This window comes from Taudactylus pleione, unplaced genomic scaffold (genome assembly GCF_031769625.1).
Source record: "Taudactylus pleione unplaced genomic scaffold, aTauple2 ptg000054l, whole genome shotgun sequence".
NCBI classification, from domain to species: domain Eukaryota; kingdom Metazoa; phylum Chordata; class Amphibia; order Anura; family Myobatrachidae; genus Taudactylus; species Taudactylus pleione.
This window is the reverse complement of record NW_028284456.1, coordinates 1,989,932-2,062,020: the sequence shown is the minus strand read 5'-3', so window position 1 is coordinate 2,062,020 and position 72,089 is coordinate 1,989,932. Positions and strand designations below refer to the sequence as shown.

General features: G+C 45.7%; 2 pseudogenes; both read right to left on the bottom strand.

Annotated features, from left to right (window-relative positions):
* Positions 1-42,601: 42,601 nt before the first annotated feature.
* Positions 42,602-51,817, bottom strand: LOC148535203 (putative tyrosine carboxypeptidase MATCAP2; annotated as a pseudogene).
* A 384-nt stretch (positions 51,818-52,201) lies between these two features.
* On the bottom strand, positions 52,202-67,354 carry LOC148535202 (putative tyrosine carboxypeptidase MATCAP2; annotated as a pseudogene).
* Between the last annotated feature and the right edge of the window lie 4,735 nt (positions 67,355-72,089).

Sequence of the window (72,089 nt, the reverse complement as noted above, 5' to 3'; positions counted from 1 at the left end):
CCCATAGTAATGCCCCTGTGGTAATGCCCCTGCCCCCATAATAATGCCCCTGTAGTGCAGCTTATTAAAAAAAAAATACTTACCTTGAACCCCGCTCCTGCATCCAGCGTCGCGTCCGGTCCGCCGGCTGCTCCTTGGAACTATGGGGGAGATGTAATGACGTCTCCCCCATAGTGCCCGTGGGGAGAGCCGGAAGCTGGAGTTCAGGAGAGAACTCCAGCCTCCGGCTCCGGCTACACCGCGTCGCTGCAGAGAAGGAGCCGGGCGCCCGCTGGTAATAAATATTACCAGCGGACGTCCGGCTTGGAGCCTCTCTGCAGCTCCGGGCTGGAGGTCACTGGCACCAGGTACAGCGGCTCACCCGGTGCACGTGCACCTCCAGCCCCCCCCTAGTTGCGGCCCTGTCAGGGGGCTCCGGTCAGCTGGTCTCCGGGTTCCTGCACTGTGACCCTGGTCAGCTGCTGCATAAAGCAGCTGACTGGGGTCACAGTGCAGGCCCCTGGAGACCAGCTGGCCGGAGTCCCAGATAGAGGACCTCACCGGAGCACCGATCACCAGGCAGGTAAGTGTAAGCTAGGGGAGGGGGATCGTGAGGGGGCGGTCACGGAGGAAAGGTGGTCGCGGGGGGTCAGGTAGCTGCAACCAGAGGTGGAACATGCGCAGACACATACTCTGTATTGTTTTTGAAAAATACAGTGAAAAGTATGTGAAGTGAATTCATAGGAACAGAGATTTATCACAAGCTCTGTCCCTGCATGCCATTTTTTGGTCCGGCGCTGTAAAACAACTAGAAAATGGCCGTGGCGGCCATTTTCCCTTCATTTGCGGATGCGCAGTACAGGGAACATAGCCGCCACTGCCATTTTCCCGGTGACCTGTGAATACACTATAGACTCTGGGCACACTCTAGTGCCCAGAGTCTATAACTCTGGCGCTGGCTGCGCACAGCTCAGTGCGCTGCCGGCCGCCGGGCGGAGAGGAGGGGGCCCGTGTCAGAGACTGCACACAGGCCCCCTCCTCTCTAGAAACACCCCTGTTGCTGGTATCAATGCATAGTGATTGTTAAGCATTTTATATGTGTGTAAACCGCACACACAGTGATTAAATTGTGAATATGATCACACAGAGGATTGTAAAGTAAGTGACAGGTAGTCTGCGTTTGGGGGAGGTAACAGGGATGGCTAGAAAAACACAGACCTGTTTGTCCGTTTAAACAGTTTTCTGGGAGCCCATAAATTAGTCACTGAGTTCCTGCTCGGCAGCAGAAGAGCCCTCTGCGTGTATGGAGACCCGCCATGTCTGCGACAGCTTAGACTTACTCAGAAGGCTGATGGCCACCTGATCAGCGTTTCATGTTTACAGTTTTGTGCGTGAATGGCAGATGTGAGAGGCTGCCAGTGGGCATCTCTAAGCACCTCCCAGCGAATGTCTCATTAGCATATTTGCGCAATCCGTCACAGATCGCAGCTGCAGTGGCATTTGCATCCACACCTGAATCAGGCCCATTGTTTGTCTGCTCTTAAGGTGCATACACACTAGACGATATGCTCCCTGAGCGATATCGTCTAGTGTGTCCCCGGCAGGCTGTGCTCAATGTCGTTCATGACATTGAGCACAGCCGCTGAGCGATATCATTAGCGATATCGTTCAGCGCCAGGCTCTCTCACCCATTCCCTGACATGCAGCAACCTGACGAGGTCGTCAGGTTGGCCTGCATGTCAGCCCGATGAACGAGGATGACGAACGACCCGCGGGAACGCGCGTTGTCGTCATCGTTCATCTTTTTTGTGTTAAAAATGGACGATAAAGTGGACGACTGAACGATAACGATATCGTTATCGTTCAGTCGTCCACTTTAATCGCCCAGTGTGTACGCACCATTACTCTCTTTGCTAACTTCTCTATGCAAACTTCTCTTCTTTTCCTTACTTTGTTCCCTTCCCTACTAGTGTGTTATCCTTGCTCTCCGATCATTTTCTTTCCCTCCCCGACCTCTTACCCGCTTTCTCCTGCCTCTTTTATCTTTCCCTAATCTGGCTCTGCAAGTACATTATATTTATTATTTATTTATTACCAGTTATTTATTTAGCGCACACATATTTCGCAGCGCTTTACACTTACCATTTATTTATTTTAGTATGTCTGCCTGCATAATTTCTGTGGACTGCCTGACTCCCCCGGACTTTATTTTTGATAGGACTCTATTTCCTATTGTAGACCATTTAACTTACTCACAACTGGACAGTCTATATGATTCCATTATTATAAGTGGACTTTAGTATATTATTGTGTATTTTATATATATCTGCTGTTAATCTGATGATTATTGCATGAGTTTCTTTGTTTTGAGACTTATTTTTCACTTTATTTCCCATTACGGTCAGTGTCATTCTGTAATTTACATATAGTGCAAAATTTACTAAGCGGCGGGTTCTAAACTCCAGTGGTTTAGTGGCGGTTTGGCGGCAGGTTCTAAATGTCACCAAAACATACATGCCTACCCTCCCGGTTTTCGCGGGAGGCTCACGATTTTTCGGGTAACCCCCCGCACCCCCGGAAGGGTAGGCATTTCTCCCGCATTCTGCCCACTTCCTAGTGAAGTGGGCAGAATGAGGAGAATACCGGCAGCGATCGCGGGTCTCCGTGAAGGGGGCGGGGCTTAAACCGTGATTCTGCATGAATCACAGCATTTGGCCCCGCCCCCTATGTAAATTGTACCCAATCGCGGCAATTTTACCTTGAGGGGGCGGGGCTTAATGACGCAAATCATCAAGCCCCGCCCCCGTCGGCCCCCTGCTGCTTCTCTTACCCGGGCTTCTCCCGGGAAGAGAGTATTAAAGGTAGGCAACTATGCACCAAAACCACTTGTGATACCCCTGACAAGTTTACTATCCCATTTATAAATATATGTATATATTTATTTCAGGTATGGTCACTGTATATAAATAAATAAAAAAATAATGATAAGTAATGTATTTACACAGTACTGTAGGTTGGAGAGCTGCCAGTAAATATATGTATATTTACCCCTCACAGAGGGGAACTTGGACTGGACTGCTCACACTGGGCTATGGACAACAGGGGGCACGTGGCCAGGGCCAGAACATTCCAGCCGTAGTATAGGGGAAACTGTCCCCATACATACTATAGATGGCCAGAGAGGAGAGCGGCGTGTGCGCTGAGCGGGAATCGGGCCCGCACGCGACCGCTTCTATAAAGGGAGCACCTGCAGGGGCCGTGTGGGTGGTCGTCTGAGCGAGTGCTGTGGAGCGGAGCTCCTGGACAAAGCATTCCGTACCTCAGGGACATCAGTAGCGGTGCCGCTGGCAGAGAGAGATCTGCCAGAGGGAGGAGGAGAGCAGAACTGACTGGATGGCGCTGTGTGGAGCCAAAGCCAGCAGGGAGAGAGCGCTTGGATCAGAGCTGGGCTGAGAGGAAGCTACCAGCCTGCCGGGTCCTGAGAGGAAGCAGCATCAGCGGGAGCCACCCTGCTCCCTCCACCTTCTTTGGTGAGTGACAGTCGGGAGCCTAGGAAGAGGAGAAGCTTGACACTGGGAGCCTGTCAGCTGGAGCTCCTGACAGTGTTGCCGCGGAGGTGATTGAGGGGCTGCTAGAGTGTAACCGAAACACTCTCCATTGCCTGTGCTGTTTCCTGGCAGAAAGTGACGACAGCAGCCAGGGGCTGATGCAGATCAGGAGGATCCAGCCCTTCCTTACTGAACAGTGGACGCAAGCAGTCCAGAGGCGGTCTTCTGAGTACTACAGTGTACTACAGTCAGCCAGGGCCGGATAAAGGGCCACACGGGCCTGGAGCTGAAAATGTTCAAGGGCCTAATATAAGAAGCAAGGTAGCTGTGACCAATGCTCTGTGGGTGTGGAAAGAGCCAAGTGGGTGTGTACAGCCACACTGTCTACCTAAATACGAAAAATCATAATTTTGTGAGTAACCCAGAAATAATTGTTTAATAATTATGATTTATGGCAACTGTGTGGCCAGCTAGGCAGCTGGTCATCATCATCCTTCCATGATGATGGGCCTATTTTTATGTGGAGGCCTGGAGCTGTAGCTCCATCTGCCCCATTGTTAATCTGACCCTGCAGTCAGCCCTTATGTAAAACACCCACCTCATCAACCCAGCGCTTCAATTCTGACAGGACTCAGTAGTTGAGGTGCAACATGTCAGCTAACCTCATAGTTATAATTGGCAGAGACATTTTGGGTTGCACCCGTTAATTGCTGATTATTCTACTAGGTTCTAATTAATATATGAGAAGGGATTGTTATATATTTATTTGCAGTTAACCATTGCTTCCCTAGGTGGATCGAGCATCCTGAGGTCCAGTCTTAATAAGTAAAACACGGATCAGAGTGCAGTTTATTCTTGTAAAAGAGTGTCAATGCTCATGTAATGCAAATGATTAATGCAATGTTACTGTGAAGTATTGCCTTTACTATCTGATTACTGTTAAATAAATATTCCTTTTGTGACCTTATCATGTTGCCTGGATCCAATACTTACCAACCGGATGAATTCAAGTCTTATCAAGGTAAACCAGGAATAGTGTTACTCGGTAAGGGAACTCCCCAACACTACACTCAGAGATCAGAACACCCATAGAGGGGTGTTACACACTGACTAGTAATTTTAGCCCTAGCTCTGTTCTATTCTATTCTAAAATGTGTTTTTGTGGTGGTTTTGCTCCGGTTTTGCAGTGGTTCTGCAGCAGTTTTGAAGCAGTTTTGGCTTTAGTAAATCTGCGGATAGCAAAACCACCGCAAAATGTCACCAAACCACCGGGGTTTAGAACCCGGTGCTTTGTAAATTTTGCTCTTTTTCTTTAAACGGTGGGCCGATTCAAACCTGCTCGCTAGATGTGTTCTCATGCAGCCAAAGTATGCAAATCCCAAGATAAAACAGCAAGGCATTAGCACACCCACTAGGCATGCGATCGCAGGGTGTATTTAGACGCCCACAAGTCTGTATTAAGACGTCCACTTATGCACGTCATGTCCAGGAAGTGTATGCAACCATCGGTAACATCGAGTACAATCGGATGCGATCGGATGCGATGCGGTTGCTCATACCCTATCGCAAGCAGTGCGAGTGCTTCAGTGTGAAATTCAGCCATGTGAAGTGTACTACAACGCTGCATCTTAATTATGCACACCTTTTAAATGGCGTTAAGATGCTCAGACACGCCTGCATTTGCACCACCACACATCCGTTTTCATCTACCATCCCGTCACCTCCCAGTAAAAATACCCCTAAAATCCCTCCCTGTTCCCTCTTTTCCTGTCATTGAGCTGGCAATGGCCATCGCTCAGGCAGGGCCGAAACTAGGGTTTTTGTTACCCGAGGCAAGACAGGAATTTAGCGCCCCCTGGTAATTCCCCCATAGTAACGCCCCCTGCAGCAGTGCCCCCATAGCAATGCCCCTTCAGCAGTGCACCTATAGTAATGCCCGCTGAGGTAATGCCCCATATTAATGCCCCTGTACTAGTGGCCATATGGTAATGTCCCCATAGTAATGCCATATGGTAATGTCCCCATAGTAATGCCATATGGTAATGCCCACTTAGTAGTGCCCAAATAGTGATTCCCCCTAGTAATGCCCCTGTAGTCCCCATATAGTAATGCCCCCTAACAATGCCCATATACTAATGCCCCTGTAGTGCCCCCTGGTAATACCCCTGTAAAGCCCCCTGGTAATGCCACTGTAGTGCCCCCTGCTTATGCCCCTGTAGAGCCCCCTGGTATTGCCCCTTGGTAATTCCCGTATAGAGCCTCCTGGTAATGCCCCCTGGTAATGTCCCTGTAGTGCCCCCTGGTAATGCCCCTGTAATGTCCCCTGGTAATGACCCTGTAGTGCCCCCCGGTAATGCCCCTGTAGTGCCCCCTGGTAATACCCCCTTAATACCCCCTTGTAATGCCCATGTAGAGCCCTCTAGTAATGCCCCTGTAGTCCCCCTGTACAGCCCCCTGTAAATGCCCCTGTAGGGCCCCCTAGTAATGCCCCTGTAGTGCCCCCTTGAAATGCCCCTGTATAGCCCCCTAGTAATGACTCTGTAGAGACCCCTGTTAATGCCTCTGTAGTGCTCCCTGGTAATACCCCTGTAGTGCCGCTTACACACACAAAAAAAAAAAAAAAAAATACTCACCTTAAACCCCGCTCCTGTGACTGCCGCCGACGGGTCAGCCCTGCTGCTCCTCTCCCATAGTCCCTGTGGGGAGAGCCGGAAGCTGGAGTTCAGGAGAGAACTCCAGCCACCGGCTAGCGCGGCGCTGCAGGGAAGGAGCCGGGCGCCCGCTGGTAATAACATCTCAGCAGGCGTCCGGCTTAGAGCCTCCCTGCGGCGGCGGGCTGGAGGTCACTGGCCCCGGGTGCAGTGGTGCACCCGGTGCACGTGCACCTCCAGCCCCCCCCCTAGTTGAGGCCCTGGCTCAGGTCCTTCCAGCATATTGATAGGTGAGAGGAGAAAACAGAATTGTAGATAAATGCTGTCACTCTAAAATGGAGCCTACAGCCAACTGTGTAACCGTAGTTGCTGCTCGTCCTGGCAGACTGAGGGACCAGGGGGTCTATTTACTAAGCCTTGTATGGAGATAAAGTGGATGGAGATAAAGTACCAACCAAACAGCTCCTAACTGTAATTTTTCAAACACAACCTGTGACATGACAATTAGGAGCTAATTGATTTGTACTTTGGGGTCTATTTTCTATGCCTTGGTTAGAGATAAAGTACCAGCCAACCAGCTCCAAACTCCCATGTCACTTGCTGTGTTTGAAAGATGACAGGAGCTGGGTGGTACTTTATCTCCGTTCACTTTATCTCTATCCAAGGTTTAGTAAATAGACCCTCAGGTCATTCTTCTTCACACTGCAAAATAAGCTCCTCCCATCCCCACATGCTGCGGATGAAGTTTTCCACTTCCAGCAAAATCGATGTACCAATATTTTTACTGATGCAGAATACTACATCATTAAGGTGTAAAAATTAGACGAGTTCCGAGATGTACTACTTTATTCTGCAAAGGTTAATTTGTTTAGCACTTTGCTAATGTACTACAAACAGTGGCGGAACTAGCGGCGGTGCAGCCGGAGTCTTGCACCGCGTCCCGCTGTGGTGTAGGGGCCCATAGCCACCGCTGCACCCGCCGCTAGTGTCCTCCGGACCCCACAAGTGTAGTGCAGACCGCTACACTACACAGTACTACACAGTAACAAACACACAGCGAGTGACGGGAGAGATGTCCCATAGTGCAGAGCGTGCTGGGAGGAGCAGACAGCGGCGGTCGTGGCAGGAGCAGGGATTCAGGTAACTCGTGTTTTGGTTTTTATTTGTGTGTAAGGGGGCACGGGAACTGGCACAGCATAGAGGGGCGCTACTGGGGGCACTGTATAGGGGGGGTGGCCGCTACTAGGGGCACTTTATAGGGGGCCGCTACTGAGGGCACTGTATGGGGGGGTGGCCGCTAATGGGGGCACTGTATAGGGAAGACTACTACTGGAGGCAATGCATAGGGGGGACTACTACTGAGGGCACTGTATAGGGGGCTACTACTGGGGGCAATGCATAGGGTAGACTACTACTGGAGGCAATGCATAGGGGGACTACTACTGAGGGCACTGTATAGGGGGACTACTACTGGGGGCACGGCATAGGAGGGCTACTATTGGGGGCAATGTATAGGGGGGACTACTACTGGGGGCACTGCATAGGAGGGACCACTTCTGGGGGCACTGTATAAGTGACACTACAGGGGGCTCTGCATAGGGGGACCATTACTGGGAGTAGGGATTTAGGTAACTCATGTTTTAGTTTTTATTTGTGTGTAAGGGGGCACAGGAACTGGCACAGCATAGAGGGGCGCTACTGGGGGCACTGTATAGGGGGGGTGGCCGCTACTAGGGGCACTTTATAGGGGGCCGCTACTGGGGGCACTGTATAGGGAGGACTACTACTGGAGGCAATGTATAAGGGGGACTACTACTGGGGGCAATGCATAGGAGGACTACTACTGAGGGCACTGTATAGGGGGCTACTACTAGGGGCAATGCATAGGGGGGACTACTACTGGAGGCAATGCATAGGGGGACTACTACTGAGGGCACTGTATAGGGGGACTACTACTGGGGGCACTGCATAGGAGGGCTACTACTGGGGGCAATGCATAGGGGGGACCACTTCTGGGGGCACTGTAAAAGTGACCCTACAGGGGGATCTGCATAGGGGGACCATTACTGGGGGCACTGTATATGGGGCACTACTGGGGGCACTGCATAGAGGGACCACTATTGGGATCACTGCTTAGGGGGGCCCAAAGCATATTCTCGCACCTGGGCCCACCACTCTCTAGTTCCGCCACTGACTACAAAGTTATTTCTAATGCATCCCTTCCCTTCTGTTCCATTTTCTTTTTCTTTTTGTACATTTTTATTTCCAATATTCTATCTGGGTTATTGTACCTCCTCCACTGTAATATTTTGTATTCTCTCTTTTCCCTGTAGTTCTGATTGGTAAGCTTATGTTTGATTATTCTCTCATTGTTTGTCCATAATATGTCTATTCCAACTGGTATCCACTCGAGAGATGGTCACATCTGTTTGGATAGGAAAATTAAAAAAGGCATAGACATTTGGTAACCACAACTAAATATATAGCTAAGGCGCCAGTGAGAGTGCACTGTGTGCTATACTGCTGGTCAAAAAAGCCGCACACCTATCAGGGGTCTGCCACACTCCCAACAATATGAACCTAAAAACAAACAATAGATAGACGGCGCTAATTTAGCACAGCAGATAGAAAAAATGTGCAATATAAAAATTAATATTAATATACACATATGATATGTGAATAATCCCTAAATGGGTTATCTAAAAGACAATCCTAAAAGAAAACATATATAATAGAAAACATATATTATACAAAAAATAACAATGAAATAAATTAAAACTATAGCAGCCGATGGATAATGATCTCCAATACCCTGTAATACAAGGTGCCAAAGTCCCTTTCTGGATCAATTGATAAGACTGTGCACAGTATTGACTCCACATCCAGTAGTAGAAATAATGTTCCCAGTGATTGTGACACTATGTAACAAACGGGCCACAAACTGATAATTATGGCAACATTGGTATCAAAGCACAATGCAGGCGAGCTAAATGGAGTATATGCTGATGGTCGAGCAGTACTGGAGCAGGAATAGATGTATACAGGGGCTCAACAGTACTCACAATCCTCCATAGAGCTAGGCCACTCCGGTAGTGATGAATAATAAGCAGCCTCCAGTGCCCCGGGTGACGGAACGAATGTACGACATGGTCTCCCTCTCACTGAGCCGCTCCGGCGGTCAGCAATCTGCGGCATCCTTAGCCGTGAAGGCTTCCTTGAGAGGTGAGTTGAGCAGGGACTGACCCCTTCTAGGCACCGATCCCATGATACAAATCACCTGCGTTGCTCACATGGATCCCGGCAAGCCACTGTATGTCAATCAGCGTGTCCACCGCTGGGGGGGGGGGAATGAAGATAGGCAAAAGTCTCACACTGCAACATGCAGTAAAGGAGGGAGTCACACCACCGGATAACACAACCGTGTCCTCAACGCGTTTCTCCACACCTGGCAGCTTTCTCAAGAGGCGGATGCATTTGGTACTTTATTGTCAACTCAATGGGGTCAATACAATTACAGTAGGTGCGAATTGCGAGGTTCAAGATTGTTTTCTCTTAGATTTCGCATAGCGAATTCATTTTGTAATCCAATTAGCAATTCACTAAACCAGTCAGAGTGAATTCACATTTTTCCATTCGCACCTCCCTGAGGGTGAGAGATGGAAATCTTTAGTTTAAAATTAAACTAAAGACATCATGATGAACCCCTTGTACACCCCCCTAATAACTAATTAGGCAATTGGACATTTCCAACGATCTTAATTAGCCCAAAAATTTCCTGAAATTACCGAAAATATACTTTTTGGCTAGTTTAGGCACCCCAAATTTAATTGGGATGCAATCGGGAAGCCGGGCTGACATTATACCGACAGCCGGCTTCCCGACTGTCATATCCCGACGAGGGTGAAATGACGACGTCTAGATGTAGACGCCGCTCATTTCACCGATGCCGGGAGACCGGCGCCCAGCATCCCGATCGAGCGGACAGCCGCGGGGGGGAGGGTTAGGTTTAGGGCTCCCGGGGGAGTTAGGGTTAGGCACCTCCCCGGGAGGTGAGGGTTAGGCTAGGGGGAGGGAGGGTTAGGGTTAGGAACCCCCCCCGGGGACTTAGGTTTAGGCAGCGGGGAAGGGGGGGTTAGGTTCAGGCACTTAGAGGGGGAATTAGGGTTAGGCACTTGGGGGGAATGTTAGGGTTAGGCACCACTAAGGGAGGGTTAGGGGGGTAGGTTAGGTTAGTTCATACTTACCTGGGGATGATTGGGATTTCCAGCGCTGTCGGGCTGCCGCTGCCGGGATCTGTTCCGCTGTCGGCCTGACGCTGCCGGGAATCGAACAGCCAGCCATGCAGATGGCGGTATTACATACCAATTCCATTTAATTACAGTATTTTTAAATTAAAAAAAAACAGAACATATCTATCTATCTATCTATCTATCTATATATATATATATATATATATATAATTTAACAACAGTCCGGCATTCAATAAACCGATTTCTATGCCAGGGTGTCTGAGCCATCCACGTATTCCATGGAAGCACAACATAAACAAAATAAAGGACGGCACTCCGGGACTTCTGGGAGTGCCATCCTTTATTTTGTTTATACATATATATATTTTTTTTTTTGTCAAAGTGTCCACTAAGTACACAAGACATTTTTTCCTACTTTTTTTTGCACTTTTCATGCAATTTGCGTAAGATTAAAAAGAAAAGTTTGTTTTCTATAATTTTTTTTGTATTTTTTTAAAAAAAAAGCACAAATCAGCCATTTGATATCATTCAAGTACATTCAGTACTTTCTTAATGCTTAAAAACAGCCTTCTATACAGTCCTGCTAACAAAATTATCAATTTTGGGGGGTCCAGGATAGTCTAACCACTTTTTCATGCACTTCTCTCACAATGCATTTAGCAGTCAATTCACAAACCTCCACTGCAAGTATGGTGAATAGGCATTTTTAATTGGATTGGAGATTTCTCGAGTGCGCATTTGTGTGAAGTTGTCGAGTTTCGCAAACTCAGTAATTGTAACTAATTTATATGTAAGATAGCTGTAATTCTTAGCCTAGCTATGCAGATCTATGTTACTTGCAGCTGCAGGCTAGTAGGGGGAACAGCAGGGACTGACTCATTACTTCCTTTTAGCCTGCAGCTGCATACTACATAGATCTGCTTAGCTGCATTGATCTAAGATAAGAATTACAGCAAACTTACTTACAGTATTGATAGAATTACTAAGCTTGTTACACAACAATTAATAGCTCATGTGGTACTGTGGTACATGAGGTTGTGAATTCAAGTCCACTGCATGCATACTGACTATTATGTGTTTTAAATGAAAGTTATTACTGATAAGGTACTGTAACCTCTTACTTGCTGGCCTCCATACCTACCATCTTTCTCCACTCCAATCTTTCCTCAATTGTGCTGCCTGGCTCATCATCCTTTCCTCTCATATTTTTCTACAAATGTACTACATCTGCCTCCCCTCTCCTATAAGCCCTGCACTGGCTCCCATTGCCCTTTAAAACACAATTCAAACTTCTCACACTCAATTACAAAGCCCCCACCCAATCCACTCCTATTTGCCTTATCTCCTTTCACACTCCCAACCGCCCACTTTACTCCACAAACCAGTGCCGCCTCTCCTCCCAAATGATTACCTCCTCCCACTCCCGTTTCCAAGATTTTGGCTGTGCTGCTTCTTACCTATGGAATTCTCTCCCTCTCCCTATCAGACTCTCCAACTTTCTACAAAATTTCAAAGGGCTATCAAGCACCCACTTCTTTATCAAAGCCATCCAGCTCTCACCCTAACCCACTGCTCCTTTCTGACTGCTTCGCCCATCTGTTTGCCCCTCCTTTTAGAATGTAAGCTCTCATGACCCGGGCTCTCTTCCTTTGTCTGCTCTTCCTTCCCTTACTTACACCAACATCTACAGTACTTCCAATTGCCAATGGCACCCAACCCTTGGGTTCTGCCGCCCTGTTGCCAATTTGAGTATTATGACTGCTGATGCAGCAATGTTCATGCAATATCCATGTCCTGCAATGTTCTGTACTGTAAGTCTTGTTCAGTCTGTTTCTGTCTATGTACCTTGTAAGGTGCTGAAGACCCCTTGTGGCACCATATAAATGAATAATAATAATAATAATAATAAGGCAAACATATTGTATACTCTGCTAGTTGGGGCTAAGCTGACTACAGGGGCTGCCGAGAAAATGTTTGATGACAGAAAGGAAGTGTGCCAATCATAAAGGGACTGTGCTTGGAGAAGCTGGCCCTTCTCATATTTGCCAGAACTGCCAGATGGCCAGCCCAGCTCTGGCTGTAACCTACACTAAGGGGTAAATTATCTAAGAATCGATTTTGGTCGAGTTTTTATTTTTTTCAACTCTCTTTGCTCCAGCAAAACTCAGGTGAGTTTACCCTTTAACAACTCGCAAATTTACTAAGAAGGGGGTTTAGCTGAAAGTGAGTTTTCCGATGGTGAAGCAGATCGAGATTTCTCCCCTTATTTGTGAGTTTAAATGAGATTACTCACCCGAGATTGCACTGTTTTCTCTCTGCCAAACTCACCTGAACAAGCAGCCTGCACATATCAGTGACAAATGTGTAAGCTGCTTATGTTTTGTACCTGTAAAAAAAGGGGTTAAAATATATTAAAAAAATTACGTAGGGTCCCCCCCACAAGCCTAACCAGCCCCAGACTTGTCAGCCAGTCATGGTACCTAAAATTATGGGGAACAAAATGAGTAGGGTTCCACCGTAATTTAGGTACCAGCACCAGGCTGTAGGGCCAGTCCTGGTTTTAATTATAGGGGGGAACAATGCATAGGGGTCCCCCTATAATTAAAACCAGCACCGGACCCAAAACGACGGGGGCGTAATGCCACAGCTCATAGACCCTATTACCAGATCTCCAGGGCCAAAACATTCTCACCCCAAGTTGTTCAGGCCAAGCCAGGGATATAAGGGGAGGTGAGGATCCCCAAAAAAAGGGGTCCCCCTCTCCAAAAGCCCCAGGCTTGGTTTGAAGCCCGGGGCTCTTCCCCGCAGCCCTGGGCTGTGGGTACGGGGGTAATAAAGTGGAAAATCAAAGTAAACTATTGTATTTTACAGTGGAACTACAGGTGCCAGTATGCCTGCCCTTTGGCACTTGTGGAACTACAAGTGCCAGCAGACGGCTGGCACCCGTATCTCCACTGTAAAATCAATAGTTAAAAAAAGACAGAACACACACACCGTTTACAGTAAAAGTTAGTAAAACCCTACTCATTTTGTTCCCCCGTAATTTTAGGAACCAGGACTGGCTGGCAAGTCCAGGGCTGGTTAGGCTTTTGGGGTGACCCTATGTCATTTTCTTAAATAAAAACACTTTATATTAGGTATAGATGCAGAAATATACAAAACTCACACTGATCTGTGTATATTTCTGCCAAACTCAGGAGGTGGTCTATTTGAAACTTCAATTTCACAGTGAGTTTGCTACAATCTCACACGAGATTGGAAACTCGATTCTTAGTAAATTTGTGAGTTGCATCTTTTTCATTTAAAGTACTTCCTAGTTTGGCCGATGGTGAGTTTTTTCGAGTTTGCAATCTCACATGAGTTTTAACAGTGAAAAGAGAGAACTCACTTCCAAACTCATTCAAGTTTGTCTTTAGTAAATTTGTGAGCTGAAAAACATGCCTAAACTTACGTGAGATTGCAAACTCACCCAAACACGATTCTCAGTAAATTTACCCCAAAGGGTCAAGTCTTTTTTAGAAGTCCATCTTTATAAAGCAATGAGGAAGGTAATACCAGGAGATCAAACTGGAACATGGGTTTGTAAAAAAGCTTTTTCTACACTCCATCCAGGCATTACAGTGTGAAAATCATAATTTATATGTGGAAGAAGGTTTTAAGGGCCAGACCATCATGAGTAACAGGAATTAGGAAGGAAAGAAAAGTGTGACAATAATTTCTGTACTTACTTCTGTGAGAAATTATGGAGCTGCATAAGGGATTGTGCTTAATTAGATAGTGTACGTGATCTTTTGTACAGTAAAGTACAGAGTAAAGAACAAACTTCAAGATTTAAGATAAAGATAAGTTGCAATCCCTGTAAAATAAAATCTGTGTACTGTATGCAGGGGATATTGTGTAAATTGCCAAAAAGAATACTTGATTTGCAGGAAAATCTTACTGTGTTTTGTGCATTAAGTATATGCTAACATTGTTTTTATTGTTTTATAATATAAATACAAGTGTTATATATCTTTGGGATTAGTTTTCTATACCTTGCTATGCTGGTGTGGATGCTTTCCAGGTGCAAACCTGATTGTCAGTTAAAAGAGACTGGTCATTCTCATTGATTTCACCATGGACGGGATGCATCAAAGCTAAAAATGTGGTCAAACCCCTGAAAATGCAGTTTTGGGGGTTTGACCATATTTCTCACATGCACCAAGCTTTCATATGCACCAAGCTTCGGAAAGCAAAGCTTTCATCAATGTGGACCAGGAGGGCAACGTTGTCAAAATGATGTCTATGGGTTTGTTATCGCAGTGTGCTGTGAGAGGGATCCCACCTGTTGGTGCATTTGACCCATCTAAGCCCCTGATGCTGAGAGTGCATCTGAAACCTGACACTAGAGCCCCTGCACCCCATAACTGTATGAGTGTGTCATTGCAGGGTGCGGGGGAGTTGTGGAGCAATGTAGTGCCTTCAATATACTACTGCAACCTTATTGAACTGGAAATCATGTGGTCTTATTTAAAACTGAGGTTGCATTTGAGTCCCTGAACCCCAACACCTGTTTGTGCATCTGAAACTCGATTAGTGCGGATGGGTCCACCAATGTACTTTATAGAAAAAATATATAGAGGAATGAATCTAAAGTAATCATGATTATGAAATAATATTGGACTGTGGTGAGATTTGAACCCTTGATGATGGCAATGTAAAATCTCCGCTCTACCACTAGGCCAAGAAGGATTTCACATCCATCTACTGACCCCTTGTGCACTCCACCCACCTGCTGCTGTTAGGGAGGCGCAATGAGGGAAGCATAATAATAATAATAATGATAATAATAATAAAAATGTGTCTTCCTTTCTAAATATTATACTAGTATATGTAAACACGAGCTGTTACCCGAATATTAATTCATCCCGTCTCATTGAAAGCTGTGCGTGCGTGTGACCCATGTCTGAGCCCCTGAGACAAAAATATTAAAACACAATGTTTTTTAAAAGTACAGGACTCACACACATACTGTACTGTAATGATTTCAAACTTTATTACGCATTCTTCTACAGCCCTGATTCCATGATGAAAACGCTGTACTATAGTGTACCGAATCACAGGTTCTGTCAGCGAATCATCGGACGGTGATACAGAAAAGCATTGAATATCGGACGCATGCGCAGTGTAGTTTAGGAAGAACGACACCTGGTTTACAAAAAGTTGTATTACACACTATGACTTTTTCCAGCAGCATGGTACATTCCGTTGCGATTAATAATGAAAGGCGCGTCTCAAGGCTTACCATGTGGCATGACATGTAGGGCGCACTACATGGCGTATGGAGCAACAAACTAGCTGGGTCCATCTGTACAAGCCACAATATTTTCAGATTTCCGATTCCTTTGTTTGAGAATTCAGTTAGTTCTATTAAGCCGAGTTTGAAAGCTGGAAAAGAACTGAAATTGACAAAGGTCTACATTTTTGAAGAAGCTTCCATGATCCCTGTTAATACCCTGACCTGCCTTGATCGTTTATTCCGCGACATTGAAAATAACAAACAATGATTTGGTGGCAAGTTCTTGATACTTGGAGGACATTTTCAACAAGTTCTACAAGTAGTCCCTCACTCAACATGCGGAACCATTATCGAGAACTGTCTGAAATCGTTCCCACTATGGCCACACTTTGAAAAGTATCTCCTGACACAGAACATGCATACAAACCATAATGAGGTCGCATTCACTGAATTTATAACTGTGGTTGGGTCTGGCCATGCCAATGTTCCAGATTCACCTTTCATTCAAATACCAAATGAAATGTTATGCAAGGGTGACATTATTGAAACAATATATGGAACTAACATTCAAACCATGGGCCTGATTTAGCAGTGCATGCCAGTGCACTGCTGAACGCAGATACCTGAAATTTGGGAATCTGCGCAGACGCAGGATCCATTCTGCGAGTGTGCAGAATGGGTCCTGCTAACTCGCTCGCAAACTGGCAGCAGACTGTCAGTGATTGACAGTCTGCTGCCGTTTATTGGTGGGGAGGGGGGTGGCGATGCCCTCCGTTTCCTGAAACGGAGGCGTGTTGCCGTCGTTGTGATGGAGGGAAGAAGCCAGGATCTCCGTCGGCTGGCGGAGATTTCCTGGACTCTTCCTCTAAACTGCAGCAGTTGGCAGCTGGACCCCATGGGTCACCGTAGCCGGCTGATGGTACGCAGATTATCTGATGCTGCGTTGGACAATGCAGCTCAGATAAGTAATGCACAGAAGGCTTGATACCTACTGCTGCATTTACCATATCTGCAAGGGTCACAATTGCAAAACTGCCTGTGTGCAGCTTTGCAATTACGATCCTTGCAGAATCAGGTCCTGTGTCTGTATACAAACTCAAAGATGGAGCAATTCTTTTCCCAAAGAATTCCCACTGTTATGAGATCAACAGCAAGATCATTGAACAACTTACAGTGCACTATCCAGTTGAATTTTTGCACATGAGTGAGATAAGTGGACTTCCGCCTCACATTCTACAACTGAAAATATGTGCAGTCATGATGCTCATCAGGAACCTTAACACAAGGAAATGTATAATCAATGGCACATGTATGATCGTAAAGTCGCTCTTCCAAAATACAATTTCTGTAGAAAGTTTGTGCGGAGAACATAAGAGGTCGTTGCACACCTTGCCACACATTGCTCAGACTCCAAGCGACAGCAGTTTCCCTTTTACAATCAAATGGATTAAATTTCCAATCATATCCGCGATGATACTTGCCAAAGTCAGAATATACCTGCCAGCAGGGCGTAGCATGTAGCCATGGCACCTGGAGCATGTGTGTGCTACTGCGCCCCCCAGTGTGCCAGGTGTCCAGCATAGTGCCCCTTCTTGGCATGTGGTGTCAGGACAGACAAACATGACCTCACCAGACTCACTGCTCAGGCCCCTCCCAGTCACGGGTGCCGCAAGCCCGGCTCTCAACAGCAGCAGCACCCAGCTCAGGCTTTCCCTCAGTAGCATGGACACAGCTGTCATGTTCTCTCCTCTGTGTGAACCAGGCAGGGTGATGAAAGGGCCAGGGTGGTAGGTGGGACCCACTACAGAGGTGGAAAAGAAGAGAAGCTGAGGGTGATAACAGGAGGGGACCGCCTCCTCCTCCCTCTTTGTTATTACCCATAGCTCCACCACTTCTCCATTCTACTCAGTCCCCGAGTTGGATTAAGATCCCACATGGTCCTATGCACAATACTGCCTTGTGACTCCATATTAATATATATATTAGTGAATTTCTACTTCAGGGTCCATAGGGTATCCACAGGATACCTTGGGGTATAGGTGTGACGTCAGTCGCAGGGCACCAAAGAGTTAAGCTTTCAGCCTCCCAGGATGCACTAGGTCCCCCTCCTATACCCCGCCCCCGGGCCAAGGCACCTCAGTTTAGTTTGGTGCCCGGCCGGAGTCGGGTGCACCTGTTGGAGTGGGGGCTAGAAGAGCCCCTGAAGCTTATTCTTCATGCAGCTGTGGCTGCACAACTGGATGAACAGCATGGACAGTCAGTCCTGACGTCCATGCTGTCTTCCCTACACCCCGCCGGTACCAGAACGCCGGTACTGATCCGGGGATGCTGGTGGGCGTCTGGGGTCACAGCTAGCGGTGACCCCAGATGCTCCGGACCATGGCCGGATTCAAGGGGGACAGAGGTAAGCAGCGGGGACCGCGGTGGGTCCCCGCTGATCACATGGTCCTAAGTCCCCAGGCAGGGGGCTCCCTGGGGACTGGCTGCAGCGTGGAGCCAGGCGACCAACCTGCGCTTCCACTACCCCCTGGGACAGCGGACCGCAGCAGAGCGGTAGCGCTGCGGCGTCCCAGGGGTTAAATGTATGCCAGGGAAGCGCGCCTTCCCTGTCTCACAGCCGGCGCCTCCCCCGCTGCACACAGCCCTCTCTGCATGCTGCCGACTGGTCCTGTGGCAGCGCTCCTCCCCCAGGCCAGCCTCCTCTCTGCTCCTCGGCGGCCATCTTCTCCAGAACGTATGGTGAACGCTGCTGGAAGCGCTGGACGGAAGCATCGTGGTCTGGGTCCCCCCGCATACCTCTCCTCCGCTGTGGTCAGGTCTGTGTATGCAGCGCTGTGTCCTACCAGGCCCTGTGTCTGTGTAGTTGAGTGATCAGCGCTGTTAGTGCAGGAATTGTTATTTTTCTGCATTGTATGTGACTGTGCTAGCGCTGCTGCCTGTAATCTTTTCTTCTCTAAACTGTCAGCTTTATTACTGTCCCTGTTCTTTCTGCTAAAGCCCTTGCGGTGCGGTGCTGCAGGGTGGTCTCTCGCCTATTTAATACTTAATTGGTGAGAGAGGTCACATACGTGGTGCCATCATGTCTGAAAGTGATTTTCCCCTCCGGCTACAGTGTACCACGTGCAAAGTACCGTTAGCGGAGGGGGAGGGTAGCGCGGAGGGCCTTTGCCGGCAGTGTTTGTCCATGGCGCGGCCTATTACGGTTACAGCACCGGTACAGGAGCCGCCCTGGGCTTGTTTCGCTCAGGCGTTAACAGCTTTAGTGGGCCAGTTAGCTCCGCAGCCCGCGTTTACTCCGATGGGTTTGTCCCAGCAGTCTGTGGTGTCGTCACCCATGCAGGGGTTCCCACGACAATTGGTGGTACCCCACAGTCTCCCTATTTCCCCGCTCCTGGGTTCTCAGGAGCCAGCGTGGGTTAACTCCCTGACGAGTTCTGTACAGCACTTGTCGGATGTGTTGCAAGGGGAGTCTGTGATGCGGTCTCATAAAAGGCCCGTGGCGTCTCTGTCCGCTCCTTATGAGGATGACGAAGGGACGTCTGATGATGGGGAGATTCTAGATCCTTACGATCAGGAACCTCTCCATACTAAGGACGCTGATGCTAAGTCCAAAGTATATATTCCTGGACTTATTCGGGCGGTCCGCACAGCCTTGGTGATTGAGGACGAAGTTCCCCCAGCGGCTAAATCTAAGTATGCCTTTTTCAAAGATGTGAAGGGCGATGCCACAGTCTTTCCTCTTTCGGGTCAGTTGGTGGACCATTTAGAGGAGGCGTGGAAACAACCTGGCAAAAGATACCAGCCGCAGAGACGCCTGGCGGTGGCTTATCCGTTCGCGGATAATTATTTTGCGAAGTGGGAATCCCCTCCACAGGTGGATTCTCACGTGACCCGTCTTGTCCGTAGTGCCACATTGCCGATGCCATCCATGTCCTCCCTTAAGGATGCTACGGACCGCAAGGTAGAAATCTGCCTGAAGTCCGCTTATTCCCTTGCAGGGGGGGCAGCACGGCCGGCTATGGCCATTTGCTGGGTTGCCAGAGCGATGGAGCGCTGGGCGGATTCATTAGAGGCTTCTTTTGAATCCGACTGTCCGACCGATCAGGCGGAGTTGATTGGCAATCTCCGTGATTCGGCCACCTACATCAACGAGGCGGCTCTAGACATTAGTACTCTGGTGTCTAGAATTTCTTCAGCAGCGGTAGCTGCTCGTCGCACCTTGTGGCTGCGATCCTGGAAGGCGGACGCAGATTCCAAGAAAGGTCTGGAAGCGTTGCCGTTTACCGGAGAAGTTCTCTTCGGTCCGGATCTGGATAAGATTGTGGCCACGCTGGCGGCAGCCAAATCTGCCTGTCTCCCGTCGGCCGCTGCTCCTTCTGGTTCGGGACCATCGTCCTTTCGGTCATCTAGGGCCCAGGGCAGGCCCAAACCACAGTCGTTTCCTCGACAGGCTGGCCCTAAGAAATCGGTCAAGCCCCGGAAGCAGGCATGGAGTACCAGACGTCCGGCCCCCAAGCCAGATGACAAGCCTGCGGCCTGACGGTCCGGGCCTCCCTTTGGGGGATCCCAGGGTGGGAGGCCGCCTGCTACAGTTCGCCCAGTGTTGGTCGACCACTACGACAGACACTTGGGTTCTGGAGGTGGTTTCCCACGGATACGCCCTCTCCTTCCGGCACAGACCCCCGGCTCGCTTCTTCACCACGGGTCTTCCATCAGACCGGAACAAGGCTACGGAGCTGCGGAAGGTATTGCACACTATGCTCCAGGCTGGAGTTATAGTGGCGGTTCCATTCTCCCAGAGGGGCCAGGGTTTCTATTCAAATCTATTTTTGGTACAGAAACCCAATGGGTCATATCGTCCGATTCTCAACCTCAAAGCACTCAACAAGTCTTTGCGGGTCCCGAAGTTTCGGATGGAGACCCTACGGTCCATCATTCTGGCGCTGGAACCTGGGAACTACTTGGTGTCATTGGACATACAGGACGCTTACCTGCATGTCCCTATTCTTTGGCGCCATCAACAGTTCCTCAGGTTTGCAATCAGCAGCGACCACTTCCAGTTTCGGGCGTTACCTTTTGGCCTGGCAACAGCACCACGTGTTTTCACCAAGGTGATGGCGGTCATGGCGGCTTCTCTGCGGCTGCAGGGAGTCCGCATGTTGCCGTATTTGGACGACCTGTTATTGGTGGCAGGATCTCCAGAGCTCCTGTTACGCCACTTGGACCTGACCATTGCACTGCTGCAACGGCACGGCTGGCTAATCAACTGGCAGAAGTCCACTCTAATCCCGTCTCGGAGGATTCTGCATCTTGGAGCCTTATTGGACTCGGGACAGCAAAGGATCTTCGTGACGGAGGACAAGATCTCTGCTTTACAGTCAAGGGTGCGCAGTTGTCTGCACAGCCGCCGGGTGTCCTTACACTCGGCAATGAGGTTACTGGGCTCCATGGTGTCGGTGTTCGACATGGTGGAATACGCCCAGTTTCACTCCAGACCTCTGCAGCACCTGATCCTGTCCAAGTGGAACGGGCTGACTCAGTCTCTGAAGTCCCAGACGATTGTGCTCACCCAGGAGGTTCGCCTGTCCCTTACGTGGTGGTTACAGACGACCCACCTCAACAAGGGACGTCCGTTCTGGGTTCCAAATTGGGTCCTGTTGACAACGGACGCCAGTCTTCGGGGCTGGGGAGCAGTTTCGGGTCCACACTTGTTCCAGGGCAGGTGGACGCCGACAGAAGCGGAGCTTCCAATAAATATCTTGGAACTCCGTGCGGTCTTCAATGCTCTCCAGCAGGCACAGCGGTTTCTCCAGGGTCGCCCGGTGCAGGTCCAGTCGGACAACGCTACCACCGTGGCCTACATAAACAGGCAAGGAGGAACTCGCAGTCGGGCGGCTCTCGTAGAGGTCTCTCGGATCCTGGTTTGGGCGGAGCGCAATCTTCCGGCCATATCAGCGGTCTTCATCCCGGGAGTGCTCAATTGGGAGGCGGACTTTCTAAGTCGCCAGGACGTTCATCCGGGGGAATGGTCCCTGCACCCGGACGTTTTTCAACTACTGGTGGACAGGTGGGGTCTTCCAGAAATCGACCTCATGGCGTCCCGGCACAACAACAAGTTGCCGGTGTACGGGTCTCACACAAGAGACGAAGGGGCGTCTCTGGTGGATGCTCTGTCCGTCCGGTGGACGTTCCGGTTCGCATACCTGTTCCCTCCGGTCTCCCTTCTTCCACGGGTAATCCGGAAATTCAAACAGGAAGGAGGGACGCTCCTGTTGATAGCTCCCGCGTGGCCCAGACGGCACTGGTTCTCAGACCTTCAGGGTCTGTCCGTGGACATTCCTCTGCGGTTGCCGCTACGACCGGACCTTCTGTCTCAGGGTCCTTGCCTTCACCCGGACCTGACTCGGCTGTCTTTGACGGCGTGGCTGTTGAGACGGCCATGCTGAGGTCCCGGGGGTTTTCCAGCTCTGTGGTGCGTACCATGTTGCGAGCTCGGAAACCGTCTTCCGCGAGGATATACCATCGCGTGTGGCATACGTTCTTCCAGTGGTGTCGACCGAGAGGTTATGCACCGCGGGAGTTTCATCTGTCTCGGATTCTCGCCTTCCTGCAAGCGGGACTAGATCATGGGCTTCGCCTTGCTTCTTTGAAGGTACAGGTTTCGGCCCTATCTGTCTGGTTTCACCGTAGGATTGCTACAATCCCGGATGTGCGCACCTTTATGCAGGGTGTTCTCCGCATTCAGCCGCCCTTTGTTCCACCTGTGGCGCCTTGGGATTTGGCTGTGGTCCTGAGGGCTCTCCAAGGACCGCCGTTTGAACCACTGGGCTCAGTGGATCTTAAATGGCTAACAGCTAAGACTGTTTTCCTTCTGGCCATTGCTTCGGCCAGACGTGTTTCTGAGTTAGGGGCTCTTTCTTGTAGACCCCCTTTCTTGGTTTTTTATGGGAACAGGGCAGTGCTCCGCACTCGGCCCGAGTTTCTTCCCAAAGTTGTTTCCCAGTTTCATATTAACGAGGAAATAGTTGTTCCGGCCTTTAACTCACCGGGTCTTTCCGTGGGTGAGGCCTCTTTGGATGTTGTGCGGGCCTTAAGGACTTATGTTGACCGCACTTCTTCGTTTAGGAAGTCGGACGCTTTGTTTGTCCTCTTTGGCTTCCGTAAAAAGGGTTGGCCTGCTTCAAAGCAAACTTTGGCAGCCTGGATCCGTATGGCTATTTCTGAAGCTTATCTTCATGAAGGCCTACCGGTCCCTCCTTCTCTGAAGGCTCATTCCACTAGGTCTGTGGGTCCTTCGTGGGCAGCTCGACGTGGTGCCTCGGCAGTTCAGATCTGCAAGGCTGCTACGTGGTCTTCTGTCCATACCTTCGTGAGGTATTACAGGTTTGACACCTTCGCCTCTCAGGATGCTTCCTTCGGGCGGCGGATTCTCCTTTCTGCACAGGAGCGTCCCCACCCTTAAAGGATACTGCTTTGGGACATCCCCAAGGTATCCTGTGGATACCCTATGGACCCTGAAGTAGAAAATATGAGATATGGTAAGAACTTACCCTTGTTATCTCTATTTCTACGAAGTCCATAGGGTTCCACAGGACTCCCGCCCTGTCGCACCTGTGCTGCAGATGGGCTTTACTCTGGTCACCGGTTTTCCGTCTCCCTCTGGTGAGAATGTGATTCTTGTATGTGTCCAGATCTTTGTTCTCTCTCTTCCTTCTCCTCCTCCGGCCTATGGCTTGGTAACTAACTGAGGTGCCTTGGCCCGGGGGCGGGGTATAGGAGGGGGACCTAGTGCATCCTGGGAGGCTGAAAGCTTAACTCTTTGGTGCCCTGCGACTGACGTCACACCTATACCCCAAGGTATCCTGTGGAACCCTATGGACTTCGTAGAAATAGAGATAACAAGGGTAAGTTCTTACCATATCTCATATTATTATATACATTTCTCACACAGCCCTCCCCCCTCACTCAGATCTCCCCCCACACACACACACACATACAGCTTTCCCCGTCACTCAGATCTCCTCCCTCACACATATCCCCCCACACACACAGCTCTTCCCCATCAATCAGCTCTCCTCCCCTCAAACACACACAAAGCTCCCCCTCACTCTGATCTCCCCCTCACTCAGACTCCCCCACACACACAGCGCTCCCCCATCACTCAGATTTCCTCTTCACTGGAAACACACCTCCACTGCTCTCTCCCTACCCTAACACAGCTCTCACCCCTCTCTCAGCCTCACCTAACACACACACACAGCTTCCACCACTAACTCAGTCACCCCCTCACACACACAGCTTTCCCCATTCACACTCATACACACACAGCTCTCTCCCCCTCACTCAGATACCCCTCCCCTTCACATACACGCAGATCTCACCCTTCTCCCACAGACCAACCCCCACACACACTAATACACTCACAGCTCTTCCCCTTAATATAGCTACCCTCCCTTTACTTACACAGATATCCGATTTTACCTTTCTCCTTCTCCCAGGGTGCCAAATAGCAGGCATCCAAACAGGTAGGGGGAAGGGGGGCGGGGCAGATCACCTGCTGCCGAGCTTAGCCTGAAGCACATGAACAGATCAATGCCTCCATACTGAGGGGCATTGTGTGGGTGGAGCCTCAAGCGCCACTCCACCCACACCATGCCCCATGTCTGGAGGCACTGATCTCCTTATGTGCTTCAGGCTGGCTCAGCAGCAGGTGATCCACACCCCAGTCGGATGGTGGCTTTCCAGCACCCTGGCCAGAGCAGGCACCTGGAGCAGGAGCTCCACTGGAACCACCCTCACTATGCCCCTGCCTGCCAGAATCATTGGGGGCTGAAGTCTGGAGTGAAAGGGGGCTGAAGGCTGGAGTGGCTTTTATTGGTGGAATTACTTTAGGGGGTTGGAATATATCTAGCCCTCCATGCCCCAGTTTGATACTGCCCCATATGTTTATTTTTACTTCCTTTTAATTTACCCCATATGCTGGACATGCCTCCTCCCTGGAACACTTGGGGGAGGCCCATAGCATGCATGTGCTCTGGGTGCCCTGGGTACATGCTACACTTCTGGGTGGTTGGAAGCAGAGATGTAAACAGGGTTCTTGGCACCCAGGGCAAAATTAAAAATGGCGTACTTTAAAATAGTTCTAGAAAATTCATAAATTGCTTAATTACTGCAAATATATAGTTTTATAAATAAAATGACATAATTGTATCAATGTCATGAAAGTTTACAAATTGCAAAAATTACCAGTGAACATATCAAAAAAATTGTTGTTGATACTTTGAAAAGAAAAAAAGAAAAGAAATCTTAAAACAACCAAAGAATTACTCAGAACAATAATACAAATTTAGGCAAATAATCAGGACTCCTTTCACTTATTTCTTCTTGCATTACAGTGGCCACAATATATCTGGAATAATGATGTAAACTCTAATCTCACAATACTATTACTAAATTAAAAAGGAAAGTAAAGAGTTTTTTTATATATATTTTATTTTATTGAAGCACGTACAAGTCAAATATAGACAGAAATGGGGTAAATTTACTAAAGTGAGAGTTTTTAGAAGTGGAGATGTTGCCCAAGGTGCTAGTTAAATTTTAAGTAGAATCTGATTGGTTGCTGTGGGAAACATCTCCACTTCTAAAAACTCTCATGTTAGTAAATATACCCTAAATATGTCAAACATACAGTACATAATAAATATTTGACACAAATACATCCAATTTTCCAAAATAATATAAAACCAAGCAATACAAACATAATTCAAAAACAATAACAACAACAAAGAAAAAAAAGGGAAAAGAAAAGGAGAATGGGGAGGAGGGGTGGATAATTTACAGGTCTCCAACAGATATAACAATCAGTTGATAGAACAACTCACCAAATAAACCAGGTTAAACCATTAAGGCTTTATATTTGGTAGAGTCTTTAAATTCTATCCAATAAAACCATGTGGCTGTAAATTAGAAAGGCGATCTGATGCAGCCAGAGAAATTTCCTCCATAATCATATACATATCTATTCAGTTCAACCAATCATTGATGGTTGGGGATGAAACTGATCTCCTTTTAACTGGAATGACTGCCTTAGCGGCACTATTCATATGTCACAAAAGAGACTTTTTGTACTTGGAGATAGGCCAGGATATCATATTCAAAATCCAGAACTCTGGTCCATCAGGAACCCCTTCGCCAACAACATCCTTAGTAAGTTGGATAACTTGTTGCCAGAAAGAGACCAATGATGGGCAGAGCCACCATATATGAAGAGGAGAACCCAAACTCCATTGCATCTCCAAAATAGGTTGGAAATACCTGGGAACATTTTATTTAATATATTGGGACATCGATACCATCTGGTAATAATAACCTTATAGTGCGTCTCAATAACCGATATACTGTGGGATGAAACATGAGAGTATTGGAAAGTTTTAAACTATTGTTGTTCAGTGAACTTCATATTCAAATCATTGTGCCAGGCACTTGTAAATTTAGGCAAAGAGACAAAAGCATTATCTAAAAGCATCTTATAAATTAAAGAGATGGAATTGCGCATAGGTTCCTTTTGTGAAAATAATATTTCAAAGGGGGTCAAGTCTCTATTCAAAACTCCACGTGCATTAATCTTCCTAACATAGGACATCAGTTGAATATAAGACCAATATTCTGACTGAGAAAGGCCCAGTTCCAACCTTAAGTCCACAAAAGAATGAACCCCCCTGGGTGAACTAATTTACCTAACCTCAAAATCCCGAGAGAATTCCAAAAACGGATAGTACGTTCCTCTACTCCTGGGAGAAATTCAGGATTACGTAAAGGGGAAGTCAAAGGAGAGGGGACAGAAGATACTGAGGTTTGAATCCTCAATTTCTTGCATATTTGCAAAGTAGGGGTGATAATAGGATGGTCAATTGATGGTATAACCTGAGCCCAGGGTAGGGCTTCTAATGGATAGGGCTGGAATGCTCCTCAACTAAAACCCATTGCGTATCAGAGTTAAATTTGGACTAATTAGCAACCCTATTTAGATAATTTTATAAGGGATATTGGTCTAGCGTACTTTAAGTAAATGGTGTAGACTTCAAAACGGTGTGCTGCTATCCTGGGGGATGTCTGACCTCATCCAATGGGGATAATATGAAAAGATTTAGATGTACTGCCTGATAATAGTATAGAAAGTTGGGGAGTTGAAGTCCCCCCATTTACCTTAGTTCTATACAGAATCTCATGACGAAATCTGGGCTTCCTACCAAACCAAATGAAATCTCTCACCAATTTCTGTAAGTCTCTAAAAAAGGATTGTGGGATCCATATTGGAAGTGTTTGCAAGTAATATAAAATTCTAGGTAAAACATTCATCTTGACAATATTTACTCTCCCTATCCCAGAATAATTCCTAGGTTGCCAAGTGTGGAGGACCTTACCTACTGTACATAAAAGGAAAACAAAATTGAGATAAATAAATAAATAAACTCTGGACATCTTTTGTTAACTTTATACCCAAATATTGAATATGAGACGGGTGCCAATTAAATGGGAAAGCTGACTGTAGGCCCTGGATCATAGAATCAGGGGCAGTTAAATTTAGAGCCACCGATTTTGCGTAATTGATTTTAAAGTTCAATAAAGCACCAAATCCTAAATTCAAAAGTTAAATTAGGTAATGAAACTACTGGGTTGGTAATAATAGCCATTAAATTGTCCACAAAAAGAGCTAGTTTGTACTCTGCATCCCCTAGTTTAACCTCTTGAATATTAGAGTTGCATCTAATAACACGTGCCAAGGTTTCCATGCTCAGTATAAAAATAAGAGGAGACAAAGGGCACCCCTGCCTAGTCCCATTCAAAATCGGATATGGTTTAAACAGTACTCCAAATGGAATATGTTATTGACAATGGCGCTCACCACTGCTAAAATGTTAAATATATTCTTAGACCAGAGTGCAGCTGCCAATCAAAGAAGGTAGTGCAGTTTCTCCAAAAAGCGGTATAAAACAAATTGGCTGCGCAGTCTAGTCAATAGTTATCAATAAAAAACATTTAATGACATATCTAAAAAAAAAAAAAATCACTATACATGTTCAGTTAGCCATAACCAGCAGTCTAGCACAGCGGTATAGGCTGTCCTGCTGTACAATAATGAAATTGATAATCTAAAATACAAAATATGAAAAATGTATGAAAACACACAAAAGAAAAAATATTTTGGGAGTAAAAGTGGAAAAAATTAATTCCAATTAGCTGTATAGCTAAATAGTTGTAGTCCTGGAACTAAAACACTATTGTTCACTTGTAGATGGAAAAATAAATGAGTGATGAATAATAGTGTGATATTCTTGGATAGGTGCCGTGAGTCACAATAAATTCCACAGGTGTTGAGCTGCTTAATATCTGTGAGTAGTGCGATATAAATAGATCCCAATGAAGGACTGTAAGATGGTAATATAGATATTGATATCTCACCTTTCTACAGTCTATATGACACTGTAGTGTGCACAACAGCGGCTGGGATGTACAAGTGAAAAATATGTATCCCTCGTGTCCACGTGAGGCGAGTATCACTAGACAGTAGGAATATAAAAATTCGGCTCAAATCCAATGTTCCCTCTCGGGTAAGCTGAGCCGGGTGCACCGCGGTCAATAGCTGTGGGACGTCTGTAAGCTTACAAAAGAGCTGCGGGAGATCGTGTTGTGATCAGAGGATCCGTCTCTTCTCTGTAAGCCGCATAACCAGCTGATTGCGTGCCGTCGCTGGTATTAGAATGCCTCGGATATCTATGTCGCTCTAGCAGTCCCAATCAGTGACAATGGTATTCGGCATAAACATCCAAGTGGTAATAGGTTCCAGTGTGGACAGAACTCAATGCGTTTCCGTGCTCCTAAGCACCTTCATCTGGAGTGAAGTGTATCCATCCTGGTATGAGTCTTTTTAACACACACCTTTAATCATCCACAGGTCTGTCTAATCAGCTACATTTGTAGCCGATCCTCCCTCAAAAACCAAGGTTAGGCTTGTATAGTTTTTTGTAATATCTATACAGATAAAAGATTACCTCTCATTGGTATAGTATTTATATACTTAATTGTACATCAACAGAGGTTATGAATTTTGCATAATTAACACACCAAAAAAAATCTAGTGTTTATACAATCATTTTATATATACATATATGAAAAGTTATTTAAAACCATCTCACATCCCAAATTTTGAAGTGAACTACAATCTTACAATATTGTAACCATTATATATGGAAGGAATATAGGTATATAAGCATATATGAACAATAATATGCGAATATATACAGATATATACGACACATGCCCCAAAGCGTTAATAAATTAGTATTTCTTAGTATTCCCCTATACTCATGCACTTTAATTCAAGAAAACAATAAAAATAAAAAATCTAATTTAAGCAGCTACAGACAAATACCAATAAACTTCACATGGACTATGATCAAATAAATACAACGCAATAAAAATGCAATGTCAGATCAAACCTAATGTTACCTAAAAACTAAAGGAATTCTGTAATTGATAGGACTAAATAGCAAGATATACTAAAAACTGTATGGCTGGGGGATGTTTAATAGTTGTATGCAATGTATTGTTCCCAAACCTAGCCTAACGTGTCCATCTCCCCACTGGTGGTGGGTTCGATGGTTACTGTCTCATATATTATAATGACTATCTATACAGTATTGAAATATGAAGTATATAAGGATGGAACAATAGTGAAGGAGTATAAAAAGTATATACCCCCATTGGTTAGTAAAGATTATCTTATGTAAGCACATAAATAATATAAATAAAAATAAAAAAATAATAAAAAAATGAAAAGAGATGAATATAGAATACAGGCCACAATTACAAAATATATGTAAAACCAAACTAATAACATACATATGATGCCCCTAGATGTCAGATGAAATTCAGCAAAAAATAGACTAACTGTAATAGATCGGATTTAACATATTAGTACCTCAAAGCCAGAGGGAACTCTAGTGCTAGAAAGACTATATGTCAAAATCAGTATCGGTAACCTCATTTAAACCATCAGGTTGTAGAGTACTCAGTAGGTGTATCCAGTATGTTTCTCGCAGACAAAGTCTGGTATATCTATCTCCCCCCCCTAATTGTGGGTTTGATGGTTTCTATCCCCAAGATTTTTATACATTTGGGATTCCCTGAATGTCTTTCTATGCAATGTCTGGATAAAGAGTGGTCTATCGATTTCCGCAGGATATTCCTCCGATGTTCGAGGAACCTATCCTTAAGTCGGCGTGTGGTACGGCCCACATATTGGATCCCACAAGAACAACTAACTAAATAGATGGTATAAGTAGAATTACAATTAATGTAGGATTTTATATCAAATAGTTTTTGGGTTCTATAAGATTGGAAAGAGACAGATTTATGTTGAATATATTCACACGTTATACACTTTGTGGAGCCACATCTAAAACAACCTGTCAGGCCTGTGGGTAACCAGGTATGTGTATTTTTATCCTGATTAGTAATCCCGCAAATAGGTTTAAATAATGTTGGTGCTAATAGGCTTCCCAGGTTTTGGGCTCTCTTAAAAATAACTCTCGTTCCAGAGCCCATTTCATTTTTTAGAATAGGGTCTGTATATAATACTTTTTGATTAGTAATGATTATTTTCTTGATATTATCGGCTTCAGAGTTATATTTAGTTATGAATTTAATAGCTTCGGAGTAGTTTGAATTTTGTGTAGTAATGAATCTGGGTATTGTCTACTCCGAAAGGCATCCATAAGTCTCTCAGAATGGGCTATAAACTCTTTCTTTTCTGAACAGTTCCTATGAATTCTATGAAGTTGTCCTGATGGTATGTTCTGCAACCATTTTTTATGATGGTTGCTGTTAAATGGAATGAAATTATAACTATCTGTTTCTTTTTGATATGTACAAGTGGAAATATGTCCGTCCTTAATGGAAACCGTGATATCTAGAAAGTCTATCGATGTTCTGCTATATTTACTAGTGAAAAATAATTGATAAGGGTTTTGATTCAAATATGAAACAAATTTGTTTACCGACTCCTCATCTCCATCCCACACAAAGACGAGGTCATCTATATAATGCCTGTAAAGGACCAGGTTCACCCCGAACTCACTACCCCAAATGAGCCTCTCCTCGAGGAGGCCCATATAAAGGTTCGCGAAGCTCAGGGCAAACCTGGTCCCCATCACCGTACCTTTAGTTTGGATGTAATATTGGCGATTAAATATAAAATAATTATGAGACAGTATGAAGTTAATACTGTTCAACAAAAATTGTTTAAGACACTCGGACTTAGTGTTATCTTGAGCAAGAAAATAGTGTACTGCTTCCAATCCTAATTTGTGGGGGATGTTAGTATACAACGCTTGTACGTCGCAAGTAAACAAGGAATAACTAGATTTCCATCCTATGGATTGGATCACTTCCAAGAAATGAGTAGTATCACGTATGTATGCCCTCAATTGTTGTGCTATGGGTTGAAGGTGGGAGTCGACAAAAAAAGACAAATTTGATGTTAGGGACCCGATACCAGATATGATAGGGCGTCCGGGGGAGTTATTTATCGACTTGTGCACTTTTGGTAGATGATAATATGTGGGGGTTATTGGAAAAGACGGAAATAAAAAATCCATTGTTTCTTTAGTGATCACTCCCTCATTGAGTGCTTCGATTAATAATTTTTTAAGTTCTTTTTGAAATTTCACAGTCGGGTCTTGTTCCAAAATCGAATAAAAAGTTTTATCTCCTAATTGTCTTTTAGCCTCTATAAGATAGTCTTCCCTATTCTGCAAAACTAACCCCCCCCCTTATCGGCTGGTTTAATTATAATCGTTTGATCTGACATGAGGTCTTTTAAAGCTTGTTGTTCATTGGTTGGCAAATTATAAGTATAATATGGTCTTTTACTATTTGTCTGATCACATAAGCGTTTGAAATCTTCTAAAGTTGTTTTGTAGAAGATATCTATTTGTGAACTCTTATTGTGTACAGGAAAAAATTTGGATTTGCGTCTGAATTTATTCACAGTGTCATGTAGACTGTAGAAAGGTGAGATATCAATATCTATATTACCATCTTACAGTCCTTCATTGGGATCTATTTATACCGCACTACTCACAGATATTAAGCAGCTCAACACCTGTGGAATTTATTGTGACTATCACGGCACCTATCCAAGAATATCACACTATTATTCATCACTCATTTATTTTTCCATCTACAAGTGAACAATAGTGTTTTAGTTCCAGGACTACAACTATTTAGCTATACAGCTATTTGGAATACATTTTTTCCACTTTTACTCCCAAAATATTTTTTCTTTTGTGTGTTTTCATACATTTTTCATATTTTGTATTTTAGATTATCAATTTCATTATTGTACAGCAGGACAGCCTATACCGCTGTGCTAGACTGCTGGTTATGGCTAACTGAACATGTATAGTGATTGGTTTTTTTTTTAGATATGTCATTAAATGTTTTTATTGATAACTATTGACTAGACTGCGCAGCCAATTTGTTTTAAACAGTACTCCACTTACTTTAACAGTGGCATTAGGATTTTTATATAAAGCCAGTATTCTAGCAAGGCACACTGGACACTGGCCTTGATTCAGAGCCGGACGCTCTGACCAGAGCGCTCGCTCTGAATCAGGGCCGTCCTATTTAAATTTGGAGTGGCCTTTTGGACGCTCGCATAGCTGTGGGTTACCACTCACAGCTTATGCGAGCGTCCATGATGATGGTCACGATGGTCAAGACCATCGCGACCATCGGGCTTGCAACGAGACCCTGCAGTAGGGTCTTGCTGCCGCAAGCCCTGGAGTGATTTTGGCTCTATCAGAGCCAAAATCACTCCCACTGACATCACTAGTGATGTCAGTGGGGCTGGCTTGTGACGGTAGGCATTCCCATGGGAACGCCTCCGTCTGGCAGCCACGCCCCCGGCACGCCCACCAAAGGGGGCGTGCTGTCAATCACCATCAACTGCACGCCCCCTTTGGTGCGAGACCCGGAGCGACAGCTTGGCTGTCGCTATCCGGGTCTCGCGCATGCGCACAACGGAGCTCCCTCCATCGTGTGCATGCGCATTTGGGTACCATCGACCCATTTGCGAGTGTCCTGCGCTCGCGAGCGGGTCTGAATGAGACCCACAGACCCATATGTCGTAGAACACCAGCTACAAATTGCCAATCCACTCTATCAAAGGTTATTTCATCTGTTGATAACAGAATCATGGGAGATTGAGATGACATAGCCTTATGAATTAAATTAATCATCTTTGTTGTGTTGCCTTTTGCTTCCCATCCGGTAACAAGACCTACTTGATCACTATGGATCAAGGTAGTTAACAGTGGTTTAAGACGGTTTGCCAAAACCTTTGCATATAATTTAAGATCTACATTAAGCAGAGAAATAGGCCGATAGCTTGAACACAGAGTAGGGTCCTTGCCTGACTTAGGGAGAACAGTGACATGAGCCTTAAACATTTGAGCAGAAAAATTTTTCATATCAACAATCTCGTTGAAAGCCTAGAGTAATAGTGGGGACAACTGGGCTTGGAATAATTTATAATAAGAGATGGTAAACCCATCTGGGCCTAAGCTCTTACCAGCTGGAGTAAATTTAATTGCAGACTCCAATTCCTCTAATGAGATAGGTTGTTCTAAAGGAATCTGTGATTCCACTGAAATTTGCCGATAATTGATAAGAGAAAGATAATAATCTACCTCTATGAGGTGTGATGATAGCCGGTCTGGTGAAATGGGCCCAGAAAGATAATATAAACTAGAATAATACCTCTGAAAGGAGTCAGATATCTGGTCATTGAGAAAACTAACAACACCTTCACCATTTTTAATCTTAGGAACAAAAGTTAAACCTCTCTGTTCCCTCAAATCACCCGCAAGAAGTCTATCGGGTTTGTTACCCCATTGAAAGTACTTATGATGACACTTTTTTATGGGCAGCATGGACTGGGGTGAGCGGGTTTGGATTTTTGAAATCCGAACCCCCCGAGCCCCCCGATCCGAGGCCCATCCGAGTCAGGCTCGACTTTTCCTGCCTGACTCTGATCTGAAATCGAGGCAAAACGTCATCATCCCGCCTTCCGGGTCTCGCGAGTTTTGGATTCTATATAAGGTACCTGCGTCTGCGCCATTTTCTCACTCGGCTGTGGACAGTGAAGAGGGAGGGTGGGAGTTAGGGCTGGCTGGGCTGTGTAGTGTTGTGCTGTGCTGTGCTGCGCTGTGCTGCTGTTGACCAAAGGGGCTGTGTCCACTCCTCCAAAGTCCATAGGGGCTGGCTGTGTTGTGCTGTGCTGCTGTTGTCCATAGGGGCTGTGTCCACTCCTCCAAAGTCCATAGGGGCTGGCTGTGTTGTGCTGTGCTGCTGTTGTCCATAGGGGTTGTGTCCACTCCTCCAAAGTCCATAGGGGCCGGCTGGACTGTGTTGTGCAGTCAGTTGTCCATAGGGTCTGTGTCCACTCCAAAGTCCTGTGCAGTGTCCCAGTCCTAAAGGGGTGCTGTAGTGTTGTCCAAGGGGTGCTCTGTCCATCAGGGGTGCTCCCCCCAAGTGCAAAAAAATAAATATTTTTTCTGTGTTTGTGAATTGTGAGCGCAATAGCCGCACGTGCATCAACAAAGTAGTGCCAAGCGTGCGCCTGTGTCATAAGTAAAGGGCCGGCTTGCTTGACCGTTAAAAAGTGCTGTAACCCCCAAAGTGCACTCCAAACAAAATAAAAAAAATATTTTCTGTGTTTGCGAATTGTGGCTGCACGTGCATCAACAAAGGAGCAGCTCCAAGTGTGTGCCTGTGTCCCATAAGTAAAGGGCTGGCTGGCTTGTCCATTAAAGGGTGCTGTAACCCCCAAAGGGCACTCCAAACAAAATAAAAAAATATATTTTTTTGTGTTTGTGAATTGTGTGCGCAGTAGCCGCACGTGAATCAACAAAGTAGTGCCAAGCATGCGCCTGTGTCATAAGTAAAGGGCCAGCTGGCTTGACCGTTAAACGGTGCTGTAACCCCCAAAGTGTACTCCAAACAAAATAAGAAAATATTTTCTGTGTTTGTGAATTGTGTGCACTGTGGCTACACGTGCATCAACAAAGGAGCAGCGCCAAGCGTGCGCCTGTGTCCCATAAGTAAAGGGCCGGCTGGCTTGTCCGTTAAAGGGTGCTGTAACCCCCAAAGGGCACTCCAAACAAAATAAAAAAATATATTTTTTGTGTTTGTGAATTGTGTGCACAGTAGCCGCACGTGCATCAACAAAGCAGCGCCAAGCGTGCGCCTGTGTCATAGGTAAAGGGCCGGCTGGCTTGACCGTTAAAGGGTGCTGTAACCCCCAAAGTGCACTCCAAAAAAAATAAAAATATATATTTTTGTGTGTTTGTGAATTGTGTGCGCAGTAGCAGCACGTGCATCAACAAAGTAGCACCAAGCGTGCGCCTGTGTCATAAGTAAAGGGCCGGCTGGCTTGACCGTTAAATGGTGCTGTAACCCACAAAGTGCACTCCAAACAAAATAAAATAATATTTTCTGTGTTTGTGAATTGTGTGCACTGTGGCTGCACGTGCATCAACAAAGGAGCAGCGTCAAGCGTGCACCTGTGTCCCATAAGTAAAGGGCCGGCTTGCTCATTTCTTAAAGGGTGGTGTAACCCACAAAGTGCACTAGTGTCCAACAAAAATAAAAAAATATTTTCTGTGTTTGTGTGCGGCTTAGCCGCACGTATATATCAATATAACATAAATGGAGGACCAAACTTTCTCCGATAAAATTAAAATAGGGAAAGATCAAGAACCACTTCCTCCTAGTGCTGTTTCTGCTGCTGGGAGTTGTTCATCATCCCAGAGAGGAAGTAGGAACACCACTACTTTTACTAAACAATTGACCCTCCAACAGTCACTAGTGAGGAGGATGAAGTACGACCGCAGTCATCCTGAAGCAAAACGTATAACTGAGGCCTTGACTGCTATGTTGGTGTTAGACGTGCATCCGGTATCCGCCATTAGTGCAGTGGGATTTAGACAATTGATTGAGGTAGTGTGTCCCAAGTTCCAAATCCCGTCTAGACTCCACCTGCATCCTCAAAGCAGCAGCGACAAGCGTGCGTCTGTCTGTTAAAGGGTGGTGTAACCCTCAAAGTGCGCTCCAAAAAATCAAAAACAATTTTTTTATGTGTTTGTGACTTGTGTGCGATGTAGCCGCACGTGCATCAACACAGTAGCAACGCCAAGCTTGCGCCTGTGTCATAAGTCAAGGGCCGGTTTGGACATCTGGTCCGGACTGAAGGACATGCCAACAATTTCTGACAAGTCTACTGTCACTGCATATGATACTGTCCTCAAAGCAGCAGTGACAAGCGTGCGTCTGTCTGTTAAATGGTGGTGTAACCCCCAAAGCGCGCTCCACAAAAAATAAAAAATTCTTCTTTTTTTTCTGTCTTTGTGAAATGTGTGGGCTGTAGCCGCACCTGCATCCTCAAAGCAGCAGCGACAAGCATGCGTCTGTCTGTTAAAGGGTGGTGTAACCCCCAAAGTGCGCTCCAACCAAAATAAAATAATCTTCTTTTTTTCTGTTTGCGTGTGAAATGTATGCGCAGTAGCTGCACCTGCATCCTCAAAGCAGCAGCGACAGGCATGCGTCTGTCTGTTAAAGGGTGTTGTAACCCTCAAAGTGCGCTCCACAAAAAATAAAAAATAAATTTTTTTCTGTCTTTTTGAATTGTGTGAGCTGTAGTCGCACCTGCAACCTCAAAGCAGCAGTGACTAGCGTGCGTCTGTCTGTTAAAGGATTACATCGGTGACAGCATCCAAGTAGGCATGTCAGACAGTCCGTACATGTACTGGCAGGAAAAGAGGCAATTTGGAGGCCCCTGTACAGACTGGCTCTATTTTACCTGAGTTGCCCCCCCTCCAGTGTGTACTCCGAAAGAGTGTTTAGTGCAGCCGGGAACCTTGTCAGCGAAAGGCGCAGGAGGTTGCTTCCACAAGATGTGGAGAAGATGAAGTTCATAAAAATTAATTATCAACTCTTCCAGGAAGACCAGCCTCCAGAACGTACAGAGGGACCTGTGGTGGTGGATTCCAGCGGGGACGAATTAATACTCTGTGAGGATGAGGATGTACACAACACTGAAGATGGTGAGGAATCGGTGAATGAGGAGGATGAGGACGACATCTTGCCTCCGTAGAGCCAGTTTGTGCAGGGACAGATTAATTGCCAGCTTGTTTTGTGGGGGCCCAAACAAACCAATCATTTTAGCCACAGTCGTGTGGCAGACCCTGGCGCTCAAATGATTGGTTTGTTAAAATGTGCATGTCCTGTTTATACAACATAAGGGTGGATGGGAGGGCCCAAGGACAATTCCAACTCGCACCTCTTTTTTTTCTTTGAATTATGTACTGTTTGCGGCCTAGTTTTCAAACTGCCATACTGTCTGCCACTGCAGTGTCACTCCTAGATGGGCCACGTGTTTGTGCCGCCCACTCGTGTCGCTTAGCATAGTCATCCATCTACCTCGGTGCAACCTTTTGGACATAAAAACACTATTGTGAGGTGTGTGGTGTTCAGAATAGACTGGAAATGAGTGGAAATTAAGGTTTTTGAGGTTAATAATAGCATAGGAGCAGAAAAATCAACACATTCTGTAATTTTAGCTGTTTTTGTGCTTTTTTTTAAAAATAATACAGATCCAAAACCTAGAACCCAAAACACCGAAGGTTGGTTTTGGCAAAACCAATCCAGATCCAAAACACGAAGAAAGATCCAGATCCAAAACACGAAAAGTGGCCGGTGCACACCCCTAGCATGGACTTAACAGATAACAGCTAATTTAAGGCAGCATGAGACTGTGCCAGTTAAGCACCCACAGTGGCATCTAAAGATGATTTATGTGACAGTTCCAGAGATCAAATTTTCAAGAGGAGTGCCTCTTTCTGAGCTTCCCTTTACTGCTTAGCCAGGGAACCTAACTGTATGAGTTTCCCACGAATCACACATTTATGGGCTTCCCAGAGGGAGCATTTATTAACGTCAGAGGTACTATTATGGGCCACATAATCCTCAATAGATTTCTTAATTATTTCTTTATACTCTGGGATCTGAATTAAACCTTTATTTTTATGCCAAGACCAGCTCTTAGAACGAGATTCTGGAAAGAGGAGTTGAAAGGATACAGGGGCATGGCCCGACCAGGTAATAGAACCAATGGCCATACGTTTAATCAAATAAAGAAATCTATGAGGTATTAAAAAATGGTCTATCTGGGAGTAGACATTATATGGTTAGAGAAAAAAGTGAAATCTATTTCATTAGGGTGCTGTAATCTCCAGACATTCATCAACTGATGATTGTGAAAAAGCTCTCTCACATTACACAGGTCTTTAAGGAAAGCCATTGAAGCAGACCGAGAAGAGTCTAGAGCCGGATCAAAGATCCAATTAAAGTCTCCAACTATAATTACAATATCTTGTTGTATTGATTCAACATATTGTAAAACTTTAGTAAAAAAAAACAGATTGACCCTTGTTAGGGGCATAAATATTGACAAGTGTATAGAATTGATTAAAAAGTTTACCCACAACCAATAAAGTGCGACCTTCGATAACTACATGTGTAGTCACCTCAGTAAGAGGTATAAGTCTAGAGAATAAAATTGCAACCCCTTTAGTTTTCCCCTCTGAATTATCACAAGCAAAGACCTGTGGATAATAGCAGGTTTTAAGCGAGAGGGCATACCCACACCTAAAATGTGGCTCTTGTATAAATACAACATCTAATTTGCCAATGCAGAACTCACAAAGTATTGAGGACCGTTTTCTCGGGAATATTTAATCCTTTCGTGTCTATGGAGGAAATTTGCAAGAGTTCAGAAGCAGCCATTGTTACAACTCAGAGGGGGAAGCCACAAAGTACACCACTGGATAATCAAGGACATCAGTAGGGAAATACCCAGATTGTGAATGTGAGTAGAGCTGTCCATGGAAACCTGGGAAATGAAAAAAAGGGGGGGAAAGGAGACAAAGGGTAACACAATAAAAATAGGGATATAAAAAATAGACAGACAAGAAAAGAAAAAAGGGGAAAAAATGACATAATAACATCATAAAACATAAATATACAAAACAATCCCAGAAAATCACCCTGTACCACAGTAAGAGTCTGTAGACTCCCATGGTCAGACTAACAATTAGCGAGAAACAATAGCAGTTGAGAAAACAAAGGAGGGAAGAGAGACCCAAACAGCAAACACACAATGTTGTCGAACAAAAAAAAACACAGTTTCAGTAAATTCAATAAATCAAATTGCAGTACATGTGCACCGGAACTTCGTTGGATAGCTGCAAAAGGAAAAACAGTTAGATAACAAATCCCTGATCAAAAGTGCAAACATAGAGGTAATGTCTAAAACAGAAGTCACCTTAATCACACAAAATAAATAGTTTTGACCAAAGCAAATACTAAAATAAATAGTGTCATGTCCAGCAACATCATGAGACTGAGATGGAGAGCCTCATTTCTTCCCCCGTACAGGATGCCACTGCTTATCTCCAGGAACAATTGGTAAAGGAGGAGAATCCAGATGAGAGAACAGAGCAGACCAGTTGGGAAGCTCCACTCTAGAAATTTGCAAGCTGTCACAAAAAGAATGCAAGTCCCCGGGTTCCTTAAGTAAGTGAAGGGTACCATTGTGGTGGACCATAATGCTTAAAGGAAAGCCCCAACAATATTTTAGCTGCTGATTCTTAAGTTCATCAATCAAGGGCCCCAACATATGCCTCTGTTGTAACGTATTCCAAGAAAGGTCCTGGAAAATTTGTATTGGAGATCCATTGAAATCGATACACTGAAGGGACCTGGTTTTCTGAAGGATAAGTTCCTTGTCAGTGAAATAATGAAGATGGCAAATTATGTCACAAGGTTTATCCCTTTGAACATTCCTAGGCTTCAATGCCCTACAAGCTCTGTTCAAATATGATTGGAGTGTCCGGGACACGTTCTAGGACTTCATTGAATAACTTGGTAAGCACTCCAATAATGTATTGGGTCTGATTGTCCTCAGTAATTCCCCATATCTTGAGATTATTACGCCTGCCATGATTATCCATATCATCCAGTCTGCTGTGCATCTGGTGCAATTGTGCAGCTTGAAGCATAGCTGTAGAGTGAAAGGTGCAATGGTATTCCTCCATCTTATCCTCATGGTTCTCCAATTCTAATAAGCGATCAGCGACCTGTGCAATGTTTGCCTGTAAAACAGAGACATCTTTTTTTAAAAGCCTCATGGAGTCTTTGTTCAGAATCTAAGAGGTCTTGCTTCGTGGAAAGAGAGTCCAACCGTTGGAGAATAGTGGCCAGGTCACCTTTGGAAACTGTGGTAGGAGAGTGAGATGATGACGCCATGAAATAGTCCGTGTCAGAGGTGTATGATCTGGCCTAGGAGAGGGAGGTGCAGCTGTAAGAGGTGGTGCGGTGCAGTGCCTGCTTCTGTGCAGGTGTACTGGTCCCTTCACCAGGTGCCTGCGGCGTCTGCACCGATGCTGGGGACATCACTGTCCCAGCGCCGGCAACGGATGTGTCCCACAGAGGACACATCCCCTCTGCCTGTGCCGATGCTAGGATCAGCCACTTGATCCCAGCACAGCTCTCCACACAGCAGCCCCAGCAGACGTGAGGAAATGTTCCAGCTTAGATTGGAGTAACGGGGAATCTTGAGTTTTGCCCTGGCTTTTAGTAAAGTTTTTTTAAAGTCACAGTTTAAATTTAAATGATACAAATTTTTATTTGAAAGCAAAACTGCTTTAAGTATACTGCTTGTTGGTTATTTGCTATATTGTACAATATATCAGAATGATTGAATGAATGTATGACAATTTCTAATAACAATAATAACACTAATAATAATAATAATTATAATAATATTTATACGGCACTTTTCTCCCAATAGGGCTCAAAGTGCTTTACATTTGCATTTAAAAAATACAAAATTAAAAAAAGGAAAAGAGAACTAAGCATTTGGGTTGTACTTTTTAGGAACTAAACATTTTTTTAAGGATTCTAGAGTGGAGGCCTCTTGGACTATGGGCCTGATTTAGAGATGTGCGCAATGCCGATATTTACACAGTTGAGTGATTATCGGTAAACTGTGCATGTGTCTAAATCGCACTGTGCATGCGTGAAGGTGCATTACTAAAGTCGCTCACAGCTACTTTTTACTTGCAATGTTATTAACAGACAGGGAGCATTTGGGGGAGGTGACGGGGAGTAGAGGCAAAAACTGCAGCGTGTTGTGATCATATGTCTCAGCCTGCGCCTGCGATCCCGTACGCAATATAAATGACTCCAGTGTCTCATTTCATTCTGCGCAATCATAGAGTTATTCAGGAGACTGATAATAGAATGACCTGTGACCGATGCTGCGTCTTAGTACACAGATACTTAGATTTGGAAAGCTGCAGGTGGGAGTCTCCATACAGTCCTCAGTGGCTGTGCCATTTACATACATCACACAGTAACTGCGTATGGGATCATAGCTGTGGTGGCATTAGTGTACATCTCTGACTCAGGCCTAATGCGAGGTAGCGAGTCCCATATAGTGCAGGTTAGAATGTGGGATAACACATATAAGGACATGTGCAACTGGATCTAAGCTGTATAAGAAGACAATAAATAACTGGTAATAAATAATCCTACATAGTTACAGTCTGTAAATTGCCATACACAGCATCTACATGGGTGATTATCACAGCATGTAATGCACACCAGCATTTTACTAGTCATGGAATGGTCTCTCTGCCTTGTTGTACTCAGGGGTGCCGAGAGGGGGGAGCATGTATTGGTTACCTGGGCCCAGGCTTGCTGAAGGGGCCCGGATCTGCCTCTCCCCCCTCCCCTCCTGTCAGTGGCAGCACTGCTGGGCTGCAGTGAGTAGAGAGAGACTGCTGCTGTCACTGAGTGCAGCAGCCATCTCCTCTGCATACACCAGATAGGAGGGGGGAGAGCAATCGCACTGACTGCGCCCCCCCTGTATCTGATCCTGGGTGAGGGGCAAAGTGGTGTCCTCTTGTGGAGCATGCGGCGTCGCATCATTGTTATTTCTTTTTTTGCGAGGGCGTGGACATGTCTCTTTACATTAGGCCCGCACACCCCCTGTCATTACCCGGGCCTGCCCAGGCTCACTACTGCCCTGACTGTACTTCACACCAGTCATCAAGAGTGACATCCTGCCCACACTATTTCTACACTATGATTACTGACCATGACATAGGAATTATGGGGAGTATCCACTTAGCGATATACAAACGACAGCACGATTACGACTTTGCAATCGTGCTGTTGTTTGTATAGCTAGTGATGTGCCTAGACTGAACGTTCACTCGTTCAGTCCCGGTTCAGTCCCGGCACATCCCTCATCCCTGCACACGTAGAACCTGATGAGATCATCAAGTTGACCTACATGTACGGGCGATGTCGGATGTCAGAAGCGACCCGCGGGCACGCGCATCGCAGGTTGCTTCCGCCCAAAACATCCCCAAAGCATGCACGATGCATGCGCAATTTGCAAGCGATTGCACGATAACGACATTGTTATCGTGCAATCCTTGTTTAAATCGCTTAGTGGATACCCCCCTTTAAAAGTTAACTTACATCAGTTACAAAAATTATAAAGGAACAAACTCTGCATTTCTGTTGTGTATATGAATAATACAATAATTTATTGGCAAGATATTGGTTACCAACTGTTGGAAAACAAAAAATTATGTCCACATTCTCCTGGTCTGTCACGTCACTGGGGTCCTGTAGATTTGGATTGGGACCCCTGGGGTTAGCTATTAGTAGGAGAGTAGACAATCAGTGACAGCGGTGTGGTCACACGATCAGCTTCCTCAGCATCTTGTCCGTCAGGCCATTCACTTCCATGATGTGCTCCAGATGTTTCATGTACCGTCCTCGGTCTTTGAGGAACAGAGGAATTCTGGAAGTGTGACAGACGGCAAATCGCTTCAGCCGAGTTATATCCTCATAAGACACCTTGGAGAAGAATCACAATATTGTAGTTAGATAAATGTACAGTAAGACTTCATATAAAGGGACTAGAAAGTAATCTCCTACTTTGGCATATTTCACATTTTAATATCTTTTTACATCATGAAATTAAAATGAATTTACTCTGTGATTCTTATCACTAACCAACAATAAAATACCCTGTAATATAAGAACTCTCCTCTAAAACACTTTAATTACAAATAAAACAGATAAAACATAAATAATCACCCTCTCTATTAATACTTGGTGCCAGCACTTTTAGCTGTAATTACAGATGTGAGTCTATATGGACCTGCTTTACACAAGGTGGTAAAAGCTTTTTATTACCAATGAACATGTATAAAAGTTACAAATGTTAAGACCAGCGGTGGATTGGCCATAGGCATAAACGGGAGTTTCCCAGTGGGCAGATGGCTGAGGGAGTCATCTTGGAGCAATTTAATTTTTATACATATGTTTTTATTTATGTTATTTTGCCTGATTTGTGTGGCCAGGGCTCATCAGGGCCTGGCTTATAGTGGGCGATCTCTAACATAGATATGTGTCCTGGTGGCTGGCTCCTGCCCAGGGGTCAAAGTCCTGGTCTCACTACAAATGTGCAAGTAGCAAGGCCAGACCAGGGTGCATTATTGTTCTGCTACAGTGCTGATGCTGACAGCCTCCCAATGCTATCATCATGTACAAGAATGTCATTTGTTTCCAATAGATTGGGTATTAGTGTTAGACAATTAAAATGTCGACACTCAGCATGGGGAAAGTGTCAGGTCGAAACTGTAATGTTGCCCTGTTAATAGTGTGATTTAAAACATTGTCAGCTTTACAATGTCAAATGTGTTGATAACGCGTCATGCTTGTCATGTACTAACATCTGAGAAATAATTAGCTGATTTACTGGATAAATGTTTATTGTACATTTGAATGTTTTAATTGGGGAAGAGTAGCTACAAGCATAACAATGGCATCACTAACATAACTTTTCCAACAGTAAACCAGTAAAAATAAAGACTTTCATGCATAATGCTATCAGCACACTGTGGGCCTGATTCAGAGCCGGATGCTCTTTAAGAGCGCTCGCTCTGCATCAGAGCGTTTTTTTTTGGTGCAGCCTCCTGGCCGCTCACTAAGCTGTGGGTGACCAACCACAGCTTTTGCAGGCAGCCAGGTGATGGTCGCGACCATCGGGGCTTGCAACGAGACCCTTATGGTAGGGTTTTGCCCGTTGCTAGCCCCAGAGAGCTTCCTGTTCTAACAGAGCAGGAAGCTCTCCACTGACATCACCAGTGATCAGGGCCAGATTAACAATGGGGCGGATGGAGCTACAGCTCCAGGCCTCCATATAAAAATAGGCCCATTGTCATGACAACATGATGTTGACTGGCCATCTGCTCTCCACACGGTCTGCCATAAATAAGTAGTAAAATTGTATTTCTATTTACCTCACAAAATTAAGCTTTTATATTCATTTTCAAATTTTTTATGGAGACATTGTGGCTCAGAGTATAGGTGTACACGCCCACATGGCACTGGCCACACCCACACAGCACTGGCCCACCTCCTTTGCTTCTCATAATAGGCCCTTGGTCATTTTCAGCTCCAGGCCCATGTGGCTCTCAATCCGGCCCTGCCAGTGATGTGCCTCTCACAAACAGCAGGCGTTCCTTCGGGAATGCCTCCATTTGTGTAGCCACCCCCCTACCACGCCTACAAAACGGGGCGAGCTGTCGATCAACATTGACAGCCGCCCCTTTGTAGTGAGTCCCAGAGCGAGAGAATTTCTCTCTCGCTCCGGGGCTTGCACATGCGCGTGGCGTGTGCCGTGCATGCGCAGTACCCCACCATCGACCTGCTTGTGAGCGCTATGCACTTGCGAGCGGGTCTGAATCAAGCCCTATGTTCCCTATTCATGATGTTAATTATTGGGGTCTGTTCGGACACCGATAATTAACATTCTAACTCACCGCATATGCTGGAGCAATTCATCATTGCTCCGGTGTGGAGACAGCTGATGCGAAATCATCTTCGGATGCAGCAGCGGATCAGAGAAGCCAGCAGGAGATGTCTATCAGGGCCGTAACTAGGGTAGTGCGACCAGTGCACTGGCACAGGGAACCGCGGGGCATGGGGCGTTGTTTGGGATTGTCAGTTTTCCTGTCTATTATCATTTTCACTTGTAGCTTCCTCTTCTTTTATCCCCAGCATCTACTGGCCTCCTCTATTTCTTCCCTGGTGCTTCCCCATGAGGCCTTGGCCCTTTTTCAGGTGTGCTATCTTATGTCCCTATTTAAAAAATGGGAAGGGTGCCAATGCTCTCTCTGGCACAGGGCACCAAAAAGTCTAGTTATGGCTCTGGTGTCTATTTGCACAGGATGCCTCCTGCCACATTATCATATTATCACACATGTACACACGTCTTTGTACACAGCGGCTGTGTGATTAGTATACATCTCAGAATCAGGCCCTCTATGAGCAATGTACAAATATAAATTAAGCACAATGGGCCTGATTCAGACCCACTCGCAAGCGGCTGTCCGCTCGCAAGTGGGTCGATGTTCTGGACTGAGCATGCGCACGATGGAGGGAGCTCCGTCGTGCGCATGCGCCAGACGCGACGAGCGAAGGAAAGTCCTTCGCTCGTTGTGTCTGATCAAAGGGGGCGTGCTGTCGATGTTGATTGACAGCACGCCCCCTTTGGTAGGCGTGCCGGGGGCGTGCCTCCCTGACGGGGGCGTTCCCATGGGAACGCCTCCCGTCAGAAGCCGGCCCACTGACATCACTAGTGATGTCAGTGGGAGTGATTTTGGCTCTGATAGAGCCAAAATCACTCCGGAGCTTGCGGTTGAAAACCTCAACCGCAGGCTCCGGCTCGCAGTTACGATGGTCACGACCATCGCGGCCATCAAAATGCACGCTCGTATAGCCTGTGGGTGGTGACCCACAGCTATACGAGCGTCCAGGAGGACGCTCCATTTTCATGGAGGCCGGCCCTCATTCAGAGCGTGCGCTCTGCTCAGAGCGTACGGCTCTGAATGAGGGCCAATGATCATGATTGTATCACTTTCCTATTATTTCATTACTGAAAGACATACTGATATAATATATACCTTGCCCATGCATGTTAGCAGGCGGAAATCTATGGTGTCTGTGTCTTAGAGGATGTAGAATCCCATCCAGGTAAACTTGATCTTTATTAAAGCAACCTGTGAGGATAAAAAGAAACATTAATATACAAATGACCTCAGCACTGATACTATATATCTATAGCCTAAAATCTCATTATAAACCCTGTATTTGTACCCATTTTTTAAACAGACGTCGGGGCACTTCTGCACATGCGTGACCTGTAGGTCACACATGCACACTAGCGTCACTGTTAGGAAAGGAGCAGTGAAGCTGCTCGTGGGACAGTTGATTTTTGGATCAGCTGTCACCGCACCGGAGCAATGCTGAATTTCTTCGGATTCCATGGCGAGTTAGAGTGTTAATTGTCAGGATCTGAATGGACCCTGAAAATTAACATAATGAATAGAGCCCATAGGGGTATATTTATTAAGTTGTGTTTAAAAAAAATTCAGATTTTTAGTGGTTTTGTCTATGGAAACAATATTAAATTCAAAATTCTCTGTGTTTTGCGCGTTTCATATTATTGCCATTTTAAAGCATGCCGGCAAAACCAATGAAAGTTGTCTGTTAGAAAATCCGCTGCTTGGTTACGTTACCAGACCATGTCTATGGAATAGAAGGTTCTCAGTTACCTGGCTGGGATGTGTCAGAGCAGCCCCTCTTTGCTCACATACAGTAATCCCACCTTGTGTTAGGGTCTTCCACAAACTGAGCCACATCCTGGAACAGCTCACAGAATGACATGCGGCTGGCTTGGTAGACTGTATAATAGAGCAGTGCAGCTCTCCACAGGAAAGGGTCTTTGTCACACAACACACTGTGGATGCTTGCCTGGCCTTCTTCAGTGGGATTGACGGACTTTAGATGATATCTGTCACGCCCAGCGCTGTCATACCATGGCTGCTGCCTGCTGTTCACTGACCGGAAATAATGGGTGCCTGCATTCACACAAGAAACAAGTAATACAGCTTTTTCTATAATCTTTAAAATGGAAATAAAACTTGGTGCATGGATAAATTCATATTCGTATCTAAATATAATATTTTATATATATATATATATATATATTATATATAATATTATATATATAAATATATATATATATATATATATATATATAGATTCAAGCGATCCGAGCGATCAGTATAACTAAGGTGATTGCATGTGCAAGCTGGCAAAAAATCTGCAAATGTAGCCCATAAGCTACAACGGGAGAACGGCACTCCAGAGCTTGGTAGATCTGACATCCTGGCAGCCCCCATAGAGACATATGGAAATGTGGGGACAGGAGATATCTGCTGCAGACCCTCTATGGCACATGTGGGTAAGACTTAATATTTGTAGGTACTTCCTGAAAACACAAATATTATTTGATAAATAGGCTCCTATGTATTTTACATGGTAAATGTAAACACTGTCCCGACATTTCCACTAGATCAGTGTCTTGATGATGTTATCTATATTATGTGACATCTCGTCTCTGTATTATATTCTGCACAAACTCTGTATTGTGATTTTCTAATTTAGTACAAACATTTGGACACTTTTTTTTTTTACTATGCATTATACCATTCAGCATCATTTAAACTGCTAAAACCTCTCTAATGCAGCAAAGCCCTATCTTGTGTATGCTTTAGAAAAACTAAAAAAATAAAATTTACTAAAACATGCTCACAAAAAGAATATTATGTGTGTGAGTGGTGATGGGAACACCTACTGTATCAGTGTTACTGGACTGCTCGCAAGCCGCAAATCACAAGTGGTTTGGTGCATATAGAAACCGTCATCATCATTATCTGTTATTTGCACCCACTGCTGGCCGCCTACAGGTGACACGGCTTTCCCTGGTGTATTACTGTCTCTATCTAGCTCTGAATCTGGTTACACTTCTGTGAATACTCCCTTAGTGTACATGACCTGTGTTAGAATGACCATGGCCAACCCTATGTGGTCATAAGCTGAGGTGCGTGTACTCTGTGTACATTTCTGTGTGCTTGGGTCTTATAGCTTCCATGCACATGTAAGGACACATAAGAAGCACCATGCCAACTAACATACATTAGACTCTGCATCTGTCCCATATCTAAAACATGTTATACTTATAAGGGGATGTAGTCAGCATCCGAGTGTGCAGGACAGGCAAAATACTGGCACTGAAATCCCGACAGCATCGGGATCCCGGCACCAGAATTCCAATCGCCGCCATCCCAAAGGTAAGTATTGGGCATTAGGGGGAGGGTTAGGGTTAGGCATTGGGGGAGGCTTAGGGTTAGGCACTAGTGAGGAGGGTTAGGTTTAGGATGTGGGGAGAGGGAGGTTAGGTTTAGGCACTAGGTTGGGAGGTTAGGTGTAGGCAACGGGGAGGGAGTGTAAGGTTTAGGGTGCAGGGAGGGGGGGTTAGGTTTAGGCACTAGGTTGGGAGGTTAGGGTTAAGTAAAAGGAAGTAAGGGTAAAGGTTAGGGGTAAGGGTTTGCCTAACCTATTTTACTTTTGGGTGTCGGGATTCTGACCATCGGGATGCCGCTGTCAGTGTTCTGACCAGTGGCATCCCGACCGTCAGGATCTCATACCCAACCCGTAAAAACTTATAAACCATAGATTTTATGTTCCCTCTAACAGGAAATATTTTGTTAAACAAAATACTGATAAGGAACCCGAGGAAAATTTTTCTAGGTTGGTACAGTGAAAATAAACAGTGAAAGTAAATCAGCAGAAGCCAGTACCTATTTCATGTCTGAGCATCCCTTCCAGCCAGTGTTCCCGTACAGCGGAAACATTAATGGCCATTGTTGCTCGTCCATTCCTCACACTCATACAGGCTCGTGACAGAATATCACTTGTATGGTCAACAGCGATCTGGAACATGGAGAAGGACACTATCATCTTATGCCGCAGGAATAAAAGGCCGGTAATAGAACAAACTTCTACACAACACAAGTTATACATTAAAAACCATTGATTTTGATTTATAAAAATGTGTGTGGCCCTTACTGTATTACAGACATTTTAACAAACCATTGGCAGATAATGGACAATGAGCCTCATTCAGCAAGGAAAGCAGTTGCTTATACGCATGCAATCGGCCAATTGTTGCATACTGCGCATGCATCATAGTGCGTGTGCCCAAACCAGTCATTGTGATTGGGACTGCGATGCAGACTCATCGCAGAGTGATCGACAGAAAGTGCCGTTTGTGGGTAGTAATGGGGGCGCTCGGGTGAACGCAGGCGTGCCAGTGTGTTTCAACGGTGTTGCAGGGGTGTGCATAAATTATCCACTGCGATACCATGCGCAGCCTGAAGCCTCATAGCGTGCACTGAAGTAAGCAATTTCTGAGTGAGGTCTGACCTATTGTAGCGGCATTGCGATCAAAATAGATGAACTTCCAATTGCACTGAACTAAGGACCTCATTCAGAGCCGGTCGCACAGAGCGTGCGGTCGGTCTGAATGAGGGGAGGACCTCTTGAATTTTCAAGACATCCTCCTTTGTGGTGGTAAGGCTGGGTGTTAACACCCACAGCCTTACGACCGCCTAAGGTGATGGTCGCGATGGTCAAGACCATCGCGACCATTGGGGCTTACGACGAGACCCTAGGGTAGGGTCTCCCTTGTCGTAAGCCCCGGAGAGCTTCCGGCTCTGTCTGAGCCAGAAGCTCTCCACTGACATCACTAGTGATGTCAGTGGGGCCGCCCCCAAACGGTAGGCGTTCCCATGGTAACGCCCCCGTTTGGGCTGCCACCCCCCCGGCCCGCCTTCCAAATGGGGCGAGCTGTCAATCAACATCGACAGCTCGCCCCCTTTGGATCGAGACCCGCTACGACCGGCACTGTCGGTCGTAGCGGGTCTCACGCATGCGCACGCCGGCGCCGTCGTGCGCATGCTCTGTGGGGAGCCATCGACCCGGTCCGAGCGCATCGGCGCTAACGACCGGGTCTGAATGACCCCCTAAGTGTGTACGCTTTATTGCAATATGTAGTGAATCAGGCCCAATTATTAAAAAAAAGATATGTGAACAGTTTCAATACACTGAAAAGCAAAGTATACTGCAGGCCAGGATTACACACCGGTGTGGCTCATGTATTAATAGATAAATCATTTCTCAGTGTCATCAGGGTCATGTATAAAATACTGGACTGTTCTGGTTGCCTACAATTATGGCTGGCACTGCTGTAAGAGAAGACCTCAGTGACTGAGGATAAGAGATGATAATTGGGACATGTTTAGTAAGAGCTTCATAGATCAGAACAGTATAACTAATGTTTCACATGTAACGGTAAGTGTCTCACTATCACACTGCTTCCTGGTTCAGGTCCCTGGTGCACACTGCACATGTGCAGCCCTCACATCCCTCTAACAATGTGCTAAATAGTAGCCCAAAGGCTAATATAGGTAATAGGCATCACCTATCACGGACAAGCTTCACATTTCAGAGCTTGGTAAATCTGGCAGCACAGCAGCCCCCATAGAGATCTATGGGAACTGCATTTGTGGATGACAATAGAGGAACTGCAGCAGATTACAGAATTATCTGCTGCAATTCCTCCATAGTATATCTAGGGGAAACTTAATATATACAGGTACTGCCCCCTCCCGAAAAGGCTGTTTTCTGCAGATATTTAGCAGGTATTTAATGATAAATAGGCCCCTTAAGAACAAATGCTTTAGGTCACTTACCTCACCCAGGCAGTGTTCTTTCTCCATGTAGTTCTGAATTTGGCGCAGTACCTGACTCTTTGGCAGCATCCGACCTCCTGTTACTTTCTCAAAGTTTTTATAACTACCATATTTCGTAAGGATGCACTGCATTATGCCAACAGCCTGTACAAGAAGACAAAGACATAATATATATATTTAGAAACTTTAAAACGTGGACAATTCTAAACTTTTAATATTTCATTATAGAGAGCTCAAATATAAGTCTATCAAGAAATAGTGGAAGGTTCTTTTAGCCCAATGACATATAAGCACCCAAGTTGCGGAAGAGGTCAAGGAAATCCAGACTGCATATAAGAAGGAGGAGGGAAGTGTACCCTGAGGGGATTATCATTGGCAGGTTAGATTGTTGGGTTATCCTATGGGATGCAAGGGCTTGGGTAATTCCATAAACTGATTGGCTAGAGAGGTTTCCTTTCTATTTGTGGTTTCCTATTACAGAAATAGTATAGCTACATTGCCCCCCTACATTGTAGTAGTACAGGCAAGTCTCCACATGCATCATTGCTATTCTTGACTAACACCCTTTATCTTATAGCTACACAGGACAATTACTATTTTATATGGAAAAAAAGAACGTACTATAAGAACAAATGCTATGAACTATACCTGTGTGAGAAATCTGTCTGAGGCAATGCTGTACTTTGCCAAGACATCTGGCAATGCAGGACTGCCATTCTCAAACTGAGGATTGTACTTAAATGCCGACTTGAAAAAACCTAGATTTTTCTTGATGAATATTTATTGGCTTCACAGCATTAAAAACACCATTTATTTTCCCTGAGATGTCTTTTGCTTGTGTCTTAGTGACATGACGGTCCTTGCCTCTACTTGGAATTGGCAAATCAGGCTTTCTCAAGGGCTTGGTTATAGTCTGATATGCCAAAGCTAATCTCTTTCCTGATGCCAAGATGCCCTGTGGATGATTACCACTGGTCTCTCTAGTTACACAGTTATAACTGGACCTGCTCCTATTTGCACATAACGTGGTGTTATGTGAGGAAGCTGGCTTTGGAGGGAGCAAGCAGGTGTGGTGGCTGGTTCCTGCTCTAACTGTGTCTTGTATGACACTCCTAGGCTGTGCTTGTGTGGTTATTGCAGGTGCTAGGGTACGTGCCTTCTCCACATTCAGAGCTGGTCTCTTTGATAGCTCCTCTCTGGGCATCTGCAGTGTTTCTATATTAAATATAAGCACATTAATCATATGTGTCCTGGTGGCTGGCTCCTGCCCAGGGGTCAAAGTCCTGGTCTCACTACAAATGTGCAAGTAGCAAGGCCAGACCAGGGTGCATTATTGTTCTGCTACAGTGCTGATGCTGACAGCCTCCCAATGCTATCATCATGTACAAGAATGTCATTTGTTTCCAATAGATTGGGTATTAGTGTTAGACAATTAAAATGTCGACACTCAGCATGGGGAAAGTGTCAGGTCGAAACTGTAATGTTGCCCTGTTAATAGTGTGATTTAAAACATTGTCAGCTTTACAATGTCAAATGTGTTGATAACGCGTCATGCTTGTCATGTACTAACATCTGAGAAATAATTAGCTGATTTACTGGATAAATGTTTATTGTACATTTGAATGTTTTAATTGGGGAAGAGTAGCTACAAGCATAACAATGGCATCACTAACATAACTTTTCCAACAGTAAACCAGTAAAAATAAAGACTTTCATGCATAATGCTATCAGCACACTGTGGGCCTGATTCAGAGCCGGATGCTCTTTAAGAGCGCTCGCTCTGCATCAGAGCGGTTTTTTTTGGTGCAGCCTCCTGGCCGCTCACTAAGCTGTGGGTGACCAACCACAGCTTTTGCAGGCAGCCAGGTGATGGTCGCGACCATCGGGGCTTGCAACGAGACCCTTATGGTAGGGTTTTGCCCGTTGCTAGCCCCAGAGAGCTTCCTGTTCTAACAGAGCAGGAAGCTCTCCACTGACATCACCAGTGATCAGGGCCAGATTAACAATGGGGCGGATGGAGCTACAGCTCCAGGCCTCCATATAAAAATAGGCCCATTGTCATGACAACATGATGTTGACTGGCCATCTGCTCTCCACACGGTCTGCCATAAATAAGTAGTAAAATTGTATTTCTATTTACCTCACAAAATTAAGCTTTTATATTCATTTTCAAATTTTTTATGGAGACATTGTGGCTCAGAGTATAGGTGTACACGCCCACATGGCACTGGCCACACCCACACAGCACTGGCCCACCTCCTTTGCTTCTCATAATAGGCCCTTGGTCATTTTCAGCTCCAGGCCCATGTGGCTCTCAATCCGGCCCTGCCAGTGATGTGCCTCTCACAAACAGCAGGCGTTCCTTCGGGAATGCCTCCATTTGTGTAGCCACCCCCCTACCACGCCTACAAAACGGGGCGAGCTGTCGATCAACATTGACAGCCGCCCCTTTGTAGTGAGTCCCAGAGCGAGAGAATTTCTCTCTCGCTCCGGGGCTTGCACATGCGCGTGGCGTGTGCCGTGCATGCGCAGTACCCCACCATCGACCTGCTTGTGAGCGCTATGCACTTGCGAGCGGGTCTGAATCAAGCCCTATGTTCCCTATTCATGATGTTAATTATTGGGGTCTGTTCGGACACCGATAATTAACATTCTAACTCACCGCATATGCTGGAGCAATTCATCATTGCTCCGGTGTGGAGACAGCTGATGCGAAATCATCTTCGGATGCAGCAGCGGATCAGAGAAGCCAGCAGGAGATGTCTATCAGGGCCGTAACTAGGGTAGTGCGACCAGTGCACTGGCACAGGGAACCGCGGGGCATGGGGCGTTGTTTGGGATTGTCAGTTTTCCTGTCTATTATCATTTTCACTTGTAGCTTCCTCTTCTTTTATCCCCAGCATCTACTGGCCTCCTCTATTTCTTCCCTGGTGCTTCCCCATGAGGCCTTGGCCCTTTTTCAGGTGTGCTATCTTATGTCCCTATTTAAAAAATGGGAAGGGTGCCAATGCTCTCTCTGGCACAGGGCACCAAAAAGTCTAGTTATGGCTCTGGTGTCTATTTGCACAGGATGCCTCCTGCCACATTATCATATTATCACACATGTACACACGTCTTTGTACACAGCGGCTGTGTGATTAGTATACATCTCAGAATCAGGCCCTCTATGAGCAATGTACAAATATAAATTAAGCACAATGGGCCTGATTCAGACCCACTCGCAAGCGGCTGTCCGCTCGCAAGTGGGTCGATGTTCTGGACTGAGCATGCGCACGATGGAGGGAGCTCCGTCGTGCGCATGCGCCAGACGCGACGAGCGAAGGAAAGTCCTTCGCTCGTTGTGTCTGATCAAAGGGGGCGTGCTGTCGATGTTGATTGACAGCACGCCCCCTTTGGTAGGCGTGCCGGGGGCGTGCCTCCCTGACGGGGGCGTTCCCATGGGAACGCCTCCCGTCAGAAGCCGGCCCACTGACATCACTAGTGATGTCAGTGGGAGTGATTTTGGCTCTGATAGAGCCAAAATCACTCCGGAGCTTGCGGTTGAAAACCTCAACCGCAGGCTCCGGCTCGCAGTTACGATGGTCACGACCATCGCGGCCATCAAAATGCACGCTCGTATAGCCTGTGGGTGGTGACCCACAGCTATACGAGCGTCCAGGAGGACGCTCCATTTTCATGGAGGCCGGCCCTCATTCAGAGCGTGCGCTCTGCTCAGAGCGTACGGCTCTGAATGAGGGCCAATGATCATGATTGTATCACTTTCCTATTATTTCATTACTGAAAGACATACTGATATAATATATACCTTGCCCATGCATGTTAGCAGGCGGAAATCTATGGTGTATGTGTCTTAGAGGATGTAGAATCCCATCCAGGTAAACTTGATCTTTATTAAAGCAACCTGTGAGGATAAAAAGAAACATTAATATACAAATGACCTCAGCACTGATACTATATATCTATAGCCTAAAATCTCATTATAAACCCTGTATTTGTACCCATTTTTTAAACAGACGTCGGGGCACTTCTGCACATGCGTGACCTGTAGGTCACACATGCACACTAGCGTCACTGTTAGGAAAGGAGCAGTGAAGCTGCTCGTGGGACAGTTGATTTTTGGATCAGCTGTCACCGCACCGGAGCAATGCTGAATTTCTTCGGATTCCATGGCGAGTTAGAGTGTTAATTGTCAGGATCTGAATGGACCCTGAAAATTAACATAATGAATAGAGCCCATAGGGGTATATTTATTAAGTTGTGTTTAAAAAAAATTCAGATTTTTAGTGGTTTTGTCTATGGAAACAATATTAAATTCAAAATTCTCTGTGTTTTGCGCGTTTCATATTATTGCCATTTTAAAGCATGCCGGCAAAACCAATGAAAGTTGTCTGTTAGAAAATCCGCTGCTTGGTTACGTTACCAGACCATGTCTATGGAATAGAAGGTTCTCAGTTACCTGGCTGGGATGTGTCAGAGCAGCCCCTCTTTGCTCACATACAGTAATCCCACCTTGTGTTAGGGTCTTCCACAAACTGAGCCACATCCTGGAACAGCTCACAGAATGACATGCGGCTGGCTTGGTAGACTGTATAATAGAGCAGTGCAGCTCTCCACAGGAAAGGGTCTTTGTCACACAACACACTGTGGATGCTTGCCTGGCCTTCTTCAGTGGGATTGACGGACTTTAGATGATATCTGTCACGCCCAGCGCTGTCATACCATGGCTGCTGCCTGCTGTTCACTGACCGGAAATAATGGGTGCCTGCATTCACACAAGAAACAAGTAATACAGCTTTTTCTATAATCTTTAAAATGGAAATAAAACTTGGTGCATGGATAAATTCATATTCGTATCTAAATATAATATTTTATATATATATATATATATTATATATAATATTATATATATAAATATATATATATATATATATATATTAGGGGTGAGCGGGTTCGGATTTCTGAAATCCGAACCCCCCCGAGCCCCCCCGATCCGAGTCCGATCCGAGTCAGGCTCGACTTTTCCCGCCTGACTCGGATCTGAAATCGAGGCAAAACGTCATCTTCCCGCCTTCCGAGTCTCGCGGGTTTTGGATCCTATATAAGGTACACACGTCGGCGCCATTTTCTCACTCGGCTGTGGACAGTGAAGAGGGAGGGTGGGAGTTAGGGCTGTGTAGTGTAGTGTAGTGTAGTGCTGCTGTTGTCCACTACTTCAAAGTCCATAGGGGCTGGCTGTGTTGTGCTGTGCTGCTGTTGTTAATAGGGGCTGTGTCCACTACTTCAAAGTCCATAGGGGCTGGCTGGACTGTGTTGTGCAGTCAGTTCTCCATAGGGGCTGTGTCCACTCCAAAGTCCTGTGCAGTGTCCCAGTCCTAAAGGAGTGCTGTAGTGTTGTCCAGGGGGTGCTCTGTCCATCAGGGGTGCTCCCCCCAAGTGCTAAAAAAATAATATATTTTCTGTGTTTGTGAATTGTGTGCGCAGTAGCCGCACGTGCATCAACAAAGTAGTGCCAAGCGTGCGCCTGTGTCATAAGTAAAGGGCCGGCTGGCTTGACCGTTAAGGGTGCTGTAACCCCCGAAAGTACACTCCAGTCCAAACCAAAAAAAAAATTATTTTCTGTGTTTGTGAATTGTGTGCGCAGTAGCCGCACGTGCATCAACAAAGTAGTGCCAAGCGTGCGCCTGTGTCATAAGTAAAGGGCCGGCTGGCTTGACCGTTAAGGGTGCTGTAACCCCCGAAAGTACACTCCAGTCCAAACCAAAAAAAAAATTATTTTCTGTGTTTGTGAATTGTGTGCGCAGTAGCCGCACGTGCATCAACAAAGTAGTGCCAAGCGTGCGCCTGTGTCATAAGTAAAGGGCCGGCTGGCTTGACCGTTAAGGGTGCTGTAACCCCCGAAAGTACACTCCAGTCCAAACCAAAAAAAATATTATTTTCTGTGTTTGTGAATTGTGTGCGCAGTAGTCGCACGTGCATCAACAAAGTAGTGCCAAGCGTGCGCCTGTGTCATAAGTAAAGGGCCGGCTGGCTTGACCGTTAAGGGTGCTGTAACCCCCGAAAGTACACTCCAGTCCAAACCAAAAAAAAAATTATTTTCTGTGTTTGTGAATTGTGTGCGCAGTAGCCGCACGTGCATCAACAAAGTAGTGCCAAGCGTGCGCCTGTGTCATAAGTAAAGGGCCGGCTGGCTTGACCGTTAAGGGTGCTGTAACCCCCGAAAGTACACTCCAGTCCAAACCAAAAAAAATATTATTTTCTGTGTTTGTGAATTGTGTGCGCAGTAGTCGCACGTGCATCAACAAAGTAGTGCCAAGCGTGCGCCTGTGTCATAAGTAAAGGGCCGGCTGGCTTGACCGTTAAAGGGTGCTGTAACCCCCAAGTACACTCCAGTCCAAACCAAAAAAAAAATTATTTTCTGTGTTTGTGAATTGTGTGCGCAGTAGCCGCACGTGCATCAACAAAGTAGTGCCAAGCGTGCGCCTGTGTCATAAGTAAAGGGCCGGCTGGCTTGACCGTTAAGGGTGCTGTAACCCCCGAAAGTACACTCCAGTCCAAACCAAAAAAAAAATTATTTTCTGTGTTTGTGAATTGTGTGCGCAGTAGCCGCACGTGCATCAACAAAGTAGTGCCAAGCGTGCGCCTGTGTCATAAGTAAAGGGCCGGCTGGCTTGACCGTTAAAGGGTGCTGTAACCCCCGAAAGTACACTCCAGTCCTAACCAAAAAAAAATTATTTTCTGTGTTTGTGAATTGTGTGCGCAGTAGCCGCACGTGCATCAACAAAGTAGTGCCAAGCGTGCGCCTGTGTCATAAGTAAAGGGCCGGCTGGCTTGACCGTTAAGGGTGCTGTAACCCCCGAAAGTACACTCCAGTCCAAACCAAAAAAAATATTATTTTCTGTGTTTGTGAATTGTGTGCGCAGTAGTCGCACGTGCATCAACAAAGTAGTGCCAAGCGTGCGCCTGTGTCATAAGTAAAGGGCCGGCTGGCTTGACCGTTAAGGGTGCTGTAACCCCCGAAAGTACACTCCAGTCCAAACCAAAAAAAAATTATTTTCTGTGTTTGTGAATTGTGTGCGCAGTAGCCGCACGTGCATCAACAAAGTAGTGCCAAGCGTGCGCCTGTGTCATAAGTAAAGGGCCGGCTGGCTTGACCGTTAAGGGTGCTGTAACCCCCGAAAGTACACTCCAGTCCAAACCAAAAAAAATATTATTTTCTGTGTTTGTGAATTGTGTGCGCAGTAGTCGCACGTGCATCAACAAAGTAGTGCCAAGCGTGCGCCTGTGTCATAAGTAAAGGGCCGGCTGGCTTGACCGTTAAGGGTGCTGTAACCCCCGAAAGTACACTCCAGTCCAAACCAAAAAAAAAATTATTTTCTGTGTTTGTGAATTGTGTGCGCAGTAGCCGCACGTGCATCAACAAAGTAGTGCCAAACGTGCGCCTGTGTCATAAGTAAAGGGCCGGCTGGCTTGACCGTTAAGGGTGCTGTAACCCCCGAAAGTACACTCCAGTCCAAACCCAAAAAAAAATTATTTTCTGTGTTTGTGAATTGTGTGCGCAGTAGCCGCACGTGCATCAACAAAGTAGTGCCAAGCGTGCGCCTGTGTCATAAGTAAAGGGCCGGCTGGCTTGACCGTTAAGGGTGCTGTAACCCCCGAAAGTACACTCCAGTCCAAACCAAAAAAAAAATTATTTTCTGTGTTTGTGAATTGTGTGCGCAGTAGCCGCACGTGCATCAACAAAGTAGTGCCAAGCGTGCGCCTGTGTCATAAGTAAAGGGCCGGCTGGCTTGACCGTTAAGGGTGCTGTAACCCCCGAAAGTACACTCCAGTCCAAACCAAAAAAAAAATTATTTTCTGTGTTTGTGAATTGTGTGCGCAGTAGCCGCATGTGCATCAACAAAGTAGTGCCAAGCGTGCGCCTGTGTCATAAGTAAAGGGCCGGCTGGCTTGACCGTTAAAGGGTGCTGTAACCCCCAAAGTACACTCCAGTCCAAACCAAAAAAAAATTATTTTCTGTGTTTGTGAATTGTGTGCGCAGTAGCCGCACGTGCATCAACAAAGTAGTGCCAAGAGTGCGCCTGTGTCATAAGTAAAGGGCCGGCTGGCTTGACCGTTAAAGGGTGCTGTAACCCACAAAGTACACTCCAGTCCAAACCAAAAAAAAAATTATTTTCTGTGTTTAGCCGCACGTATATATCAAATCGATATAACATAAATGGAGGACCAAACTTTCTCCGATAAAAATAAAATAGAGAAAGATCAAGAACCACTTCCTCCTAGTGCTGAAGCTGCTGCCACTAGTCATGACATAGACGATAACATGCCATCAACGTCGTCTGCCAAGGCCGATGCCCAATGTCATAGTAGAGGGCACATACAATCCCAAATGGCAAAGTTCAGGAAAATGACCTTGAAAAAGACATTTAAATCAGCTGAAGAGAAACGTAAACTTGCCAATATGCCATTTACGACACGGAGTGGCAAGGAACGGCTAAGGTCGATCCCTAGTATGTTCATGACTAGTGGTTCAGCTTCACATGACGATGGAAGCACTCCTCCCACTAAAAAAATCAAAAGAGTTAAGCTGGCAAAAGCACAGCGAAGAACTGTGCTTTCTAAGAAGATATCACAAATCCCCAAGGAGAGTCCAAGTGTGGTGGTGGTTGCGATGCCTGACCTTCCCAGCACTGGACGGGAAGAGGTGGCTCTTTCCACCATTTGCACGCCCCCTGCAAGTGCTGAAAGGAGCACCCACAGTCCACTTGCTGATATGCAAATTGAAGATGTCACTGTTGAAGTACAACAGGATGAGGATACTGGTGTAGCTGGCGCTGAGGAGGAAGTTGGCGAGGAGGATTCTGATGGTGATGTGGTTTGTTTAAATCAGGCTCCGGGGGAGACAGTTGTTGTCCGTGGGATGAAAAAGCCCATCACGGTCATGCCTGGGCAGAAGACCAAACATTCCACCTCTTTGGTCTGGCAATATTTCTATCCAAATCCGGACAACAACTGTCTTGCCATATGTACCATATGTAAAGGTGAAATAAGTAGGGGTAGGGACGTCAACCACCTAGGAACATCCTCCCTTATACGGCACCTGCAGCGCGTTCATAAAAAGTTACTGTCAAGTTCAGAAACTTTGGCTCAGACCGTAAGCAGTCCAGGGACACCTAAATCCCGTTGTCCTGTTGTATCCAAGCGCCTGCAAACCACACCGTCAACTCCCTCCTCGTCAATTTCCTCCTTAGTCAGGATCGGAAGTAGTCCTGCAGGCCATATCACTGGCATGACTGACTCTCCTATCCGGGATTCCTCCGGAGGATCCTGCATTGCTACGCCTACTGCTGCCGCTGCTGCTGTTGCTGCTGCTGCTGGGAGTCGTTCATCATCCCAGAGAGGAAGTAGGAACACCACTACTTTTACTAAACAATTGACCCTCCAACAGTCCTTAGCGAGGAGGATGAAGTACGACAGCAGTCATCCTGAAGCAAAACGTATAACTGAGGCCTTGACTGCTATGTTGGTGTTAGACGTGCGTCCGGTATCCGCCATTAGTGCAGTGGGATTTAGACAATTGATGGAGGTAGTGTGTCCCCGGTTCCAAATCCCGTCTAGATTCCACTTCACTAGGCAGGCGATACCGAGACTGTACAGAAACGTCAGAAAAAGTGTCCTCAGTGTCCTGAAAAATGCCGTTGTACACAATGTCCACTTAACCACGGACATGTGGACAAGTGGAACAGGGCAGACTAAGGACTATATGACTGTGACAGCCCACTGGGTAGATGTATCACCTTACGCAGCAACAGCAGCAGCGTCACCAGTAGCAGCATCTCAGAAACGCCAGCTCGTTACAAGGCAGGCTACGCTGTGTATCACCGGTTTCAGTAAGAGGCACACCGCCGACAACCTCTTAGAGAAACTGAGGGAAATCATCGCCCAGTGGCTTACCCCACTTAGACTCTCCTGGGGATTTGTGATATCTGACAACGCCACCAATATTGTGCGGGCATTACATCTGGGCAAATTCCAGCACGTCCCATGTTTTGCTCACACAATAAACTTGGTGGTGCAGAATTTTCTGAAAAGCGACAGGGGCGTGCAGGAGACGCTTTGGGTGGCCCGAAAAATTTCTGGCCACTTTCGCCATTCAGCGACTGCGTGCCGAAGACTGGAGCGCCAGCAAACACTCTTGAACCTGCCCCGCCATCACCTGAAGCAAGAGGTTGTGACGCGGTGGAACTCAACCCTCTATATGCTTCAGAGGATGGAGGAGCAGCAAAAGGCCATACAAGCCTATACATCCACCTATGACATAGGCAAAGGAGGGGGTATGCACCTGACTCAAGCGCAGTGGAGAATGATTTCCGTGTTGTGCAAGGTTCTTCAGCCCTTCGAACTTGCCACACGTGAAGTCAGTTCAGACACTGCCAGCTTGAGTCAGGTCATTCCCCTCATCAGGCTTTTGCAGAAGCAGCTGGAGAAAGTGAAGGAGGAGCTAAGACGGAGCGATTCCGCTCGGCATGTGGGACTTGTGGATGAAGCCCTTCATTCGCTTTGCCAGGATTCCAGGGTGGTCAATCTGTTGAAATCAGACCACTACATTTTGGCCACCGTGCTCGATCCTAGGTTTAAAGCCTATGTGGTGTCTCTCTTTCCGGCCGACACAAGCCTGCAGAGGTGCAAAGACCTGCTGGTGAACACACTGTCAGCTGAAGCGGAACGTGACACGTCAACGGCTCCTTCTTCATTTTCTCCCGCAACTGGGGCTGCCAGGAAAAAACTTAGGTATCCTAAGCAACCCGCTGGCGGTGATGCAGGGCAGGCAGGACCAAGTTTGGACATCTGGTCCGGACTGAAGGACCTGGCAACAATTTCTGACATGTCTACTGTCACTGCATATGATACTGTCACCATTGACAGAATGGTGGAGGATTACATCGGTGACAGCATCCAAGTAGGCATGTCAGACAGTCCATACCTGTACTGGCAGGAAAAAGAGGCAATTTGGAGGCCCCTGTACAAACTGGCTCTATTTTACCTGAGTTGCCCCCCCTCCAGTGTGTACTCCGAAAGAGTGTTTAGTGCAGCCGGGAACCTTGTCAGCGAAAGGCGTAGGAGGTTGCTTCCACAGAATGTGGAGAAGATGATGTTCATCAAAATGAATTATCAGCTCTTCCAGGGAGACCAGCCTCCAGAACGTACAGAGGGACCTGTGGTGGTGGATTCAAGTGGGGACGAGTTAATACTTTGTGAGGATGAGGATGTACACACTGAAGAGGGTGAGGAATCGGTGGATGAGGAGGATGAGGATGACATCTTGCCTCCGTAGAGCCAGTTTGTGCAGGGACACATTAATTGCCAGCTTGTTTTGTGGGGGCCCAAACGAACCAATCATTTCAGCCACAGTTGTGTGGCAGACCCTGGCGCTGAAATGATTGATTTGTTAAAGTGTGCATGTCCTGTTTATACAACATAAGGGTGGGTGGGAGGGCCCAAGGACAATTCCATCTTGCACCTCTTTTTTTCTTTGCATTATGTACAGTTTGGGGCCTAGTTTTTCTAACTGCCATCCTGTCTGCCACTGCAGTGTCACTCCTAGATGGGTCACGTGTTTGTGCCGCCCACTCGTGTCGCTTAGCATAGTCATCCAGCTACCTCGGTGCAACCTTTTGGACATAAAAACACTATTGTGAGGTGTGAGGTGTTCAGAATAGACTGGAAATGAGTGGAAATAAAGGTTATTGAGGTTAATAATAGCATAGGAGCAGAAAAACCTACAAATTCTGTGATTTTAGCTGTTTTTATGCTTTTTTTCAAAAAAATACAGATCCAAAACACAAAACCCAGAACCCAAAACACGGAAGGGTGGTTTTGGCAAAACCAATCCAGATCCAAAACACGAAGAAAGATCCAGATCCAAAACCAAAACACAAAACACGAAAAGTGGCCGGTGCACACCCCTAATATATATATATATAGATTCAAGCGATCCGAGCGATCAGTATAACTAAGGTGATTGCATGTGCAAGCTGGCAAAAAATCTGCAAATGTAGCCCATAAGCTACAACGGGAGAACGGCACTCCAGAGCTTGGTAGATCTGACATCCTGGCAGCCCCCATAGAGACATATGGAAATGTGGGGACAGGAGATATCTGCTGCAGACCCTCTATGGCACATGTGGGTAAGACTTAATATTTGTAGGTACTTCCTGAAAACACAAATATTATTTGATAAATAGGCTCCTATGTATTTTACATGGTAAATGTAAACACTGTCCCGACATTTCCACTAGATCAGTGTCTTGATGATGTTATCTATATTATGTGACATCTCGTCTCTGTATTATATTCTGCACAAACTCTGTATTGTGATTTTCTAATTTAGTACAAACATTTGGACACTTTTTTTTTTTACTATGCATTATACCATTCAGCATCATTTAAACTGCTAAAACCTCTCTAATGCAGCAAAGCCCTATCTTGTGTATGCTTTAGAAAAACTAAAAAAATAAAATTTACTAAAACATGCTCACAAAAAGAATATTATGTGTGTGAGTGGTGATGGGAACACCTACTGTATCAGTGTTACTGGACTGCTCGCAAGCCGCAAATCACAAGTGGTTTGGTGCATATAGAAACCGTCATCATCATTATCTGTTATTTGCACCCACTGCTGGCCGCCTACAGGTGACACGGCTTTCCCTGGTGTATTACTGTCTCTATCTAGCTCTGAATCTGGTTACACTTCTGTGAATACTCCCTTAGTGTACATGACCTGTGTTAGAATGACCATGGCCAACCCTATGTGGTCATAAGCTGAGGTGCGTGTACTCTGTGTACATTTCTGTGTGCTTGGGTCTTATAGCTTCCATGCACATGTAAGGACACATAAGAAGCACCATGCCAACTAACATACATTAGACTCTGCATCTGTCCCATATCTAAAACATGTTATACTTATAAGGGGATGTAGTCAGCATCCGAGTGTGCAGGACAGGCAAAATACTGGCACTGAAATCCCGACAGCATCGGGATCCCGGCACCAGAATTCCAATCGCCGCCATCCCAAAGGTAAGTATTGGGCATTAGGGGGAGGGTTAGGGTTAGGCATTGGGGGAGGCTTAGGGTTAGGCACTAGTGAGGAGGGTTAGGTTTAGGATGTGGGGAGAGGGAGGTTAGGTTTAGGCACTAGGTTGGGAGGTTAGGTGTAGGCAACGGGGAGGGAGTGTAAGGTTTAGGGTGCAGGGAGGGGGGGTTAGGTTTAGGCACTAGGTTGGGAGGTTAGGGTTAAGTAAAAGGAAGTAAGGGTAAAGGTTAGGGGTAAGGGTTTGCCTAACCTATTTTACTTTTGGGTGTCGGGATTCTGACCATCGGGATGCCGCTGTCAGTGTTCTGACCAGTGGCATCCCGACCGTCAGGATCTCATACCCAACCCGTAAAAACTTATAAACCATAGATTTTATGTTCCCTCTAACAGGAAATATTTTGTTAAACAAAATACTGATAAGGAACCCGAGGAAAATTTTTCTAGGTTGGTACAGTGAAAATAAACAGTGAAAGTAAATCAGCAGAAGCCAGTACCTATTTCATGTCTGAGCATCCCTTCCAGCCAGTGTTCCCGTACAGCGGAAACATTAATGGCCATTGTTGCTCGTCCATTCCTCACACTCATACAGGCTCGTGACAGAATATCACTTGTATGGTCAACAGCGATCTGGAACATGGAGAAGGACACTATCATCTTATGCCGCAGGAATAAAAGGCCGGTAATAGAACAAACTTCTACACAACACAAGTTATACATTAAAAACCATTGATTTTGATTTATAAAAATGTGTGTGGCCCTTACTGTATTACAGACATTTTAACAAACCATTGGCAGATAATGGACAATGAGCCTCATTCAGCAAGGAAAGCAGTTGCTTATACGCATGCAATCGGCCAATTGTTGCATACTGCGCATGCATCATAGTGCGTGTGCCCAAACCAGTCATTGTGATTGGGACTGCGATGCAGACTCATCGCAGAGTGATCGACAGAAAGTGCCGTTTGTGGGTAGTAATGGGGGCGCTCGGGTGAACGCAGGCGTGCCAGTGTGTTTCAACGGTGTTGCAGGGGTGTGCATAAATTATCCACTGCGATACCATGCGCAGCCTGAAGCCTCATAGCGTGCACTGAAGTAAGCAATTTCTGAGTGAGGTCTGACCTATTGTAGCGGCATTGCGATCAAAATAGATGAACTTCCAATTGCACTGAACTAAGGACCTCATTCAGAGCCGGTCGCACAGAGCGTGCGGTCGGTCTGAATGAGGGGAGGACCTCTTGAATTTTCAAGACATCCTCCTTTGTGGTGGTAAGGCTGGGTGTTAACACCCACAGCCTTACGACCGCCTAAGGTGATGGTCGCGATGGTCAAGACCATCGCGACCATTGGGGCTTACGACGAGACCCTAGGGTAGGGTCTCCCTTGTCGTAAGCCCCGGAGAGCTTCCGGCTCTGTCTGAGCCAGAAGCTCTCCACTGACATCACTAGTGATGTCAGTGGGGCCGCCCCCAAACGGTAGGCGTTCCCATGGTAACGCCCCCGTTTGGGCTGCCACCCCCCCGGCCCGCCTTCCAAATGGGGCGAGCTGTCAATCAACATCGACAGCTCGCCCCCTTTGGATCGAGACCCGCTACGACCGGCACTGTCGGTCGTAGCGGGTCTCACGCATGCGCACGCCGGCGCCGTCGTGCGCATGCTCTGTGGGGAGCCATCGACCCGGTCCGAGCGCATCGGCGCTAACGACCGGGTCTGAATGACCCCCTAAGTGTGTACGCTTTATTGCAATATGTAGTGAATCAGGCCCAATTATTAAAAAAAAGATATGTGAACAGTTTCAATACACTGAAAAGCAAAGTATACTGCAGGCCAGGATTACACACCGGTGTGGCTCATGTATTAATAGATAAATCATTTCTCAGTGTCATCAGGGTCATGTATAAAATACTGGACTGTTCTGGTTGCCTACAATTATGGCTGGCACTGCTGTAAGAGAAGACCTCAGTGACTGAGGATAAGAGATGATAATTGGGACATGTTTAGTAAGAGCTTCATAGATCAGAACAGTATAACTAATGTTTCACATGTAACGGTAAGTGTCTCACTATCACACTGCTTCCTGGTTCAGGTCCCTGGTGCACACTGCACATGTGCAGCCCTCACATCCCTCTAACAATGTGCTAAATAGTAGCCCAAAGGCTAATATAGGTAATAGGCATCACCTATCACGGACAAGCTTCACATTTCAGAGCTTGGTAAATCTGGCAGCACAGCAGCCCCCATAGAGATCTATGGGAACTGCATTTGTGGATGACAATAGAGGAACTGCAGCAGATTACAGAATTATCTGCTGCAATTCCTCCATAGTATATCTAGGGGAAACTTAATATATACAGGTACTGCCCCCTCCCGAAAAGGCTGTTTTCTGCAGATATTTAGCAGGTATTTAATGATAAATAGGCCCCTTAAGAACAAATGCTTTAGGTCACTTACCTCACCCAGGCAGTGTTCTTTCTCCATGTAGTTCTGAATTTGGCGCAGTACCTGACTCTTTGGCAGCATCCGACCTCCTGTTACTTTCTCAAAGTTTTTATAACTACCATATTTCGTAAGGATGCACTGCATTATGCCAACAGCCTGTACAAGAAGACAAAGACATAATATATATATTTAGAAACTTTAAAACGTGGACAATTCTAAACTTTTAATATTTCATTATAGAGAGCTCAAATATAAGTCTATCAAGAAATAGTGGAAGGTTCTTTTAGCCCAATGACATATAAGCACCCAAGTTGCGGAAGAGGTCAAGGAAATCCAGACTGCATATAAGAAGGAGGAGGGAAGTGTACCCTGAGGGGATTATCATTGGCAGGTTAGATTGTTGGGTTATCCTATGGGATGCAAGGGCTTGGGTAATTCCATAAACTGATTGGCTAGAGAGGTTTCCTTTCTATTTGTGGTTTCCTATTACAGAAATAGTATAGCTACATTGCCCCCCTACATTGTAGTAGTACAGGCAAGTCTCCACATGCATCATTGCTATTCTTGACTAACACCCTTTATCTTATAGCTACACAGGACAATTACTATTTTATATGGAAAAAAAGAACGTACTATAAGAACAAATGCTATGAACTATACCTGTGTGAGAAATCTGTCTGAGGCAATGCTGTACTTTGCCAAGACATCTGGCAATGCAGGACTGCCATTCTCAAACTGAGGATTGTACTTAAATGCCGACTTGAAAAAACCTAGATTTTTCTTGATGAATATTTATTGGCTTCACAGCATTAAAAACACCATTTATTTTCCCTGAGATGTCTTTTGCTTGTGTCTTAGTGACATGACGGTCCTTGCCTCTACTTGGAATTGGCAAATCAGGCTTTCTCAAGGGCTTGGTTATAGTCTGATATGCCAAAGCTAATCTCTTTCCTGATGCCAAGATGCCCTGTGGATGATTACCACTGGTCTCTCTAGTTACACAGTTATAACTGGACCTGCTCCTATTTGCACATAACGTGGTGTTATGTGAGGAAGCTGGCTTTGGAGGGAGCAAGCAGGTGTGGTGGCTGGTTCCTGCTCTAACTGTGTCTTGTATGACACTCCTAGGCTGTGCTTGTGTGGTTATTGCAGGTGCTAGGGTACGTGCCTTCTCCACATTCAGAGCTGGTCTCTTTGATAGCTCCTCTCTGGGCATCTGCAGTGTTTCTATATTAAATATAAGCACATTAATCATTTTTGTATAGATTACAGATTTCAGATATATTTTGGTGTTTTACTGTGTAATTGAAGAATCAAAAAGTTCTTGTGAGATTTAAACATCTCCTTACTGACCAAATCCACACCACCAATTCTGGAACAGTGACATCTGGGTAGCTCATTTACAGTGGAGCCTGGTGAGGTTTCCTTACAGGACAGTCAGGGAAAGTCTCTCTCAGAGAGTATCCCTGCTACAATAAGAACTGCTTTACTCTTGCTAGAACTCAGCAGGACAGTAATTGATACCCACTTCTGAGTAAACATCTAACATGTAGGGAACAGATGTGTCCTCATACATCTAGCATCAATACACCATGCACCATGAAGTGTCTGGCATAAGTGAGCCGCCAGTTCCTGTGCATCTCTGCTAGCACTGGGCGTCTTTTTTTGTCAAAAATGCATCTTAAACACAATGTGATGCAGCTAGGGTGCACCAAGAGGCTGAGCTGATTAATGTGATAAGACACTTGTATATCTGTGTTCAACTGAGTCTGTAAATGGAACTTGGCATGGAAAAAAAACACAGACGCTGCATCGTAGCACTTCTTATGCTGATTTAGAGACTCAGTCGCACACAGATATACAAGTGTCACATATCAAATGAATCAGTATAGTCTCCTAGTGTGTCCTAGTTGAATCACATTGTGACTTAGATGCATTTTCTGCAAAAAAAACACCTGGCGCTAGCAGAGCCTCACGGGACCTGGTGCGTCGAGAGGGGTTGTTTGGTGCAACTGCAGCAAAAATGTATGAGGTGTCGAAGTTGAATAATTGAGTGAGACAAGTTCAGTTTAAAATTTAATCGCAGCGACGCCATCTTGCGAATGGCCGCAAGACTCCATTTTGGAAATGAGATCGCAAGACACCATTTTGTGTGGTCAGCATTAATTCAAGTTATAACCCAGGAGCTAAGAACAGATGGCAATGTTTTTGTTAACCTACCAAGGGCAACGGGAAAAACCAGCTTTCTAAGTAGAAGTAAATAAGAAGAGACAATGGGTATTTTTACATACAAATTGGGAATCCCTGGATGCAGTTAAAGTATAGTTGTGGCAATTGTAATATAATATCTACACAATTGGATTTGCCTGAATCCTAGACAAGATGGCTCCAAATCCCACAGTTTGAGGTGATAATACATTTGCACTTCACACAAGAGTCTGTGAGAACAAAAGAGGTTTTGTTTTCCTTTGAACACAGCAGGTGGGGGCCTGCTGACAGAGGGCATGTAGAATTACAACCCTCAGCCATCCACACTGCTGGATGTTCACTTCGTGTATGAGAGATTATGCACTTAAATCTCACCCATTAATAACTAGCGTCCTTATATCAAACCCCGAATACCCACACACTACATATTCGCACATAAGGTTCCATAAGCATCAAAATGTATGATTCAAGTTGGTTAAGTTAGTTTAAATGCTAAGAAATAGAGGTTTTTGATATCTAAGGTATTATACATGATAAGCAAGGTATGTTTGGTCTCGTTCTGATGCGTACGCTTTTTACAGAATCCCGGTGTTATCGGTGGAGAGATCGCATCATGCAAACTCAAGTTACGGATCGCAGAACTTATAAGCAACAAAATGTTTTAGTTGATGGAATGTTACAGGAGGCGTTACCAGAAAGACCCCGGCTGTTAGAGGCAGGGAAAGTCTATTTGAAACAACCTGTTAAATGTGTCGTTACATATGCTCCTCCTCTGGGAACCAATGAGATCAGCAGGAAGTTTCCCCTTTGTCCTGTTTCAGTCTGGGGGGGGATAAATACATGTGTCCAAACACTGGTTTGCGAGTTCATGCTGAATTTTGGGTGAACTGAGGATATCTAGTCAGAAGTCTATCTCTGGGTCCAGAGGCGCAGCGTATGTATAACCGAACTTGGTCTGTATTATTTCCTTTTTACGCCTAACTTGTGTATGTATAGATTGCGTGTAACTGACTGTACTTTTACCTGAATAATACTTGTGCGTTGGAACCACAGATTTCCACTCCTGTCTTTATTTGCGGTCATACTGCGTACGCAATTAGCGTTGTGTTTAGAGGTTTATAGGCAGGTGAATCTTAGAGGTTTATAGGAAGGATTATAGTAAAAGGTTTATTTACGAATTTAACAGTGGGGGCTCATCGGTTTATCATACTATCTGATACACGATAACACTCGGTCATTCCTCTCTCAGCAAAAGGGTGGAGGCGCCTTTTGAGAGACGCATTAGTCTTTCATTACCACAGTGTTGCTGAGAGCGTACTGCTGGTTATTGTGTAGAGGAAGCGCTGATTAGAATCCAGGGACAAGAGAGGAAAAAGTTTGTTTTTCCTCTGTTGATAGAACCTTGTGTTTAGAGGGGTGCTGCAGTATTTGCGTACGCAGTTAAAACGCATTTTTGCGTATGCAGTAAAAAAAAAGTAATTATACGCGTGTGTGGTAGTCGCATAATTGTGTATGCGGGCGATCGCACAAATAGCGTATACGCACTTCCGGTTCTGCTGCCACGTGTTTGAACAAAGCCAATGAGGTTTACATTTTTTTTCTATCTACCAATATCTGGGTTAAACATTTATTTTCTGCGCAGAGAAAAAGTGTGTAACAGTGTGTGTATTGTTGATAGGGGTAATTTATTCCCTAAAGTTACCGTATGATCCTTAAGGGCTAGGTGCAAGGGTTAGCCTAGTCGCTCGGTAAGCAGCTTTACCGTTCTAAACACAGTAGCAGGTGTACATGTTGTCTTTGTTGTATAGAGGTGCGTGAGAGTGGCCGACATACAAACTCTCATAGGTTTGGAAGTTACCTTACTAAAGCTTATCCGGGTGTGGAAGTTGCCTGTTTCAAATCTTATCTAGGTGTGGAAGTTGCCTTACGAAATCTTATCCAGGTGTGTGGGTGCCGCCGACTTAAATCGTTCACAGGTAAGTGAAAGTATCTTGATTGTCTTTCACCAGCTTAAATTTTTATTGAAAAGCGTAGGAGTTGTCTCAGAATGGGAGCCACGCAAACAGTAGAAATGTTAGGCAATGATGTGCTGCTAATGGAGGCTCCAATTGGATCATACTAAGTACGGTACTTATGCAATAAGGTATTGTGATATATGGTTTAATATGACGAGAAAGAGTGTTAGTCCGTTCCCCAGAATTGGTAGTTTTGATAAAAATGTGTTAGATAATGTCCAGGATCACATCAGTATGGTGAGATCCCGAGAGAAAAAGATTAAATATTTTGAATGTTTAAAAATATGGCAGCATGAAGGGGATGCTTGGCTTAAAAATGTGCAAACGACGCAAACTAGCGTTGCAAACGCATTGACAGAAAATACATCCGCGACGCTGAGTTGCAATACGGGCGAGCCGCAAATTGGCGCACACGGGCGGCAAAGTAGCATCGTGGAGAGTATTGCCAGCAGTTCACGCTCACCTCCCCCACCTTATGTGGATGGAGGTGCAAGTACAGTTACCAAAAATACCAATAAAAATGTAACAAGTAATTTGTACCCCCTCTTAAGTAACCATAAAGAAAATGCTTATGATGTAGAAGATGAGCCTATTGTAATGTCTGCCATTTCCCATGCTGTGCAAATGATAGATGCTGCATCACCACAATCACAGGTGGTGCCGCCATCTCCATCGGTAACAGCAAGGGAAGTGTTAATACACTCTGCACCCATTGAGGAAGTTGTTAATACCATACGTAGCAGCAGATTAAACCCCCAGCCAGGTAACCAGGTCAGAAGTGGCAACGCTGCCGGTCTGCATCCCATTCGGACAATAACTGTTCCGAATGGAAATGCGGATGCAAACGGTGTAGTGCCCACGAGGGAAGTAGTAATGCATTGTCCATGGACAAGGGCAGAACTAAATTCCATCATAAATGATTTCCCCAATCCCAAAAAGGAACTAGCCAAATGTCAAAGATTTTTGAGAAATTTGGGTAGTTCTCATGAGCCCACTAATAAAGATTGGCGTGTGGTGTTAAGGGCCTGCCTGCCACACAATACCGACGTGACAAAATTTATCACGGACTGTGTATTGGATGGCGACGTTCCCTTAACAGACCAAGTAAACCAAGGTAACATTTCCCGCATTGTGACTCAATTGGGTGTATATTATCCAGTAGTAGTTAACTGGAACAAAATCTTCACAATCAAACAAAAGGAAAGTGAAACTGCAGAAGAATATTGCGACCGGGCTCTGCAGGCTATCACTCAGTACACTGGGATAGAAGAGATTAAAGATAGCATTCACCACAGGGGAATGATAGTCACGATATTAATGGATGGTTTAAAAGAGAATTTAAAAACTCGGGTTCAGACCTCACAGCCTGGCTGGCGGGGACTTACAATAGATAATCTCATAGAGTCTGCCATAGAACATGACAAAAACATCTCAAAAAAGAGGGAGACCCAGAGCGAAAAATTAATGGCTGTCAGTATACAAGCTCTGGAGAGAATGACGTTAACATCACAGCCAACAGACACGCTTGCACTTGCACACACACTCATGTCAGAACAAGTTGCTCTCACTAACCCCACTCAACAACAAACACAACTCTATCCCACTAACCAAATGCAACCACAGGTCCCAGGATATCCACCCACTTCTTTTCCCCCACAATACCCTTACCCTCCCTATCCTTACCCATATCCACCACCTTTGCCCTCTGCTCAAACTCCACAACAACACATGCTTTCACCTGAATCACGGACATGTTTTAATTGCAAA